General features: G+C 36.4%; 1 protein-coding gene and 1 long non-coding RNA gene across 2 annotated transcripts; one reads left to right on the top strand and one right to left on the bottom strand.

Annotated features, from left to right (window-relative positions):
• Positions 1 to 25,935: 25,935 nt before the first annotated feature.
• On the bottom strand, positions 25,936 to 29,030 carry Rgs2 (regulator of G protein signaling 2). The gene is made up of 5 exons (XM_042674503.1): positions 28,871 to 29,030; positions 27,842 to 27,943; positions 27,680 to 27,741; positions 27,032 to 27,198; positions 25,936 to 26,803 (listed from the first exon to the last, which is right to left on the bottom strand). The coding sequence occupies exons 1-5, from the start codon at positions 28,978 to 28,980 to the stop codon at positions 26,609 to 26,611; spliced, it is 636 nt and encodes a 211-aa protein (XP_042530437.1). The 5' UTR covers positions 28,981 to 29,030; the 3' UTR covers positions 25,936 to 26,608.
• Positions 27,953 to 34,293, top strand: LOC122103835. Its single transcript, XR_006146837.1, has 3 exons — positions 27,953 to 28,486; positions 30,114 to 30,119; positions 34,280 to 34,293. It is a non-coding gene; the product is annotated as an uncharacterized LOC122103835 (long non-coding RNA).
• The last annotated feature ends 37,796 nt before the right edge of the window (positions 34,294 to 72,089 follow it).

Raw genomic sequence — 72,089 nt, 5'->3', positions numbered from 1 at the left:
TCTTTGCTGCATGGAAGAGTGCCCAATCCCATTATCCGGTTGTGTGCCTTTTAAGGTGGCAAGATGTTTGGAATGTGATAATCCTTTTCAAGTTCTTCTAGAAGACAGAAACTAGCCCCTTTATTCTCTCCTCCAAGATATTACCTCCATGTAGTTGCTAGTAGCCAATAGCTTATGATTGTAATCATAGCTACTTCGGAGGCTGAGATTGAGGAAGCCAGCCCCAACAAACAAATCTGAAAGACGTTTATCCCAATTAGCCATCAAAAAGCCAGAAGTAGAGGTGTGACTCAATTGATAGAGTGCCAGCCTTGAGAGAAAAAGCTGAGACTGAACCTAGGCCATGAGTTGAAGCCCCAATACTGGCACAAAACAATTAAAAACCAAGCAAGCAAGCAAACAAACAAAACTATGACGTATTAATTGGCTCCATAGTTATTAGAGTAGCAGAGTTTCCTCTTAGACTTAGCAATAGATCACATGTTAATTATAGGTTTCAGTTTTCTTCATCTTTCTTTTAATACCTTCATAGGCACTTCTATGGTTCAGATAAATGTCCTCCAAATGTTCATGTGTTAATGCTTTGTTCATCTCTTGGTGTTATTGGGAGGTGATACAACCTTTAGGAGGAAGAATATAATGAAGGGTTTCCAAGTCATTGTGGATGTTACTTTGTAGGGGATATTGGGATCCTGGTCCTTTCTAGTTTTTCCATTTATTTATTTCCTGGCCATCTTGAGGATAGCAATTTTGTCCTTTCTGCTTTCCCAACCATGATTTGCTACCTCAAAGCAGGAACCGAAAACTACAAGGCCAATGGACCATGTATTAAAACTATTAATACTTTGAGCCCGAATAATCCTTTTCTCTTTATAAGCTTATTACCTCAGGTACTTGTTACAGCCATGAGAACTAGAGTTACAACGTACTTTCCAGGACATTGTGGGAAGCTTCCTCAGAGAATTCTGTACAATGATCACAGAATGCTGGAGTCTTAGTCACAGAACATGCGTAAGTGCATCTATAAAGCCATTTGAAATATTTGTTTTTGTTTGGAAATGAAAAGCAGTCATAATTACTGGTCTGACTAACTGCCTACTTAAATGACTCGCTCCACCTTGACTTAATTATGGATCTTCCTGTTGGAAGTCAATACATAATTTTTAAAATAATACTTTCTTTTTTAACTGTAAAAAAATTGCTTGTTTTCTATATAATAGTCCTTGAGTGACCTGCTTCTAGCCAAATTACTTTTTCAAATTTTCCCTGATACTAGCCTTTATGGTTCAAAGTGTAGAAATTTCTCTTTATAAGTATATATGAATTGGTATTGTCAGCTAATTTTTAGATGCACAAGAACTAATTTTATCCTCAAGCAGATTTCTCAAGGACCAGGATTGTACTTTGTGTACATTTTATATAAAACACATATTTGTTTTTTTATTTTTATTTTGGTACCAATATGTTATATTTGTTCTATTTCTTTTTATGTTATTACATTTTTATTGGGAAAATACAATACAGAGGGGTCATAATTACATGAGCAAAATAATGAGTACATTTCTTATCAAGCATTGTTGCCTCCTCCTTTGATTTTTCCCTTACCATCCCTGCCCTCCCATATCTACGACTACACTCCCCCCTCCCAAAGTTGTAAAGTTTGGTTTTCAACTTAGCATCTTATATATTTCATTGTTGCAATGGGTCTACCTGTATCCTTATTTAAACATTTGTTTTTTCCCTTCCCCTCCCCAAATTATACCAACATCAAATACAGTGAAAACAGGGGTTATACCGTGGGGGAGGGACATACAAAGCAACAAAGAAATCACCTTATAAATCTGTTAGAAACAATAGCAAGAAAGAAAAACCACTTGAGTCATTATCTTGGGGTTAATTTCACCAAACATCAACTTACCTGACCGTTTCTGCTTTTCTCAGACATACACTAGTTACTACAAATAAGGGAAACCATGGGAACCTATGTTTCTCTGGGCCTGACTTACTTCATTTAATATAATTTTTTCCAGGTCTTTCCATTACCTAACAAATGGGGCAATCATTCTTTCTGATGGAGGCATAGAATTCCATTATATATATGTGTGTGTGTGTGTGTGTGTGTGTGTGTGTGTGTGTGTGTATACCACATAAATATATATATATATATATATATATATATATATCACATTTTCTTGATCCATTCATCTACTGAGGGGCATCTGGGTTGGTTCCATATCTTAGCTATGGTAAATAATGCTACAATAAACATAGTTGTGCTGGTAGCTTTAGTGTGGTCTTGTTTGTGATCATTTGGGTAAATGCCCAAAAGTGGGATTTCTGGGTCACAGGGGAGCTCTATGTGGAGTCTTTTGAGAAACTTCCATACTGCTTTCCAAATTGGTTGAACAAGTTTACACTCCCACCAACAATGCAGTAGGGTTCGCTTCTGTCCAGATCCTCTCCAGCATCTGCTGTTATTAGATTTCTTGATTATAGCCATTCTAACTGGGGTGAGGTGGTATCTCAGTGTTGTTTTGATTTGCATTTCTTTTATGGCTAGAGAGAATGAACATTTCTTCATGTGTTTATTGGCCATCCTTCTTTCCTCTTCAGAGAAGTTCCTCTGTAAGTCTTTAGCCCACTTATTTATTGGGCAGTTGGACAAATGGGATTGCATGAAGATGCAAAGCTTCTGCATGGCAAATGACATAGCTAGCAAGATCAATAGAAAGCCCACGGGTTGGGAGATCTTCACTAGCCATACAACAGACAAGGGTCTCATATCTAAAATGCACCTGGAATTCAAAAAAATTAAATCCCCCAACAATAAATCCTCAAAGAAACAACTGCTCTATTTCTTTTGAACATCAATTTCTTCCCACATTTTTACCCTCCTGAGAACCACTCCAGTTAAATTTCTTTCCATTTGCTGTATAATTGTAATCCTTCTTTTAACAATTGCTTTTCACTGTAGTCTGTCTTTCAGTAATTGACCAGATCAGACTTCTTGGTGAAAAAGTCTCACCTTGTTACTCTCTTGCCCAAAAATGATTTTTAAAAAATCTTTAATTTTAAAGTGCCATAGGTTTAGTTGCTTCTTACCTTTATTTCATGTTTCTTTTCAGTTGAAAGTTTCTTGGCTTGAATTATCTATTCAAGGATTCTTTCTCTCTTGCCTTCTTCAATGAAGTCTACCCTCAGTGTCTGATATCCCCATTACAGATGCTACCTGGCCCCTTTCAGTCGTTTTTGCTGGATCTTAATGTACCCTTAAGTGTTTACCATCCTCCACTCATGCTACGTGTCTTCTCTCACCTCCATCCACGACAGGCTTTCTTTGCACGACTTAACTTAGTCTCCTGCCTGAATGTACCTGAGTATGCTAAGGACATAGAAACCTTCGATTTCAGGCTGGTTGCATACTTGCAAATAATCTGTAAATCAAACCTCCATATGAATAGAGAAAGACAGCTCCATGTGGGCTTTACTTTGGTATTTATCTGACACAAGACTTTGGAAAACTTGCTTTAATTCATGGGTCTCAGGTTGGAGTCATTAAAATACAGGCTAAACCGCTGAGATAGCTGGCATTGTGGGAGCCAGCCTGGGTCTGAAGTCCAGTCACGGTTCTGTGCCAGATGAACTGAGTATTGTTACAAGCCACTTTACTTTTCTGGTGTTCCCTCCTTATGAAAATAAGGAGATTCTTTTTCTGCTTAAATGTATTAACCTAGACTAGATATGATGGTGTACTCTTGTAATCTCAGGTACTTGGAATGTGGGAATAGAAGGACCAAGAGGTCCAAGGCTAGCTCTCAGGCAAAAATGCAAAATCCTTGCCAGCACTGGTAACTCACACCTGTAATTCTAGCTACTGAGGAGGCTGAGGTATGAGGGTCAAGGTTCAAAGACTGCTTGGGCAGAAAACACCACGAGGCTCCTATCACCAATTAACTACCAAACACAAGTCCAAAAGTGGAGCCGTGGATCAAATGGTAGAGCACTAGCCTTGAGGGAATCTCCTCAGGGATAACACCTAGGCCCTGAGTTCAAGGCCCAGGACATGCCCAGACAAACTAACCAAAAAGCAAAATCCTACTTGCAAAACAAACTGAAACAAAAAGGGCTGGACGACTGATCTAAGAGGTAGAGCAATTTCTTCAGAAGCACAAAGTCCTGAGTTCGAACCAAGAATTAGCAAACAATAATAATAATAATAATAACACAAATAAAATCACCTTAGTGCTTTCATTACACAGTTCTACACACATTAACTATACACATGGTATCTAAGGTGCATGTGACTGTGAAAGTACTTGTCAAAGGTTAGCCTTCATATAATCTTTCTGAATAGTTATAAGTGTAACAATCTAGTTGCCACTAAAGATGAGGGGCTAAGTTATCCAGCATTGTTACATTTTGGAGTTCTATTACAATCTACAAGGACAAAATTATTTGTTTGTGGATATCTTAAAATTTGGAAACAGGGCTACCAAAGTATTATCTAGGAATAGTATAATTAATAATATTTAAAGATAATACTAATTTAGTGTTGGTGGCATAATCACTGATTGTGTGTTTAAAATAGCTTATTGTAGAATATATTTATAATATACTTATTTATAGTATACTTATTTATTATTCTTATTTTTAGCAGCTTAGTTCATAGCATACGTCAATAAACTTTTGTGGCCAGCAGTGGTGGCTCACAACTGTCATCCCAGCTGTGCAGGAAGTGGAGATCAGAAGATCATGGGTCAAAGCCAAGCCAAGTCAAAAAGTAAGAGAGACTCTATCTAAAAACAAAACAAAAACAAGTTTGGTTGGGAGCCAGTAATCTTGTCTTTAGCTCTAGCTATTCTGGAGGCTGAGGCCCAAAGACTCACTACTGGAAGTCAACTCTGACAGAAAATTGTGAACTATCATATACAATAAACCAGAAAAAAGCTGGGCTGGTGGCATGGCTCAAGTAGGAGAGTGATAGCCAAGAAAGTGCAAGGTGTTAAGTTCCTACCTTAGTACCATCAAGAATGAATAAATAAATGAAGTTGGTAAGAGTCTATCTTAGCCAATCACCAATGACAGACAGAAGCACAAGTAGGAAGATCACAGCCCAGACTGGCTCAAGGATAAACTAAGACCCAATCTATCTTGACAACAAATGCAAAAATGACAGATGTGGTGCAAGCAGTAGAAAGCCTTCCTAACAAGCTTCAGGCTCTGAGTTCAGCCCTAGTTCCACCAAACTATCATCATCATCATCATCATCATCATCATGAAGTTTGGGTGTCAACTCAAGTTCGGCACTTTACATACCAAGATGCTGAAGCTTTAGGATACTTTAATTTTTTGTACTCGTCCTGGAGCTTGAACTTAGGACTTAGGCACTGTCCCTGAGCATTTTTGCTCGAAGCCAGCATTCTCCCACTTGAGTCACAACTCTACTTTTAGCTTTGTGGTGGTTAATTGGAGGTAAGAGTCTTATGGCCATTTTGGCTGGGCTGGCTTCAAACCAGGGTCCTCAGATCACAGCTTTCTGAGTAGCTAGGATTACAAGCACAAGGCACTTGTACCTGACTTCGAGATAACTCTTAATCACAAATCAAGTTCTCTTTCTTTTATGTGACATTATTTCTCCTGTCATCAGTCACACTATGCATGTGTTTCTCTCAAAGAATCTTGAAAACCCTTAAAGAGAATATAAAGTTGGTTAAAAAATGAAGAAAATCCAGCATGAACCTTTTTACCACCTTGTGGTTTATATGGAAAAGAGAAACAGGGAAGCCTGAATATAAGATTTGGTCACTGCACATCAGAATAGCTACCGGAGCACAGAGCTTGCTGCCAGTGATTGCTGCTTTCCGAGGAATGGTGGATGACATATGCCCATGTTCTGCTTGAATTCTGTAAACGTCACTAAACTTAAGATAAAAAGCAAGCTCTTTTATTTCTGTTGTTAAGATTCTAACATTCTTACCAAGAATAACAATTGAGTTGTGTATCAACATTTTGCCAGTTCTAAAGAATTGTGATTCATGACTATTATCATTTCATCTTGAATACCACTGGTTGAAGTAAATTTGCTTTCAATTAGTTGTTTTAGTTTTGTAAGTGGTCCAAACTCAATTTTGGTTACAATTCAGACAGAGACATTATCACTCTAAAGACATACCTGATGTGTGTTGGATTACAGCCCCTCCCATCCTGCAAATTATGTTTTTGTGTACAATTATAGCATTCTGAGTTATCTAAGACCTTTGATAGGCAATTCATAATGTCTAGACCATCAACCTGTTCATTTGACTTATGGACAATTTAATTTTTCAAGGAAAATAATTCTAAATAGGCATGACAGATTTCAGCAAAGCTAAATATTATATTCCTTTCTTCAAATTAGCTGTCCATAGAAGAAAGGAGATTAGAAAACATGCTCGTGTGAACACAGATTTCATATAAGTTCAGTCTTTCTTATCTGAATTACTCAAGGCCTAATTTATGAATTTTAGGGTATTTCTGAGTTTAAGCATATTTACACATGGATAGTGAAATATTTTAGGTATAGAATGCAAGCCTAAGCACAAGATATGTATTTCATTATATATATATACATATATATATATATAATATGTTTGTAATGGAAAGATAATTTTATGAATATTTTTATAAACAAAGCTTGTTTTATACTCACTTGTGCTACTGTGTGCAAACTTCCCAATATGGGATATTTGGATTCATGTTACTCAAAGTGTGCTATTGCCAGTCTCACTATAAATCTACAACAGCAAGTGGTAGCACTGTTCTGCAGACCTGTCATTAAAATACTTACCTGGCTTTGTTAACTGGAATCAGAGATTGAGCCAAAGCAATATGGTCTGAAGAAAGGCATTTTAGACCTAGGAGGAAAACTATCACTGTGATACATATAATCTTTGTAAATTTCAGTTAGAGTTCCAAACCAAAACATGCCTAATGACAAGTTCTTTACCTCAAGGTAGCAGTGCTTATAGCAATAAACTTATATGGCCTTTGATGAATGCTTTTTTCTTCCAGCAGGAAACACTTGGCAACACATAAATGTAACTGTGTGTCTTATACTCCCTGTCTAAAATATGGACTAAATATTAAATCAGTGTTCCTTTTCTTCCAGATAGTAATATGTTTGTTTTAGTTTGTTTGTTTAGTAGGCAGGAAGACGTGGTCTTACTACCCAGGCTGGCTTCAAACTTGTGATGCTCTTGCCTGGGTGTCCTTAGAACTGGGATCATAGATGTGGGTCATGATACCCAATTCAATTTGCCATTTTTTTTCTCTAAACCTAACACATAGAGAAGAATGTGCTGAGAATCTCTTGGTGCTAGAAGCCAAGTCAGGATGCATGAAATTTTCATACAAAGAAGACAGTTGAGAATGTTGCTAGGGAAAGGAGGTATGACTTGTGACTTCTATAACTAAGTTATTCCAGTAACAAAAAATGAGAAAAAAAAATCCCCACAATAATTCCTAAGCATTAGACATGACTAGAGAAGAAATAGACCATTTTATCCAGTCACCCAACAGTCAACAGAGATCCTGCTCTTGGCCCTTTGACTTTCCTTTTCATCATTTTTAATAGGATATCTTTCTCTGTATGTTATGACTTTACACCTAAGAAAGTAAGCAATAACAGTGAGGTTGGCTACTCATACATGCTACTTCTAAAGCCTATGACCTTAGCTCCAACCTTCACTGCTAGAAGGCCATCTCCATGTATATCTCATTGTATAATCTGAAAAGCTTCTTTAGAAATGTAATTTGGTACTTGCCATGGTTCTAATATTGTCTGTTATGTCCTCCAAAGAGCCCCGATTAGAGATTTGATGCCTTGCTTGTGCTTGAAAGATTATAAACACTTTTGGATGTGGAGCCTGGTCAGAAATCCTCAAGCCTTTGGGCCCTTGCCTTGAAAAGGACTGCAGGATCTAGATTATTCCCTTTCCTTGTTTTGACATGTGAGTCTTGACATGTGACAGTTTGTTCTGAAATGAACTTGTTATTGCTGTCTGCAAACAAAAATGATCTGGTAACTTAAAAAATGGCAAAACCTCCCATGCTCCTGGATTGGAAAGATTAACATCGTGAAAATGGCAATACTTCCCAAGGCTATCTACAAATTCAACGCAATACCTATCAAAATTCCACCCTCATTCTTCAAGGAAATAGAAGAGGCAATCCAAAAATTCATATGGAACAATAAAAGACCCCGAATAGCAAAAACACTCCTGAATGGAAAGAACACTGCTGGAGGAATATCAATACCAAACTTCAAACTCTACTATAAAGCCATAGTAATCAAAACAGCTTGGTATTGGCATAAGAACAGACCTCAGGACCAATGGAATAGAATTGAAAACCCAGAAATGAACCTACAGACCTATAGCCATCTAATCTTCGATAAGGGAGCTAAAACAATAGAATGGAAGAAAGACAACCTCTTCAGTAAATGGTGCTGGCAAAATTGGTTAACTACATGTAGAAAACTTAAGCTAGATTCGTATATATCACCCTGCACCAGAATCAACTCCAAATGGATCAAAGACCTTGAAGTCAAAGCAGACACTCTGAAAACATTACAGGATGGAATAGGAGAAACCCTAGGTCTCCTTGGCTCAGGCCGAAATTTTCTGAATAGAGACCCGGAAACACAACAAATCAAAGAAAGGTTGGACAAATGGGATTGCATAAGGTTGCAGAGCTTCTGCAGGGCAAATGACATAGCTAGCAAGATCAATAGAAAGCCCACGGATTGGGAGAAGATCTTTACTAGCCATACAACGGACAAGGGTCTCATATCTAAAATATACTTGGAACTCAAAAAATTAAACCCCCCAACAACAAATCCTCAAAGAAACAACTGCCCAATAAATAAGTGGGCGAAAGACTTAAAGAGAAACTTCTCTGAAGAAGAAAGAAGGATGGCCAATAGACACATGAAGAAATGTTCAACATCCCTAGCCATAAAAGAAATGCAAATCAAAACAACATTGAGATATCACCTCACTCCAGTTAGAATGGCAAAAATCAAGAACTCTAACAACAACAGATGCTGGAGGGGATGTGGACAGAAAGGAACCTTACTTCATTGTTGGTGGGAATGTAAACTTGTTCAACCACTTTGGAAAGCAGTATGGAGGTTCCTCAAAAGACTTCACATACAGCTACCCTATGACCCAGCAATCCCACTTTTGGGCATTTACCCTAATGTTTACAAACAAGACCACACTAAAGCTACCAGCACAACTATGTTTATTGCAGCATTATTTACCATAGCTAAGATATGGAACCAACCCAGATGCCCCTCAGTAGATGAATGGATCAAGAAAATGTGGTATATATACACAATGGAATTCTATGTCTCCATCAGAAAGAATGACATTGCCCCATTTGTTAGGAAATGGAAAAACTTGGAAAAAATTATATTAAGTGAAGTAAGCCAGGCCCAAAGAAACGTAGGTCCCATGGTTTCCCTTATTTGTAATATCTAGTATATGTATGAGTCAAGCGGAAAAGGTCAGATAATGTGATGTAAGGAAAATGAACCCTTAGATGTGTATTTTAATGTTTTTTTCTTTCATGCATGTGTTTCTAACACATTTATAAGATTATCTCTTTGTTGCTTTGTATGTCCCTCCCCCACAGTATAACCCCTGCTTTCACTATATTTGATGTCAGTATAACTTGTGGAGGAGATGGGGAAAAACCAGTTGTTTAAGGATACAGGTGGACCTGTTGCAACAATGAGAAGTACAAGTTTTCATGTCCAAAACGAGCTTTACAACGTTGGTGCAGGGGGGGGGGGGGGGAGGAGAAGGATTGGGATTAGGGGGGGAGGGGGGAGGCTGGGAAGGGATGTGAAGGGTAAACAAAGGAGGAGGGTGCAATGCTTGGTAAGAAATGTACGCATTATCCTGCCCATGTAACTGTAACTCCTCTGTACAGTATGTTCACAAATAAAATTAAATTAAATTAAAAAAAAAAAAGAAAAAAAATGATCTGGTCATCTTGGACTTCGAGCTTCTGAAATTGTGAACTAACTAAATATTTTTTAATAAATATAGTTGCCTCAGGCATTTCATTTTATTAACACAAGGCTAATATATTAATAAGACATTCATCCCATATCTTCCTAGATTGTGTTAATATATAAGACATTTTTGCTTTTATTATTTTGTATTTTCTTTGTCTCCCACACAGCTGTTCACTTGTTTATTGACTAACAGAAACATTTTTGCCCATGTACTGCTCTAGGCCCTATGCGGATCCCAGGTATATAAAATTAAAATTCCAATATTCAAACAGCCCTTGATGAGAGGCAAGAATATGACTAACTCCAGTGTAGTATAAGGGAGTTCTTTTATAATTTCTTGTATCGTTTATACGTACAAAAGATAAAACATGTAGCAATGCTATGCTTTTTTCCTCAGTGATTACATAAATTATTTTTCATGGAAACATACAACCAACTGGCTCAACTGACGGTACCAATTTGACCATTTTAACTAGAATAATTTTGAAATTGAAATTCCATGGACATAGGTGTAAAATGACTATAGAAGATAGATGTCTTCAGTTTTGAATGTAGTTCTTACCAGCTGATGTCACTCTAGGTCTCAAACTTCATTTAGTTTTTCCTGGAGCCCCAGTTCCCTTTAAATGTTCTTAAAAATAGGCATAGGTATAAGGCTCAGCCCTCCAGCAAGTCAAAATATTTACAAATCATAGGAATGCCTCTTTCCTACATAACCCAGATGTACCTACTATTTGAAAAGTTTGCTTAATTGCCTGATAAGATACCACTGAAGTTTATTGTTCCAAAAAAAAAAAGTAGGCAAGTCAAAATTACCATACTAAAAGCTGGTTGGTTATATCTTTAGACTTTTTAGAATCCCATAGATTTTAAACTTAAGGAAATAGCCACAGGCACACTTCATCAGAGTGAAAAGGTCACCTATTCCAACCATTCAGTATTATGATTTCTTTAAAAAAAATTATGATGAATAATGGAATTCATTTCAATTTTTTAAATTTATTTATTTTTTTTTGGTCCAGTCGTGGGGCCTGAACTCTGGGCCTGGGCACTGTCCCCCAGCTGTTCAGCTCAAGGCTAGCACTCCACCACTTGAGCCACAGCGCCACTTCTGGCTTTTTTCTTTTTTGCTTATGTGGTGCTGAGGAATCTAACCCAGGGCCTCATGCATGCAAGGCAAGCGCTCTATCACTGAGCCACCTTCCCAGCCCTTCATTTCAATTTAAAAAATAGAATTGAACAGTCTACTTAAGGTGGAAAAAGAAAGGTTCATTATTTTTAAAAAGTAAATAAAAATAGTATATTAGAACTCTATTTGGAGAAAAAAAAACTATCCAAAAGTACATAAATGCTTTCATAATACTTAAGACATAAGCATTCTCAATTATTAGTGGCTATATCCCTGTGTTGGCATGAAAGGTGACTATAGTTTTCTATTTTCACTTTTGGAAAAAATAAATTACACTTTTTAATGAGTTAAAAGTCTACACTTACGACTTTCAGTCAAATAGAATAATACAATCTGACTCCAGAATCAATGAAAATACATTGTACTCTATAAGCTTACATCTAGAGAAAAAATACAATTACATATTTTTAATCTTACCGAATAACTTAATTAATATGGTGGATTGATATCATTGCCTAGATAGTCTCATCAGGAAATATTGAACAATATCTTTATTTTTTATTGTGAAAATACTGTACAGAGGGGTTATAATTACATGGGCAACATAATGAGTACATTTCTTATCAAGCATTGTAGCCTCCTCCTTTGTTTCCTCTTCCCATCCCTTCCCAGCCTCCCCCCGCTGAACAATATCTTTATAATACAGATGTTGATATAAAATAAAGTTTGGATTGTTTCTTCTATGAAATAATCTGTAGACAGAATTATGCCAGGAGTCATTTCTTTACAGTAAGTTTTAAAATGCATTATCATTAATATCTATAGAAACAATTTCGTCATGTGGGAAAAATAATTGTAGGTACAATTTTAAAACAGTGGCATTTGTGTTTAATATGATCCATTTAAACCATTTATCTTATAAGACTAATGCCCATATGCCCTTAAATTATGATGATTGATACTAATCCAAAATATTGGAACTTTGTTATAAAGGGGAAAGTGTGACTGTGTTCCCCACTCTGTCCGTCCACACAGCAGCAATTCTTTTTTCAATTTTAATCACTATTTGGAAGATACAAAATGAAAATCAACACTTCTCTTTTTCCTTTATGGTGTGATCTCAGATCATGTCATAATTATCCTTTTGAGGAAAACTGGAAAGGACACACCACTTTAATGGTGAATGCAACGAACTTCAAACTCAGTCAAAGAGCATTTATTTCATTATTTTTTTTTGGGGGGGGGGGTCTGGTCGTGGGCCTGAACTCTGGGGCTGGGCACCGTCCCTCAGCTCTTCACCTCAAGGCTAGTGCTCTACCACTTGAGCCACAGCGCCACTTCCGGCTTTTTTTTTTTTTGCTGCTTATGTGGTGCTGAGGAATCGAACCCAGGGCCTTATGCATGCAAGGCAAGCTTTCTACCACTGAGTCACCTTCCCTGCCCATTTATTTCATTTTTTTTACCCCCATGTTGGTACCTTGGGATGTGGAGCACTCACTATCCTTAGCTATTTCCCTCCAGGATTGTCCTCTACTACTTGAACCACAGCTCTATTTCTGGCCTTCTTGGTAGTTAACTGGAGATAAGAGTCTCAGGGACTTTTCTGTCCAAGCCTTGCTTGAACCATGAACTTTAGATCTCAGCATCTTAAGTAACTAGGATTACAAGCTTGAGCCACCAGTGTTCGGCTCACTAAAGGAATTTTTTTTTAACCGAATTCTGGAGGACTTTTTGAAGAAAAAAAAAAGTAAATACACCAAGTCTTCCAAAAGACAAAAGATTTATAAAGTGGTCTATTTCATAATAACTTAACCACAGTAATTGTAACAAATAAAACGGTTGACTACCCACATGAGTTTTTCCTTCCTTATTTGCCACTATTAATCCAATTTTTAAGTACCTTTGGAAACAATACAACTAAAATGTAAGTACTCTAGAGCCTTCTGTACTGTACTAGTTAAATAAAATAAAAGTGGAAGTATAAGGTGCAATTCTAATCCTAAATTTAGATAAAGCAGACACAAAATTAATTTCATAACCTATTTGATGTTGCACAAAATAAATGGAAAGATGGTAGTTGTATGCTAGCACAGGTTCATCTGGAAAACTGCCCCACTTAATGTAATGCCGTGTTATCTTTGATCTATTCACACATTTGACAAATGTAATAAATTACAGGAAAATGTTTCAAGGTGACAGGAAGTAAAGAGTTATGTTTCTCACCAAGTCCTTGTTCAGTATATCAGAAACCAGGCAGATGACATAGACCATACCGAAGCCATCACCTCCCCGACTCTGTCCATCCACAGAGCAGTACTGGTACAAAACGAAAATCAATACATGTCATAATTATCCTTTTGAGGAAAACTAGAAAAGGCACACCATTTTAATGGTGAATGCAGAGTTGTTAAACAACAAACTTCAAAGTCTACAATTTCTTAACTGAAATTATTGGGTGTAGAATATAAGATTATTATAAGATACACTATATGTTTTAATGTATTTGGCTTTAGAATTTTATTTTTGTCATTGATAGTCTAATAAATTGATCCATTCCAAGTGCTTTTTAATATATAGTTTATATGGTATATACTATATACTTTATCATATACGTCAATGCCATTCAGGATACATATTATTAATAATTCTAGCTCTTATTCCTAATAGGCTAAGCTCATTGGTGATAAAATAAAAGTATACTCAAACCTATTTCACTGATAAGTAAAATGAGCTCAGGGAGTTTGATGCCATTCATGAAACCCACATAGTGAATGGCTGAGACTAGACTTGAAACCAGATCTGACCTGGCTGGTTGTAAATTCAATTCTCTTTATACTGTGTATTTTGCAGTATACTAAGTTCAAATGTCTGAAGTATTCATTATTTATAAAAATTGAGTATATATTTGCAGTGTGCTTGAGAATTACTTTATATATGTATTATTCATTCAGAATGAATAATAAGTTTATAATAACAACACTTTTACTTCTATTTTAGTATCATATTTGGTTAGTTTTTTCACAGAAAAAGTCTTCTATCCTAATGAATTTTGGCTATTTGGGGGATATCATTTTTATTCCAGAATAGAAAGTGGAAAACTAATTAAAACTATTTAAATAATTAATATAATACACATTCTTCCAATTCTTAATTCTCATTTATCTTCTGAGTGAATAAATACAAAGTTTGTCAAATGAGATTAAGTAGATTTAATGCAACAAATGCAAGATGTATTTACAGAAAAGACCAGAGTACTTTTACAAACCTACAAACCCACAATACATAAATATGGAAAACAAAGCCCTTGAAGAAAAATTGTATCATGTTACATGTAGATTTGGAAATACATGAAAATAGAGTATTTTTGCAAGTTTCAGATTCTGTTTGTATAATTGCAATTATGGTTCAGAAGTAAATAAATTCAGAAGTAAATAAATAAGTTGCAAGAGAGCAAGTAAGCTTACTGAAAACAAGCTGAATTTTGTGTTCTGGATAAGAAAAACAAAACTTACTTATAAACAAGTAGAGTTGTATTTGTTCCACTCACCTCTACTTATCTTTGGAGAACTTTCCTGTTTGGCAAGTATTGGTCACTCCCCACATGCCTCTTGACCTTTAAATTTATTTTAAAATAGCCTTAAGATAAGTGTCAAGAAGTCAAGAAAAACTTTCTCCATAATCACTTATTTTGTTATGTTAACAATCAAGTGTGGGAAAAGCATTTCCATTCACAGTTTTTTTGTTTTTGTTTTTACTATCTTCAGTTGTACAAAGCAATTTTGGCTTACCAAATCAGCTTATTAATACAATATATCTTGATCAATGTCACCCCTAAATTAAGACATAAAAGCTAAAGATATTAATGGGGTACTAACGACTGTTTTGAGTTTATCTGTTCATTATGTAATAGCTAAGTCAGCTTAGGCCTATGGAATTTCTCAAGTAATGATCATATTTTTATGTTTTCTGATTAACTAGAAGTGAAAAATTAATCATATGTATTATGATTTCAAATTTTAAGGACAAAGTAATGATAAGAGAAATGAAATGTTAATTACCCTGGTTTGATCAGCATTCATTATATACATTTGTTGAAACATTACACTGTATCTCATAAACATTTGGTTACTAAAAGTTAATTTGAAAATTAAAAATTTTATTAGCATAGATTTTTTTATTTTAATTGAACAAGTGAAAGGTTTCATTGTGATAGTCCCACATATGCATGTACATTGATCATATTTTCCCTTCTATTAATTTTTACAACTTTCCCCATTTTAATACTCTTGATAAATGTTTAAAACATTTTGATAAATTGATAAATTTGACTGTTGATAAATTTCAAATCATTTTTATGTTGGATTTTTTTTTAATTCAAAGGAATATGACCAGGTGATCTAGTAATGTTTTAAGTGTATCACTTATCAAAACTTAAATGGGAAAATTATAGCTCATTTTACAAAATAAGGATGAGTGATTTCATAAAATATGACCATCTTTAAATAATATATTATTGCTTGTTTCCCTAAGGCCCTGGTTGCCTAATTTATTTTTCTGGGCTTTCAGAGAACATTAGGAAATAAACTTGAGAAATACCATCATAAGAGAATTCAGTCTGGAGATTAATCCCTGGCCTACCTGTGGAAAAAGAAGTCATTAGAACTACATACAAACAACTAAAGTTACCCCAAGGCAAAACTGTAGTCATCAGAAACATACTCGGTGGAGTCTTTTAAAAGACCACATTTGAGGTAGGTCCGATTACTATGTGAGTTTTGTCTATGTGTAAGTTTGGACTGAGCACAGTAGCTGTACAGTATAATGGACATGAGCCATGTCCTCTCCACATTCCTCTCTCCCACTTGACTCCCTCTTTGAAGAAATAAGCCCTTTCTATGGAGCCACAGCATTCTAATTAGATTCAAAACCAATGTACCTTGTCCTCCTACAATTGAATGAACTATGAGCATGTGAGTTGTACTGCACATATTCAACCCTTCTCTAGGTTAATCATGCATTTACAACTTCTGTAACTCTGTCTTCAAATACTACTCTGTGTCCTGTGAGGGACTCTAATTCTCCTTTTGGTTCTTATGGCAGTGTTGTCATTCCTTATTCCTTTCCTTTCTCCATAATGCCAAAATCACTTAATAAGTTGTTATATTTATCTCTTAGATAAATTAAGAATAAATATAATAAACATTTTTAATTTTTCATGGGTTCTCTTGCACTCCTTTCTGAGATCTGATCTTTTTCATTATTTATTTTGTCATTCAGTGCCTGGGTACTGTCCCTAAGCTCTTTTGTTCAAGACTATGCTTCTACCACTTTGAGCCACAGCTCCACTTCCAATTTTCTGGGGGTTAATAGGAGATATGAATCTCATGGACTTTCTTTCCTGGGCTTTGAGCCACCATCTTCAGATAAGATATCAACAGATGTGAACCACCAGAACCCGGAAACCTGATCATTTTCTATCTCTCTGAAGAACTTAACATTTCATCCAGTAGTCCTGTTGAGGGGGAAAAATTACCTCTGTGGTTTTTGTTTGTTTGTTTTGTTTTGTTCTGTTTTTTTGCTTGTCTGAGGAAGTATTTTATTTTCATGTTTGAAGATTTAATTTTGTTGAAATACAAGCTGCTAAATGGACAGGGTGTTAATTTTCTTAACAGTACTATTTTATTGCACGTTCCTTTTATGATTTCTGAACAGAATCATACTTTAATTCTGATCAGAGACTCTAGAGGCTTCCCTGTGGCTACTTTCAAGATTTTTTCCCCTTCATTGACTAGTTTTTAGCAGTATGAAGATGACATTCAAATTATTGGTGTTTCCAACTTGTGTGATGCTCTCTGAATTTCCTCCATCCAGGAACTGTTTTCTATCATTAACTTTGGAATATTTTTCCCTTTCCTCCCTCAAGTTTTAGTGGACATATCCACAGCAGGACAATAGAGAAAACTAAAGCAAACATATTTAGAAAAAACTTGAGAAAAATGTCCAGCACCTCAACCATTGCTTACATCATTCCCGTCAGCTATTTCGTTGATTCTTAAGGACTGGGCTTTAGAGAAAACTGACATTTATCATGGATAGAGTGTGTCTGTGGGTAAAACTCTGAGTTCAAATCCTATCTTCCAGGCTCATGACAGACTTAAACCAGGTCTGTAAAGTCACTCGGGTTCGACAGTGGAAGGAAGGAGAAGTTTATTTGTTGAGCAGGCATTAAAGACAAATTCTGGGTCAGCTGTTCTTACCTACATTTCTTTGTTAGGTCTCAATCCTCCTGACACAGCTGACACACTTGTAAGCAGTTGTTGGTCCCATTTTTCTATATTGAAAGACTTCATCTGTGGCTTTCTCCCAGTGGCCTTTTCACTGTAACAATTACTTCTTTAATTCTGTGCTTCCTATCCTGGGGTTCTGGCTTCTGGGACCCCATTCATGGGACACTTTTTATTTTGTAAAGTTCCCTTTTCCTGTTTTAGTTTTAACTCAAGCCTGGTCTACTGCCAGGTGAGTTCCTCCAATTTTACCTTCAGAGACAACTCTGGAGGCTTATTTGAATAGTGGGTGGTGCTAGCTCAGATGGGCACAATCTTCACTCGGATTGTTTAAAGGTAGCAATCATTTGGCTAATCTTCTATTCCAGATGACTATTAATTTAGGTTTTTTTCTGTTTTATAGCAAAGTCTGGCCTTTGCAGCTTGAAAGCAAGTTCATTCTTTAGAGTTTTGATATCCTACCTGCTTCCAGGAGACATTGGGCACCCTGCTTCTCACCGACATCCTTCCTGAGCACCTTTGCAGCCAAGCTCCTTGCTGCACTGGATCTCCCTTTCTTTCTCATCCAACCATAATTGCAGCTCCTGCAGATGCTTGCTTCACTTAGAGCCAGCCATTCTTCTGTGTTCATTTGCTTCCTGGGGAAAAGCAGAGGGCAGCAGAGGCTTTTAAGGTGGGTTGGGGCAATTAGATATCCATAAGCAAAAGTGAACTTTCTACATCAAGTGGATTAAAATGGATCATTTAATTAATTGTTAGACACTAAATTTTCAGAAAAGAACTGAGAACATCGGACCTAATAGGAGGAACAATTCCTAAGCTTGCCTTCAAAAGCATGAGTCATTAAAGGGAGAATTGATATGTTAGAAGTTCACCAAATTAAAAGCACTTGTTTGTGAAAATGAAGAATTAGATACAGATTTGGAGAAAGTATTTGCAAAGCACATGTTGGATGTAAGGCATTTGTAGAGATTATGGGAAGACTACCCAGTGCTCAGCAGAAAAAAGAGTCTCATTAGAAAATGGGTATTTTTATAGTTTAAAATTTTTATACAGAATATATTACCAGAATTTTTTATCACAATTGCCAATTTTTTTATGAGGGAAGAAAAGTTTAATCACATGTACATGCAATACTGGCAAGAAGGCACATGGCACAGTTACTCTGAAAGTAGTTTACTCACAAAGAACTAAACATGGAACTAAAGACAAGAATACACTCAGGATAAAATTTATATGCATGCTGGAATTTTCAAGCACTTATTGAGTCATGAACTAACTGTCCAGTGGATTCAGAAAAAATACACAAATCCAAGTAGACTTTCAGTATTGTGAGATTGTCTATTACTCACAGTTTTAAGTTTTCCTTACTAACTGGAAGTGATGAGGAAGAAACCCAGGGCTCTGTACATGCTAAGTAAATACTCTACTACCGAGCAACGTCCCTAGTCATACTTCCCTCTTCTCAAACTAAAAACGTGTAACTGGCCGTTATCAAGCCATACTAAGGCTCATATGAGTGGGATGTGTTCCTTAGCTCCTTCAATAGTGCAGTTTCTAAATGCTCTCATTGTGCACTACCTGGGATCACATTCTTCAGCCAAATGCAGAGTCATTTGGAATGGAGCTGAAGAAAGGCCTATGACATTGAAAGTGGCAAATATGTTTTTTTAAATATCTGGTCTCTTCTTTATCTAAAGTCTACAGCAGGAAATTGTTTCATTTTACTCTCTTTTGGTCCATTCCTTTGTCAGTGTTTTGATTTTGCCATGACGTCTATGCATGTGTAAGACAAACTCCGGCTAAATAAACACCAGCCTCACTCCTAAGAGAAGTTTCCATATAGGTCACTACACTCTTCAAACTATATAAATACCAGATTAAGTTGGGATTTAAGAAAACCCAACAATAAGACCTTTAATTTTATCTAAATTTATAATACTAAAATATACAATCATAATTTTATCATCAGGAGCAAGAAATAAGTTTGAATGAGCATTAAACAAACCAGAATCTTTGTTATTTTTAGCCTTCGATGTAGGAGTATACCTGGACTTGTGAGACAACAGAAAATTCATGTACTTCCCTGGGAAGTTAAAAATTACGTAGATTCCTAAAATAACTGTCATTTAAAAATGAATTAAGCAAAAATGGAATCATCTATTATTGCACACATTTTTAACAAAGATCATTTAATCAAGCAATCCATAAGTCACACAATCAATACACAAGGTGTACTGAGTATCCTCCATTAATGAAACTTTGGTAGTTACTCTGAAAATTAATTAGAATACATTTCAGAGTAGTCACTATCAATCATTTAGTTTTGAGGTTAAGACAGACAGACACTTGGGAATATTTCACAGAGGTGAAACTTGACCTAAGTGTTAAAAATAACATTTAAGAAAAACAGACCGTTTCTTCACAAGGGAGATTTTTGACCTTGTAATAGGAAAAATTACCTTAGGGACACTAAAAGAGCACAAAATATACTATTTCTGGCCAGGAGGGAGAAAACAAGTGTGAGTAGGCAAAAAGCAGACCAAATTCTTTTTTTTTTTCTTATTTGAATTTTTTTTTTTTTTTTTTTGGTGAAAATACCTTAGTACAGAGAGGTTACAATTACATGGGCAAGATAATGAGTACATTTCTTATCAAGCATTGTTGCCTCCTCCTTTGTTTCCCCTTTCCATCCCTTCCCATTTGCTACCCCCCTCCGTCCTCCTCTCTCCCTCCCCCCCCCACCAGAGTTGTAAAATTCGTTTTCGACATAATGACTTGTTCATCTCATTGTTGCAATGAGTCCACCTGAATCTCTATCTAAACAATTTGTTTTTGCCCTTCCCCTCTACAAATTATACCAACATCAAATACAATGAGAGCAGGGGTTATACCGTGGGGGAGGGACATACAAAACAACAAAGAAATCATCCTATAAATACGTTAGAAACAATCGCATGAAAGAATAAAATATTTGAATACTTATCTTGGGCCAGACCAAATCCTAGTCCAGTTTTAGCTATAGACACTAGATTTGTCTTGACTTGAATGGTAATAGGGAATTCATATATATATGCCTGAGCTCAGAATTCCCTAAGAAAACAAATATTCAACCAACATTCTCAGGAATAGAATGAAAGCAAGAACATAATGTGAGGCATACCTAGAATCGAGTGAGAGGATGGCAATGGTAAGTATTGTCTTTGTTGAATGTTGTGGTTTGGCTATGACGTATACGGGAAAAGGCTTCTGTATTGAAGGCTTCATCCCCACTTGGTAGATCCAAACATTAAGAAGTGATTGGAGTTCATTTCTTTTAGCATCATCTTATATGGTCACATGTACACAGCTTTTGACCTTTTCTGCTTCTCTGGTAAGATTATCCAAGGCATATACTAGTTATTGCAAATAAGGAAAATCATGGGACCTATGAACCCCAAGATAGGGACACAAGAGGTTTTATTTTTGTTGTTGTTCTTTTTAATGTACTTATATTATACTATGTGATTTTTCTGTTTCTTTTGTATGTTCTTCCCCCATGGTATAACCCCTGTTGTCACTGTATTTGATGTCAGTGGCCTGCATCTTGTATGTACATTTTTCTAATTTGGCGAGGGGAAGGGAAATAACAAAATGGGTTGACCCATTGTAACTATGAGATGTACAAGACAAAAATTAACTTTACAGCCTGGGGGGGGGGGGTGTTGCTTGGGAGGGAAGAGTTGAGGAGGTGGGGGGGAAGGGGTGGTAGGGGAAAAACAAAAGAGATAATAATGCTCGATAGGAAATGTACCCACTACCTTACTCATGTAACTGTAACCCCTCTGTATAGTATCTTTACAATAAAAATATATATTTAAAAAAAGGAAAAAAAAAGAAGTGATTAGATCATAAAATCATTGACACTTTAAGTAAATTAATCCATTAGTGGCTTCATAATTTGATGACTTTATTGGAATGTGGTAGAAATGAGGAGGTAGAATCTGATTGCAGGAAGTAGTAACAGAATGGAAGAAGGATTCCTTTGAATAGTGTATCTTATACTCAGTCCTTTATGTCTCTTGCTGCATGAAATGAATGGTTTTCCTCTGCCATGTTCTTCAAGCATGTGTCAGATCAACCAGGCCTGAAACTGAGACTTTTGTAACCATCAGACAAAATAAATCTTTCTTCCAGTAGGTTTTCTTAGTTATTTTGTCACAGTAATAAAATGACTAATCTAATTTCTCAATAGAAGAGAAAGGTAAAGGTGTCTGGGATATCAAGAAGTAAGACCTGATAGAACCTTAAGGTGAAGTTTTGATTGTTCATCTTATAAAAGCTATTTAGTGTTTGTGTGTGTGTGTATGCACACCTCTGTGTGTGTGTGTGTGCGCGTGCACATGCGCGCGCATTATTGGGGTTTAAATTCAAGGCCTTGGTTCTTTTCCTGAGCTTTTTTGCTCAAGGCTACACCTCTACCACTTGAGCCACAACTCTACCTGTCCATGGCTACTACTGGCCTATATTAAATATTATAGCCTTAGACTCTTCACCTGCTGACCCCTCCTTTTATCTTGTAGGCCACAGGTGAGGTCTTTTCTAGGCTGTTATTCTCTTTTTTGTTGTTGTTGGTGGTCATGGGGCTTGAACTTTGGGCCTGGGCCCTGTCCCTGAGCTCTTCAGCTCAAGGCTAGCACTCTACCACTTGAGCCACAGTGCCACTTCCAGTTTTCTGGTGGTTTATTGGAGATAAAAGTCTCACCTCTGGTCTTTTCTAACTAATTTATAGGAGATAAAAGTCTCATGGACTTTCCTGCCCAGGCTGGCTTTGAACCGCAATCCTCAGATCTCAGCCGACTGAGCAGCTAGGATTATAGGCGTGAGCCACCTGTGTCCAGCAAGGTTGTTATTCTCCAATCAAGAAACTCCCAGCTGTACCTTAGCTGAAAATAGTTAAATAAAACTCATCTCATTGCCATCGATAAATTGATTTCCAGTTGTTGTCAAAGGCGTCTATGCCTTGAAATTTCTGTATACATCAACTCATTATTAAATAGTAGCTATGGTCTCCATAAATTCAGAATAATTTGTTCAATTAATTAATTTAATAATTACTTAACTTTGGGCTAACCTAGGAAACTAAACTTAGAACACAGTGCCTGCCTGACATAGGTTGGTGTGTTATAATCTCTGCACTGTTCAAGGTCATATAATATTCTCATCTGTGACAGAGACAGTTATACCCACTCCTCACTCCCCAACCCAAAATGCTCAAATATACCCTTCTATTGCCTCATGCACACACAAATCTTACTACTAAAAACCTCTTTCCTCTTAAATGTTAATTACATTAATTAAATTAATTGAAACTTATTTATTTCTATCCCTGACGAATAGGATTCAACTTTCTATTGGTTTTAGGGGACTGTATAAAATTACTGTATTTTGAAACAAACTTGGGTTTAAAATATGGACACAATAATACATTATCAAAATGAGTGGACTGTGGATCCTAACCGTGTGAACACTTGGGAATCTGGAACACAAAGTAATACTTATTTGTGGAGGTATGTGGTTTCTAATCTTAAATCTATTTCAGTTTGTTCTACAATAGAGAACATTGGAAAATACCACTTGAATAAAGCCTGTGGTTTAATCAGTCTGCAGAGTCAAAACACTTTTTTTTTCTTTTTTTAACCTGGCTTACTCTTCTAAGAAAAGTCAAAAGTCACAAAGATCATGTCAAGTAAAAATATTCATTAATTGCCAAACGAGAAGGCCTGCAGGTGTTTGTAGATATTTGATCCAGTAAGGCTTTTAAAATCTTAAAAAATTAGAAGCTGGGCACAGTAGATGTGCCTGTGATTCTAGCTATTTAAGAGGTTAAGGTATCAGACTCACTTGAGCTCAGGAGTTTGAGATTAGTTTGGGAAACATCATAACACACTATCTCATACACACGCACACACACACACACATACACACACACACACACACACACACACACACACACACACACACACACACACACACACACACACCATTAAAACTGTCCTTTTTTTCTCTATACATTGATAGAAAATTCTTATTTCACCAAAAATTGATTACAAGATTTTCAATATTTTTTCATCCATTTAGTTATGTGGCCCCACTGCATGCCAGATTCTCTCCTGTTCTATATATGTAGATTCTCCAGTGAACAGCTAAACACCAGGTCCTCCTCGCTTATGGTATCTGCAATGTAGTTGAAGAAGACAGAATCACCAAATAATTATGCAATTGATGAGAATTTCGAACTTGAAAGTGCTCTAAATTAGAGAGGCTGCTGTTGTGACATCTAAAAAGGATCTGACCTAGGTAAAGAGGCCAGAGTAGTTCCCCCCCCGGGATGTGCCGATTGCATTGCTACTTGAGTGATGACTAAGAGCTAAAATTGCACTCTGCAGAGGAAATACTAAGTGCAAAGGCCATTTTGGGTGTAGATGTTTAAGAGAACGAAAGTAGGCCAGTGGGCAAGGATGGGTTAAGCCCTACAGGTGCTTGGCCATATTCAGCATATTGCCTTTATCCAAATGCTTGGGAGATTTTTCCAGAGTTTCTAAGAAACAAGAGCCATGGTCAAGAGTATGCCCTGAAGAATCCTTAGTTAAAAATCAGAACTACATTTTTTGTGGGGAGGAGATAGTTGAGACAAATGTAGTTATTTAGACAGCAGATGACAGAGAGTAAGCTGAAAAGAATGTCAGGTAAAGTAAGTAGGACTTGTTGGCAAAGTGACTAGATGGCATGACTCCTTGCTTTGTACATTGGAAAGAATCTTTACAAATTAAGGAGAATGTAGAGTTGATATACTTATATTTTTTATAATACATGTCAATGCTTCCACAACCCTTCAGCATTCATTGATTCCTTTATGGATCATGTCTTATGTTAGCAATATAACATATATTCAGGTGGATGGTGAGATAGCATTGGGCAATTCAGTCTGTCACAGTGTGTGGCTCTTGTTACTAGAGTGTTATTAAGATAGAAATCAGCACATTCACATGTAAATAATATACTGGAGGTCAAGTCTTGACCAACCATATGCAAAGGCACTTTTGAGTGCTTCACAATTTCTAAAGTCCCTTATTGCCTTACAGAACCCAAAGAAATAGGTAGGAGAGTCTAAAATGAGGAACCAAGCCAAAAGCAGGTGGCTCATGCCTGTCATCCTAGCTACCCAGGAGATGAGGTCTGAGGATTGTGGTCCAAACCTAGACCAGGCAGGTAAATCCATGAGACTCTAATCTCCAATTAACCACCAGAAAACCAGAAGTGACACTGTGGCTTAAGTGACAGAGCCCTTGACTTGAACTGAAGAGCTCAGGGACAGTGCAGAGGCCCAGAGTTCAAGCCCCAAGGGGGAAAAAAAATGAGAAGCCAGGGTGGATTATGGAGAACAAAAGATCACAGTTAGAGAAAGTAATTACTTTGGTTCAGGTCTTCCAACTCCAAGATGAAGTTTTACTGTTGTTAAAATTATAACCAAATAACTGGAAAACTAGTCTGATAAGGAATGGTATATTCTTCTTTAATTAGTTTGGTGCATAACAAATTCAAGCTCTTCTCAACTAGGATAAACTACACTCCCGGATTAAATTTAAGAACTAAAAATACACTTTATTTTATTTCTCATTTCCCATACTGTTAATCAAATGCAACAGGAGGTGTAGGGAAATTCTGAGATTTAGACTGACTGGTGCTGGCAGGAAGCTTTCAGGTATGTTAACTTGAAACCTCATGCCATTATCTGTGGGGGAGGTTGGAACCAAGAGTTTAAAAAGCAGGTATACATTCACCTTATTTAGTTTCTTTCTTCATTTGAATGCAGTTAAGTGAATAATTCTGGTGATTTTCCCCGTCATGGTATTTTACTGATCATATTTATTCCTTTAGCTAAAGGACTGATGTTTCCATTAAGTAACAAGCTTGAATTTTACAAATTTTTATCAGAACGTGTGACCTTAAAGTGGTTCTACAAATGTGATTTGAGTTTGTTAGGACAACATAATGTTTATAAAGAAGAGTGTGGTTTCATTGTAACTATCACTTTTATTTCACAAGGACTGTCATTTCCCACTGCATAGGCACAAAAACTTTTCAGTCAGGGCTGGGAAGGTGGCTCAGTGGTGGAGTACTTGCCTTGCATGCAGAAGGCCCTGGGTTCAATTTCTCAGCACCACATAAGCAGAAAAACCCAGACGTGGCACTGTGGCTCAAGTGGTAGAGTGCTAGCCTTGAGCTGAAGAGCTCAGGGATAGCACCCAGGTCCAGAGTTCATGTCCATAACTGACCAAACAATAAAAAAAAGAGAGAAAAAAGAAAAAAACAAAACTTTTCAATCGGGATGTCTTTACTAGAATGATCTTTGCTTTTCTATTTGCCTTATTTACAGTTATTAAAATCAAATAGAGTCACATCTGACTTCCAAGAGCTCAAAGACATTATTTATCAAAATAAATTTATTAGAAGTATTCAAAGACCACGTCGAAGTTTAGCTGCCTTCAAGACAGTATTTGGCACTCATAACGGACACTGTAGTTTTCTACACAACATTCACTCCATTTCACACTATCAACAATTCAAACAAACCTTTTTCAGTTTCAGCGATACACAGAAAACAGTACTGATGATTTGCAGACCTCAGAACTCCAATACCCTTGCACATAGTAAACATGATATTTAGTACTAAAAATCTAAAATACAACCAAAACTACTATGTGGTAACACACACTGTTTAGGGAAAAGATGTACAGCCAGCTAGGTAAGGCCACATAATCCCAGATCTATTGATCCTAAACACCATTTAGACTAGTGTTATTACACTGTATCTTTCATCTCACACTCCTGCTCTTTTAGTGAGGTACACCCTTTTTGGACCATTGTTCCCATCCTCGGTTTTTCACACAGTAAGCGAAGCCATTCCGACACAGCTTCTCCTAGGCTCCCGGCTTCCTGATTCATTACCCAACTCTGAATCAATAGTTCTGAGTGATGCTTTCTGAACACCCAGCCTGAATTCAAGGTCAGTCTTTTTAGCAGATCACAGCCTTTCCTCTTAGGAAAAATGAAAAGAAAATGTCCTCCATTCTGGGGCTTTCTTTCATCTCATGTAGCATGGGGCTCTGTAGGGATCTGTGGTTTTTTACACAAGTCTTGGTAGAATTCAGACTCCAAGAAACGGGGATAGGAGTTGTTCTCCATCAAGCTGTAAACCCTTTTCTGGGCAGTTGTAAAGCAGCCACTTGTAGCTTCTTGTATGTTTTGGGCAATCAGAGTCTTGGTTTGAAAGTCTATGTTTATCTAAAATCAAACAAAAGAGGGGGAGGTTATTTGGTATTCAGTGTTAGAGACTGACATTTAAATATCTGAAAAATTAAAAATGTAGCCAGTTTTGGAAAAATTTAAATTGAATTAGATGTTAGTTTATCCAAGGTAGAGGGCATTACCATGCCCTGTTCCACCTGATCTTGATGCATGTACTGTTCTGGTTTCCAAATTATGCAGCAAGCAGGTACCCTTTTCTCTTACCTCTTTGGGAGCTTCCTTTTCTATGAAATCAGTATATATTTTCTTTGCTTTAGAAGATAATTTTTGGGGTGATTTCGTTTTTTTGAAGTCCTCACAAGCCAACCAGAACTCGATATTTTCTTCACAGAACTCTGATTTCAAGAATGCCCTGAATGCAGCAAGACCATCTGTAAGGAGAGAAGAAAGCACACATAAGAGGAAGAAATGAGTGATTAAATAACGCCTTATATTTTTCTAGTAGTGGAATTATCTGCTTTCTATATTTCACTCAAAACTTGTAAGACTCTTTTAAGTGTAGCTCTTTAAGTAGTCATATGCCAGTAGGCAAATGATTAAGTTAGTACTCTGCTACAAAAATATATTTAACCTTGCTGTCTATGAGAAACATCTGTAGGCGAGCCATATATTATCAGGGAACCCAGCTCTTGAAAACTGGATACAACAGAAAAACTGACAACTATAAGTGACTAAGACTTTAATTTTTAGGCTACTTTTTTCCCCCCACCTGACATTCCCACCATACATTTCCATTTAGTTTTCTGTCAAAGACTAATTCTCCTCTCAAAAGCTGCTTATTTGTGGTGTGGATGCAATGTTCCTAGGCCCTTGTGATACTTGCAATGGATCTAATTCCAGAGATGAACTTACATTTACTGGCAAGCAGCTCATCAAAAGTTTCTGACCACAGTAACGCTTCCTCAGGAGAAGGTCTGCAAGAGAAGTCGGATATGTTAGTTTATGTACATCTGTTCCTCTTTTCAGTTCAGCAGTTAGTTCTTTATATTTGCAAGTATTGGATGCCAAACTTACTTGATGAAAGTCTGCTGTTTGCTTTTCTTGCTGGCTTTGGGTTTCCCAGGAGTGGATGAATTTTGCAAGAAGTAGCTCAAACGGGTCTTCCAATCTTTCAAACTAAAAATGTTTAAAAAATGCATATTTATATTCACTAAGTAATATGTGAATATGCTACTGCAGTTGAAAGTATTTTTGCTAAACAGTGTCACAAACTCATTACAGATAAAATAAGACAAAGCAAGAAGAATCTTTATTCTCCCGACATTTAATCACAGCATCTTTTGTACTGATCACAATGTCATACACTCATCCTGTCCTGTACCTAAGGACAAGGCTACCCTATCGAGTTTAATACATTTAGTTGCCACAGTTCAAAAAGCATAGATGCTACTGCTGGTGTCTCCCAGGTTAATCACAATGGAGACACGTCGCAGGTGAGAACCACCCCTGCGGATCTGCTTTGAGCTGGCTCAAGCCTCTTCCCTCTCCACCCTCAGACCAGGAGATTCCGGCCTGGGCTGGATGCTGTGTCCCAGGCTGCGTGAGAGATGGGGTTCCCTCTAGCTCCTCTCCTGGGCCCACCTACAGCCCTCCTTCTGGGCAGATACTGCAGAACAGTAATTCCCTACAAGTCGTGACCAGATGAGAGCTGTTCTGCTAGTAAAAAAAAAAAAAAAAAAAAAAAGGATCTAAAACGAATATGCGTAGAGCCAGCCAAAACGTCTCCACCTGGCAGCCCCGTGAACAGACCTGAACTCATGGCAACCCATGGGTCTGAACCCAGGGTCCGAACTCTTCTTGAATGCAGAACCAGGACCCCAGCTCCTCACACCTACTGCAGCGTCCGCCCTCCAAGCACACGAGTGCATAACACCCAGATGCATTGGACAAATCATTTTCTCCCTTTCCCTCCTCCCCTGCAGAGGCGCGGGCTAAGGAGACCATTGCTGTCAGAATGCAGACCCCTGGGTGCAGCGTCTGCAGCAAGCCCGGCGTTCACAGCTCCCCAGGCAATGGACTGGGGGGCCAGAAGCCCATACTTACAGGGTGCGCTTCATCTTCTCACGCTTCTCCTCGCTCTTGGGGCCGCCGCCTGCACTCTTGTCCATGGGTACGCAGTCGTGCTGGACGGCCAAGAACATGGCACTCTGCATTCTAGTTTCCCCCGCGGGCGCTGCAGCTGTTTGCGGCCAGGCGGGCGCCTCGCCGCCTTTTAACTGAAGCAGCGGCGTGGGGGCGGAGCCGCGCGGCGTAGACCCCACCTCCCGAAGGCGAGGATTGGTCCGCTTCCGCCCGGCTGAGGGCGGGGCGGCTCCGGCCCGCGGCAGTCCCGGCTGCTACCAAAGGTTCTGGAGGCGAGGGCGCTGCTGACGTAGGCGCCCTGGCTTTGTGCGCACGCAGGCCAAACTGCGGTGGTTGGCAGCGATCCCTGTGGGAGCAGACAGAAGCCTGCAGTGTGAGCGGTGGCCGGTGACCTTTGTCTGGGCGTGGCGGCCGGGCGAAGGCGAGGCTCGGGCTGCACCGCGGCTGAGCCTGGCTGCAGGCCTGGGCGGGGGAGGGGAAGCCCCGGGGGGGGGGGGGGGGAGCCCCTGCTTCCCATCACCCCCCACCCCGTCCCCACCGCAGGGGAAGGTCAGGTGCCAGACTTCAATGGCCTTAATTCTTCCTCTCTGCCTCCCACTCCAGCTCCTCATTTGCGCTTCCCAGCCCTGCTTACTCATCGCCATGCTACCTGGTGTGTAAACTGAGGCAGCCCCAGACTCACTTGATGGGAGGAAGGAAATAGGTTGGCTTTCCAGCGCAGGTGGTGTGACCTGCTCTGCAGCCTGCCTGGGAATATCCTGGGAAGGACGTGACTCAGAAGGTGCTTGGATGATGGGCTTTGCATTTTTGATCATTAGACTCGTGGCTTACCGAGGTCTGTGAAGCTGCAGGACAAGTTTCTTAGGAGCCTTTAAAGCATTAAGGACCAACACAAAGCACTTCCCCCTCCCCCCCCCCCCCCATGGGGAGAAATAAGAGAGAGAAATTTAAAGAATAAAGGAGTTTTCAATTCTAATGCACAGAAGTGTAAGAGTGAAAGGAGTCAGGATTTCCTTATGAGTCACTCTAGGGAAGCTTAGAATTTACCAGAACACTGGATTGATAATGTGTGGGTCTAATGTGTGGGAATGATAGAAAGGTATAAGCAGTTTACTTCATCTGTAATTTCTTCCAGCTGCAGGTTTTCCTCTCTTCCGATTAATTGGTCTCAACTACAAAATGACTGCATTTCAGATAATAGTAGAATGATGTAATAGAATAAAAGTAGTTTCCCTGTCAAGACTCTAAGCAGGCAGGAAAATTGACAATAGTGTATTAATTAGGCTACAGATGCACTACCTACTTTGCATTAGGTCTATTAAAAGAGAATTGGAGACATATTCTGGAAAATTGGAACCCGCCAACACATTTCTTTGTTGAGCTGCCAGTAGTTGGAGCTCTAAGTTTGACTTGCGAGCCAACTGTGCAGTTAATACTGAAGAGAACAGTTACACATTTTGTGATAGAAAGGGGAAGTATTTAGATTTCAGTAATACTTTAAAACATGTTTACAAGACTGTCAGGTTGACTTTTTTGTACTACTATGTTCTATATTTCCAAAAGAAGTGCATAACATTCATACATATACTTTCAGTTTCTGATATTACCATATTTATTTACTAAGTATGTGTAACACAGAGACATATTTTCTGCATTAAACACATTTGTAATGTGTAGAAGACTTGATTTTCTTCCATAGTACAAACCTGTTTTTCACTTACAGCCTTGGGTATACTTATAGAGATTGAAGCTTACTTGTAGGTCAGGAATTCTGACAGACAGGAGGTGGGGAACAGAGAAAAGGAGGAGTGTAGAGGGAAGGAAAAAGAGAGGGCAAGAGACTAGCCAGCCCAGCAAGAATGAGCTGGATTGTGTCAGTCTAACAACTAATTAGAGACAGTGCATAACCAGTAAATACTAAGTAACTGTTGGGACAGTAACCTCACACCTTGTTGAGCCCGGTTTTCTCATCTTATTAAGAGGATCATGTGTTTCTTGTCAGCTCCATAAGTCTTTATGCATATCTTACATGGAAAACCTTTTATAATTTCTAATGTACTATAGGAAAGTTTCCCAAATTGAATATATATGAACAAAACAGTGATCAAACCATATATTTTCAAGGTTCACACAGACATAATTATAATATATATATACACACACACACACACACACACATATATATGTATTACTAGATATCAGTATAATGTTGCAGATTTGTAGTGTCAACTTTACAATATTGAATAGATTCTGTCTGGAAAATCAGTGATTATGGGAGATGAAGAAATCAATGAACAGTGAAATTTCTCAGAGGTCTCCGAACCAGAGGAAGGCGGTCATTTCTATATATTAACAAAATGAATCCACATATGCACTAGGAAGAAATTAGTTTAAATGAGACTATCCTAGATTGTTTTGTTTAGAGTATTTGCTTTTCAGAATCCCTTTCAGACTAAGGCTAACAATTTTTCATGAAAATTGTGATTGACTAGTAGGAATAGCTATCGATTTGATAATTTTTATAAGAATTAGTCTTTTTAAGTGTTAAAACAATACCTGGTGTTCAGACAGAAACCTTTCCTTAAAAGGTTGCAAAGTTAATATTTTAAACAAAACAAAACAGGCTGACACATTTAAAGTAAAAGCTTCCATTTTCTTTGATGACTTCCTTTTTTTTGTTGCGATTGGCTTTTAGGTAAATAGGGTTGCTTCATGTTAAGATGACACATATTTTCCATCCTGTGGTGGAGGAAGAAACAATGCAGTAGGTTGTCAGAGTTGCAGGGCAAAACCACAGCTAACCAGTGGCTTTTAAACTAAGCATATGTTTTCCATGTTAAGCCTTCCATGCCCTCTACTGGACAGACTATCTGAACACATTAGTGATAAAAGCTCTCAGGGTGGGTCTTGAACATTATATATATATAATTTTTGCAAACAAAAATACAAACTTCTAACAATGCTAAGAAGATATTAAGAAGTAAAATTGTCTTGCCAAACCTCTCTTTGTTACTAAATTATGACCAAGTAAAAAACTCATGTATACTGACTCTTATTCTTAGGAACCAAGATACATGTTCAACAAACACCACATATGCACACAAACAGATACAAACACACACACACACACAGAAATAGCATTCTGTGTATAACTATGTTTTGTTGTTTTTTGTTTTTCAGTTAGTAAGATATTTTAGTTCTTAAACTTTTAAAGATCCTGTTGCTTAACTTGTGAAATCTTAAATAGTTAAAAAATACAAAAAATAGAAAAGGAAATGTCATATAGCAGTGTTCCATGAGTAACTGGATAAATGAAAATCTTTAGTGAGAATCAGACATGAGGGAATATTACATTAGTCTTTTCTGTTTTTTGGTTTTGTTTTTATGTCTAATTGAATGCCAATTGGTGAAATACTATTTTATCAGAACGAACAAGACTTTAGAATATTCCACACTTTAACCTTTTAATATGATCTGAGATTTTAAAGTTATAGTTAATTTTTTTAAATGTAATTTTCAAACCAGAAGCTAATGGGAAAAAAAAATAGTGTTTTGCCAGTGATGACTAGATTTTTTTTAAATAAGTTTTTTTTAATTGTGAAAATACTGTACAAAGGGGTTACAGTTACATGAGCAAGGTAATGAGTACATTTTCTATCAAGCATTGTTGCCTCCTCCTTTGTTTTTCCCCTACCATCCAGTGCTTCCCACCTCCTCAAGGACACCCCTCCACCCCCCACTCCCCCGCCTAAATTGTAAAGTTCATTTTTCAACATAGCGTCTTGTACATCTCTTTGTTACAATGGGTAAATCTGTAAGGGATGACTAGATTTTAAAGTAATACTTGCCGTGCCTTGAGGAGGAATTAATAATTTTACCAATGCTCCTGTTGGTAGTTGTAGTTAGAGTGCCACTATAGTCCAACAAAAAGAAACAAAATACTAAAAAACAAACAACAACAGCAAAAACAGGCAGGCATTTGACATCCCAGCCACATAGGTATCCTAAGAAGAAGGATCTTAATCCAGGCAAGCCTAGATAAAAAGGGAGATCTTGTTTGAAAAATAATAAAAGCAGAAAGTGCTACAAGTGTTACTCAGGAGTAAGAGTACCTGCCTAGAAATCCAAGCCTCTATGTTCAAAGTCCAGTATTTCCAAAGCAATACAAAATAAGACTTTTAAAGAGATGCCAGTAAACCTTGACACAGTTCTTGTTTACTGAGTTAATGACACTAGTACACTCCAAAACTTCTGAAGACAAAATAGCTTGTCACTTCTTTTCACAAGAGCCATTTAAAAGAGAAGATTGGCTAGATAGACTGTGCACTTTTTTTTCTTTTCCCCTTATTCCTGCTCTATTTGAGGTAACACCTTAGAAAAATTATTTTGCCTTTTTCTGTTCTTATTTTTAGGGTAAAATAATGACAGTACTGTACATTGTTAGAGTTGATGAACCTATATTTCACCTATCATCTTATTGTTCACTTTTGTTGTATTTAGAGATAATACATAAATGTTCATTGGCAGGTTGCCAGTACTATAGAAACACACATCCCTAAATATTCCCACTAGCCTTGAAAAATAGCCCACTGTCTACAAGTACCACAGTTTATTTATTCGTCCACCTATGGGAGGATATTTTGGTTGCTCCCAACTTATGTCAGTCAGGAATAGGTCTGCTATAAACATCTGTGTGCACTTGCAAGTTTCTCTATGGACATGTTTTCAACCTCTTTGGTTATATATTAAGGGCATCACAGCTCAATCATAAGCTAATGCTGCATTTAGTATTGTACAAATCACTAACCTGTTTTCCAAAGTGGATGTTCCACTAGCAATGACTGAGAACTCCTGTGCTAACAGATTCTCATTGACATTTGGGCTTGTCAGTCTTCTGAATTTTAGTCAGAATACTGTGTAGTTGTATCTGTGGTTGTAGTTTGTATACTCCTGATGGCATATGGGGAAGAAACAACCTTTTGATGCTTATTCACCATCTGTATATTTTCTTTAGTGAGATATCAAAGTCCTTGGCCCATTTTGTTTTATTGTGAAAATACCATATAGAGGGGTTACAATTACATGGGCAAGGTAATGAGTGCATTTCTTATCAAGCATTGTTGCCTCCTCCTTTGTTTCCCCTTCCCATCCCTTCCCATACTGCTCTCCCACCCCATCCTCCCCCCCCAGCAAAGTTGTAAAGTTCGTTTTTCGACATAACGACTTATACATCTCATTGTTGTAATAGGTCCACCTGTATCCCTAGCTAAACGAATTGTTTTTTCCCTTCCCCTCATCAAATTATACCAATATCAAATACAGTGAAAGCAGGGGTTATATCATGGGGGAAGGACATTCAAAGCAACAAAGAAATCATCTTAAAAATATGTTAGAAACAATCGTGTGAAAGAAAAAAAAACAGTTGAATACTTATCTTGGGGTTCATTTTCCTAACATCCACTTATCTGACCTTTTCTGCTTGACTCAGACATATACTAGTTATTGCAAATAAAGGAAACCATGGGACCTATGTTTCTTTGAGCCTGGCTTACTTTACTTAATATAATTTTTTCCACGCCTTTCCATTTCCTAACAAATGGGGCAATGTCGTTCTTTCTGATGGAGGCATAGAATTCCATTGTTTATATATACCACACCTCATTCTTCAAGAAAATAGAAGAGGCAATCCAAAAATTCATATGGAACAATAAAAGACCACGAATAGCAAAATCGATCCTTAACAGAAAGAACAGTGCTGGAGAAATAGCAATACCAAATTTCAAATTCTACTACAAAGCCATAGTAATCAAAGCAACTTGGTACTGGCACAAGAACAGACCTCAGGACCCATGGAATAGAATTGAAAACCCAGAAATGAACCTAAAGACCTATAGCCATCTAATCATTGATAAGAGAGCTAAAAAAATAGAATGGAAGAAAGACAGCCTCTTCAGTAAATGATGCTGGCAAAATTGGTTAACTGCTTGTAGAAAACTAAAGCTAGATCCTTATATATCACCCTGTACCAGAATCAACTCCAAATGGATCAAAGACCTCGGAGTCAAAGCAGACACTCTGAAAACATTATAGGATGGAATAGGAGAAACCCTAGGTCTCCTTGGCACAGCCTGAAATTTTCTTAATAGAAACCTAGAAACACAACAAATCAAAGAAAGGTTTGACAAATGGGATTGCATAAAATTGCATAGCTTCTGCATGGCAAAGGATATAGCTAGCAAGATCAATAGAAAGCCCATGGACTGGGAGAAGATCTTCACTAGCCATACAACAGACAAAGGTCTCATATTTAAAATATACTGGGATCTCAAAACATTAAATCCCCCAACAACAAATCTTCAAAGAAACAACTGCCCAATATATAAGTGGGCCAAAGACTAAAAGAGAAACTTCTCTGAAGAGGAAAGAAGGATGGCCAATAGACAATGAAGAAATGCTCAACCTCTCTAGCCATAAAAGAAATGCAAATCAAAACAGCATTGAAATACCACCTCACCCCGTTTGAATGGCTAGAATCAAGATCTCTTATAAAGACAGATGCTGGAGGGGATGAGGACAGAAGGGAACCTTACTGCATTGTTGGTGGGAGTGTAAACTGGTTCAACCACTTTGGAAAGCAGTATGGAAGTTCCTCAAAAGACTCCACATAGAGTTCCCCTATGACCCAGCAATCCCACTTTTGGGCATTTACCCAAATGATCACAAACAAGACCACACTAAAGCTACCAGCACAACTATATTCATTGCAGCATTATTTACCATAGGTAAGATATGGAACCAACCCAGATGCCCCTCAGTAGATGAATGGATCCAGAAAATGTCGTATATATACACAATGGAATTCCATTTTTTTCAGTTAGGGTCATCTATTTTCTTACTGTTGATTTTTAAGAGTTGTTTACATAACCGTCTTTTATTTGATATATTTGCATATTTTCTGAAGTCTGTGGCTTCATTCTCTCTCTCTCTCTCTCTTTTTCTGGTGTGTGTGTGTGTGTGTGTGTGTGTGTGTTGGTCCTAGGGCTTGAACTCAGGGACTATGTTGTCCCTGTGTTTTTATACTCAAGGCTCTTCCACTTGAGCCACAGTTCTACTTCTGACTTTTAGACATTAATTAGAGGTAAGAGTCTCATCGACTTTCCTGCTTAGGCTGGCTCTGAACTGTGAGATCTCATCCTTCTGAGTAGCAGGAGCTACAAACATACAACTTATAATTCACTGAATATGACCTTTCAGAAAATTTTAATTGCAGTAAAGTCCATCTGTTGTTGATTGTACCTCTGGTATTATATGTAAAAGACAATGTCAAATTTAAGTGCACATATTTTTTCTCTGCTAAGGATGTTAATTTCTTCTGAAAGTATTATGGCTTTACATTTACATTTAATTTTGTGATCCATTTTAAGTTTTAACTTTCATTTTTAAATTTAATTTTAGTGGTATAATTTTACAAAGGAGTTTCATTATAATATTTACAACATGTGTATAATGAACGTTGATCCAATTTACCCTATCAGTATTATTTTTTGTGTTTTCTTTTTGAATGAAATTAGTTTTGAATTGCTTAAGTTGTCTCTCAGAAATGCATTACAAATGTCCATCTCTTTTGTTTGTTTGTTTGAGGTCTCCATTGTACAGTGAATTTGCTGTGCTGTGAGTATTAAGAGGGAATTAAAGTTTCCTCTGAAGTTTTTATACATTCTTTTCTAACTTATATTTTGTTTGCTTTTGTTTCCTTTGTCACTTGAAGTGAAGATATCTCATTTGGAGACTTGCATTTTTAGGCCTTCAACTATTTTGTATCCTTTAATTGATGTTTTGTGATTCATGTTTTATTTTCTTTTTAAAGAGTGTTTAAAATAGATTACAAATGAGTAAGCATGACCACCTGGCACACCCCTGTCAAGACTAGTTGTATATAACCCAGGAACATCTCTGATTTTCCCCAAAACCTTTTGAACTCTCTTTTTATGAGTACTCATTTTTTTATATGCTTGTTAAGTGAAATTTCAGGGATTCACTGTATTTTGTCTTTTTCATTCACAGTAGTCAGAACTCGATCTGAGCAAGTGGTTTCTCTTGGGCTTTTTCTGGTTTTATAATTTAGAACTTGTCCCATATGCACCCGAGTTCCTTTTTATAAACTATTAGAGATTTTCTTTTATTAAACTATTTCTCCTGATAAAGTGTGAAATAAAATGTGTTTGCTCAGTCTATGTACTTTTAGCATCCTGTCAGAGCAGTGTTATGCCTTTCTGAAATGGGAAATTGCCCCTTCTCTGAAGATGGGAAATTTACTCTCAAGCGTTGTTTTAGTGACTTTGGAGTTGTTCTTATTCTTACAATGTGTTTTAAAGTTATTTTCCTTTATCCTACTTGAAAGTTGATGTGTTCCTATGTGCCTACTAAAGATGACTATTTTTTAAAATGTCAGGGTGAACTTGTTTTGTAAGTGTTTAGATATTTTGTCAAATCCTTCTCCAACACTATGTGTTTTAAACTCCCTCACAGAGTTGAAGATTTCTTGCACTTTATGAATGGGTTTCCATGTTTCTTTTTTAAAATCTCATTTTATCATAAAGTTACTGTAAAGATGGGTTATAGTTATATGAGTAAGGCAATGAGTACAAGAAATGTACTCATTTCTTGACAAGCATTGTTAACCCCTCCTTGTTGTTCTCCAACTATCCCTTCCCTCCCCCACCTCCCTCACTCCTCCTCCACCTTCCTCATTCCTCCCCTGCCCCCTAAAGTTGTAAAGTACATTTCCAATATATGTCTTGTTGGTGTCATTGTTGCAATGGGTCATCCTGTGTCCTTGTGTAAGAGTTTCCATTTTTCTATTACTGATAGTTGTTCAGTTTGGCTTTCCATTCAAGTTGACTTAAATCCTTCTAATTCTTTCTTTGAATGATGGTAAACATTTTAGAAACTTGAAATATTTCCTTTAGATATTCAGAGACTTTCATCTGATTTTTTGTCTTTGTTACATAAGGTAGACTTTTAATTATTAAAAAAATATTGCCCATGACTATAATAATACTATGTCCTACCACAATCCATGAGACTGCATTTGGTTTGAAGTTCTTTGGCAGGGATGCCATTGGTTAACATATTTTACCTAGAACCATCCTACACAGTGCATCAGAGTCATGAATAGACTCTGCATGTTCATCTGGAATATTGAAAGTTACTTCAGGTTGTCATGACTCACATATCATCTGAGAATGTCAAAGAGTATTTGCTTAGATCTCAACTAGTACCTCATGAACATGGTAGACCATAGTGGAAGGAGTAGATTGCTGGTTATTTTACTTTAACTTAAATAAAATATAATAAATAAACTATTCACGTTATACTCATGGTTTTTATTGTGATTAGAAAAGCACATCGTATCTCCTTTTCCCAAGGCTTTTCCATGTTTAGTGGCCACTGAATATATAAAGAATTCTGAGTAGAGGCAGAGAAAGATTTTCAAGGGTCTTGCATAAGGTTTCAAGGTTAGCTATCAATTTCACCTTTAAAAAAAGAAATAAGTGGAAGTTACATTTTTCATGTACCTAAAGTATACAGTTCAATCATGAGCCAGGAAAAACTAATTTTCTCTCATTTTTCTTGCATGTGGTAAAATGTTTGATGGTGCAAAAACTCTCCCAGGGGTTATTGTTGAAAACCATCATCTCTGGAGGTAATAGATACTGCTTGTAGAATCTCTCTCAGAGGAGAATCTTTAGGTCCTGGAAGAGCCAGGTTTTGTCTAGATTAATGAACAATTTAATCTTGTTGATTTGGCAAGGCTGCGCTTATTCATGCAACCTAGGATAGGCTGTAGATATATGTCTTGGTTGGGATTCCTCATGTGTTTAAGCTGTTACAAGTCTATGCCTTGCTTTGCCCTACGCGTCTCATCCTTGCTTGACCTCTGGCAAAGCCTGGTATTTTCTTCCCATGGTAGAGACAGGGGTTCTTCCACTTCCTTTTGTAAATGTTCATAATGACTCTACTGTTAGTATCTTGGTTGCTTAGTTCTTCAGGGAGATTTTAGACTGAGGAATTGAATATTAGCTGATATTTTGCCTCTTTTAAGTTCAGTTGTTTTTGGTTTATTTTATCAAGAACAGTGAAAGAAACTTGAGCGGACACAGGTGAGACTGAGCTTAATTCGGAAATGGTTCAAATAAGCATTCCCAAATGACTGACTTCTTTTGACCAGGTAAGGTGAGAGTTCAGAGCACATACCATTCAGAAGGAAGAAGAGTGACTTAGGTATCACAGACCCTCATGCAGAAAGGTCAACTGCTGAGCAACTGCAGGTTTCCAGAGAAACTCCACAGGCCTTCCTCTAAAACGTGGCAGGTATGTGAGCACAATCCATCTGCTTAAGCTGATGAGTCTCAAGCTGGTGTAGATACTTCATTTGACAGCTTAGGACCCTCCTCTCCAGTAGGGTTTGGGTGGTTTAAATATATATGAATGGTTGTACAATGTAGATGTATACATCAACACCAACATCAAAGAAAGAAGGAATAATGTTACCAAGTTACTCATTCCTACATTACTGAAACAAGTAAGCCTTTCATTATTTTCCTAAAATCCCAGCAGCAACTGAGAGTACCAGAATGTTTGTCAAACTGATACCATGTTCTTTATTTTTAAGTTTTCACTTCTTGGGTGTGAAGATGCTGACTTCCTCTCCAAGATCCTTGGTTGTCCTGACGGGTGACTGTGCTAAAACATAAATCATCCAAAACATAAATCATCATGCAATTTATGTGTTTTCAGAAACTGCTTACAAGCTTTCAGTACCTCATTTCTTTTAATTTTTAAATGCTCAAGTTTCTTTTTTTTTGTCAAATGAAAGATGACCTCCTCCTTAGAAGACTGATTGTCTTTATTTTTGATACTAGAGATTGAACTTATGGCATATGTGTGCCAAGTATATAAGGGTATGCTCCCAGTGTGCAGACTGTTTTTTAAAACTTTATTGTTATTATTTGGGTGTTATATAAAGGTATTACCAGTTCATAGATCAGGTAATACAGACTTTTGGATTTGAAAGAGAAAAGCATTTCTAAACAATGGTTCATAAAATGAAGGTTATGTGTTTGTGAGTTCATCTGTTATAGCAGGGAGGAGGGTAAGTGATATTTGAAATCCTAGCAGAGCTGAATTTAGATGGTCAACAGGAGATCTTTCTGCATAAATCTCTCAGGTATATGTTCAAACATGTTTGTAGTCATATCTAATTTGTTTTAAGCATGGATGAAGTTCTCTCTTCAAACTTTTCTATTACATGCAGTGATTTGTCCCATTGATGTTGACTTTCCTTAGATATGTTTGCTATTTGCTCTTTATATTCATTCTATATAAGCCATTCATTTCAGTTCAATTGTAATCTATAGGCTGAGTTATCTTTCTCTTCATCTTTCTGCTTATCTCAGTCCCTTTTAACTAATGGTCCTAGCTTTTCAATTAGATGTCTCAAAAGTGGTTTTGATTAACTTACACAGTATTTTCTTCCTATATTCATTTTTCTTTTCTTCTTTTCTTTTTTTTTGTTGTCCCTCGGCTCTTCAGCTCAAGGCTAGCACTCTACCACTTGAGGCACAGCGCCACTTCCAGCTTTTCCTGCTTATGTGGTGCTGAGGAATCAAACCCAGGGCCTCATGCATGCAAGTCAATCATTCTACCACTGAGCCACCTTCCCAGATCCTCTACCTATGTTCTTAAGCTATTTCTTTGCCTTGTTCTCTGTCACTATGAATCATACCATCAACCACTCTGTTATTTGAGAAAATATTGAGGCTAAATGGTAGTAATGTTTGAATTCCATCTCTTTTCCTACTATAACTAATCTATCCTGACTGTTAATTTTACTTCTTCACTATGAACTGCTTTTTCCTTTCATGCCAAATTCTACTTTCCTAATTATTTTTTCTCCTTTTCTTCACTAAAGCAAGAATGAATCTTATAATTAGTTTTCTCTGTGAATTACTTGGATTTTAGTCATTATGATTTGGCAAAACACTTCCTTTTTTTTGGGGGGGGGGGGAATCCGGTCGTGTGGCCTGAGCTCTGGGCCTGGGCACTGTCCCTCAACTCTTCAGCTCAAGGCTAGCGCTCTACGACTTGAGCCACAGCACCGCTTCTGGCTTTTTTCTTTTTGCTCATGTGGTGCTGAGGAATCGAACCCAGGGCCTCATGCATGCAAGGCAAGTGCTCTACCACTGAGCCACCTTCCCAGCCCCAGGCAACACACTTTCTAACAACAGTTACTTCCCTGTTAAAAACAACTAATGGCTTTATAATATCCTGAAGATGAGTTTCCAGTTCTTTGTTTGAATGACATACTTTTTGTCTGCCCCCTAAAAGCTTTGCAGATACATTTTTATTACTTTTGCTTCTCTGGCCTTCCTATTATCCTATGTAATCACTTTAGTTTCTACTATATGTTTTCTTCTGGTCCTTTGTTCAAACATTTTTCCTTTTATTTTAGGGCCCTTTTGTTGTTCCTACTCTTCATCTGACTATCATATTTTTTCTTTTTAGTTATTGTTTATGCTAATGATCATAAAACATCAAATCAGTTTAGATAGTATCTTGAGAATTAAAGCAATTAATAAATTCAGCTTTTAAAATAAAGTCTTAAGCTTATGTACTTACTTCTCATTAAATTCCAATCCTATAGTTCATTGAAAGAGCCAACAATATTGGAAAGTAAAAGGCTGAGGAAGGAAGGAAGGAAGTTAGGCATACTCCAGTGACCTACCTTCTTTCCACTTGGCTCCAATTATTAAAGGTTTTAACACCACTATTAGTTTCACAGGTTGGCAACCAAGCCTACAAAGACCATGTATTTTGGGGAATATTTAAGATCTAAGTCAACTGGGCACCAATGGTGATGTACAAGACAGTATGTTGAAAATGAAATTTGCAACTTTGGGGGGGGAAGGAGTTGGGGAGAAAAGGGATGGTAGGGGAAATATAAAGGAGAGTGTAACGATGCTCAATGGGAAATGGACTCATTACCTTGTTTATGTAACTCTAATTCCTCTGTACAGTATCTTTACAATAATATATATACATATATATTAAAAATGCTTGGAATAATGAAGAAATCTCCCCAAATCATAGCTGGGACTTTATTTTATTTTATTTTATTTTTTGTCAGTCAAGGGGCCTAAACTCTGGGCCTGGGCACTGTCCCTCAGCTCTTCAGCTCAAGGCTAGAGCTCTACCACTTGAGCTACAGTGCCACTTCCAGCTTTTTCTGCTTATGTGGTGCTGAGGAATTGAACCCAGGGCCTCATGTATGCAAAGCAATTACTCTACCACTGAGCCTCCTTCCCAGCCCTAGGGTTTTAATTTTAAGTGTTTAATCTTTTCCTCTATAGAATTTAGTCACCAAACACTTAATGTTCCTACAGTGTGTTTCATTTGAGTTGTCATCAAAAGATCTTTCATGGATACTTTGACTGTATAATCAAGGTTTCTAAAAGATTGTACCTGAAAGATAATATAGTGGGATCCATCTTTTAATACACTGTATCACAAATGCTAAATATATAATTATCTAATAACCTAGTGAATAAATTAATTAAATATCTATAGATAACATTAATAATTTGGTAATGAAATGGCGGGTGGGTGGCTCATGCCTCTAATCCTAGCTACTCAGGAGGCTGATATCTGAGAATTGCAGTTCAAAGCCAGCATGGGGAAAGTCTGTGAGACTCTTATCTCCATTTAACCACCAGAAAACCAGAAGTGGTGCTATGGCTCATGTGGTAGAGCACTCACCTTGAGGTGAAGAACTCAGGGACAGCACCCAGGCCCAGAGTTCAAGCCCCACGACTGACAAAAAAGAAAAAAAAATCAAAAAACAAAAACATTAGTAATTTGATAATGAAACCAAGATATTATTTTTGAAACAAATCTGCTTAGACATACAGAATTGCTTGTATATATAAATTTCTGCAATTATCCACAATAAACCTGTAGAGGAATTTTGTTCACACTGACACATCACTATTTAATACATACACAATATGTTCTTTCTAAACAGAATCAAAGTATTCTAAGCTGCAGAACAGCTCATTAAATTTATAAAGGTACAAATTTATAAATTAAAATTATTGTCATCTATGCATAATGTATAGTCATGCATTTAAATGAATTCATTTAGTTTACAAATTCCAATTTATATTAGAAATGCTGTTGCATAATCATTTGCTTTTATAAGCATATGAAATCTCAGTAAATACTGCATTAATGTTTAATCAATGTAAGTAGAAGTATTTTTCTCAAAAGATGGCCAAAGTTGATATCTGCAGGAAACATTTTAATCCTTTAGTATCTCATCTGAGGTGCGCTGATGAAAAGAAATTTACTAAACCCTGGACACAACAAAGAAGATGTTTAATAAACATCATCTGCTGATAATAAACTAACACTTATTTTTCAAAGAATTAACTTTTTTGGAATGGGGTGTGACTCAGAGGTAGAGAGCACTTGCCAAGCAAATATTAAGCCCTGAGTTCAATCACAGTATTAGGAAAAAAAGAAAACTTCAAATTTTCTCCTTTTGACCTCTGATATGAGCATAGATTTATATTTTTAGTTTGCCATACTACCAAGTGTTTTTTATTATATGCATGTTAGTAAGTGAGACAGTTTGAACACCCACAACTCCAATTCACATGACACACAAATAATGCTTTTCATTTTAAGTAAAAACATGAAGAATGTAAGGATTTGTAGTCATCTGTGGATCTTGTTAAAAAAATAAAAATTCCTGAAAGGGCAATCCAATATAACAGCGATACTTGCTGGACATCATGTTGGTAGAGAACTTTACAGCTTGGGAGGGGGGACAATTGGGGGCCGGAAATGGGAGAAAATGAGGGAGGAGTAAAATGTTCAACAAGAAATATACTCATTTCCTTACTTATGTTACTGTAACTCCTCTGTACATTACTTTTACAATAAAATTTTAAAAATGAAATGGCAAACCAACTGAATAAAAAAGAAAACAGAGAAAAAAATGACAATTCCTATGAGTCATTCCAGTTTGTTGTATATTATTTTTGATATTTCCTCTATGGAAGGAAGGCAGGAAGGTAGGAAGAAAGGGGGACAGAGAGAGAGAGAGAGAGAGAGAGAGAGAGAGAGCATGAGCATGAGCAAAAAGAAAAGAAAGAAAAAGTTTAGTAGTATATACCTCACTATTTAATAGACAAAAGAAGGAGGATCTAGAGTTATAGCTTGGGCCACATAGCCCTGTCAAAAAAAGAAAGAAAAAGAAAAAAAAAAGAAAGACGAGAAAATGAATAAAAAGAGAAAAGAATGCCCATTAAGTGGGCATTATGTAATGTATTTTAAGGAGATTTTTTGATACAGAGACTGGTGACAATAAATACAGAATTGCTACAAGTGTCCAGTGAGAATTATTGACACTCCAGGGACAAAACTGTTTAGAGACTTGGAAAAATCTGAAAAGAAAATAGCTCTTTGATACAGTGAATGTAGTGTTTCTTTTGTCACTATCTCCTCAAAAAGAAATGGGGTTGCCTTGGTAAATTTGGCTACTTGAAGGACGCTCTACCCTCAGGTTACATCAGCCAATAGTGTATGTTGTCATGACACACACATAATTTGAGGGGAAAGCCAGGAAATTCTGAGCAAGCCTGCAGTATTCAGCATCAACATGGCTGAGAAGCAGGGTGATTCCAGTCATCTTTCATGTGCTTGATGCAGCACCTCTTTCTTTGCGCTATATTGAGAATTTTCTGTTCCATCATCAGTTGCTTCTTTCTTCTTTACTTCTGCTCAATGACTTACACTTACTTATGACATAAAAAAACAAATGAATAACACTTCTGAGGCTTACTGTGTATCAAGCACCATCTCATTTTACCTTCACAACAACCGTTGAGCAAGATCTAGTGTTATCTATCTCATCTTATTATTCATCATTTTGTTCTTCATATAAATCACAGGCCCTCAGAAGTCATCCCAAGAGGAGACTATTCAGAAAGGAATGAAAGCCAGTAGAGACCCCACTCAAAGCTTTCTTCCCCACTGTTGGTTTTAATGTGTTATGTTTGCATCTCTGTAACAAAACCTGGCACAACACCTTTAAGGGAGGGAATGTGACTATTTCAGGACATGGTTGCTTGTCTTTGTGAGCTGGAAGATGAGAACAATGAAGTCCAGAGAAGATTATTCACTTGCTGTAAGGTTTGTAGTGACAGAACATCTGGGATTAGAACGTGGATATGTAACTTCATTATTCCTATTAAAACATTTGTTTATTACTCTGTCTTAGTAGACAAGACTGTCTTCTAGCTTGTGATTCTACTAACTCAGCAGCCCCTTTCTGAGATTTCAGTCATGTACTACTACACTTGGCTCCCAAATTCTTACATAGTAAGTTAAACTAACCTTATGACCTTGTGAATTCTCTTTTGATGTTTCAAATTCAAGCTTTCAGAAATGATTCTTTTATGCTACCTTGTCTCTATCTAGTTTAGAATTTCTCCATTGGAGAGAGCTCTGGTTCCAGAACATTCTAGGTTACCTAGAGTCTCTACATGTTGGTCCTATAGTTCACATAAATCTCTTCCTCGGTTCACTGCTACTAGCTTAATAGCAAGATTAGAGAATGAATGCCTACTTATCTCAATTATTGTTATACCATATTGCCTTTGGCCCACATTTTATATCTTCTTTTAAAATGGAGCAAATTAATACCAGGCTTTGGGCAAGGCTATCTAACTCCCACATTTTTCAAATAGACTGTCTAAAGAAAAGATTCAGCCATGTTTCATTGTCTTTTAAAAGTGATGGTTATTGGATGTGGAGCAAAGGGGGTGTACAGAAAGGGAAGGAAGAAGGGTGAACTAATGCAATCACACTATTCAGTATATAATATGTGTAAAAGAAACTATGTAATCCATGGTCAGAGACAGGGAGGGGGAAACTGAGGGAAAGTAAAGGAAGGGGTGACATTGTCCAATAAAAGAGATGCACCAAATACCTGATATTTGAAATGGTAACCTCCTTTGTACAGCACCTTTAATAATTTTAATAAAATTATATTTAAGAAGTAATGATTATAAGCACAAGATGTTAGTATTCTATTTACACTACCACCCACTCCCTCTTACTCCTAAGGATTATGTTAATTTTGCCATTTGAAAACTGGCTTTGCTATTCTGCCATTCTGAAATACATTTTGGAAATTTTTGGTATGTATATTATTATATAATTAAGGGTGTGAATTACTGTAACCTAGATTTTTATCTCTACTGGTTTCCAACTTTTTCATGGAATAACAATTAGGTCTTAAAACTGGCAGTGATTTTCAACTCCTAAGGTTAGGGATACCTGAATGACTATTGGAACTTTTTATGAACTGAAGTTTAAGGTATATAAATAAAAATGTTGGTGGCAAATTATTACTTGCAGTTTTTATTTGTTTCTTTTGTGACTTTTTTTTCATAAATCCAAATAGCCTTCTTAGCTTTAATTTTAAAATACTGCTAATAACATCTAATATTTATGTAGGATATTACAATTTGAGAATATTCTTTATATGTATCAATTCATAGTCAACAAGCTATTGAGGAAAGGGAAGTAACATTGCTCTCTTCTAACTGAGAGGATGCTGAAGTGGGTCTGCTGTTTTAGGAGTTATTGACATCAGAGTCTGGAACAATTCTCCTTTTGCCATAGTCAGTGGTTTTTCACTCTTATGGTAAAGAGGGAGGGTAAGGGAAGGATGAAGAAGAAGACAGATAAATGTATATACAAGACAGAGGGTACCAGAATCAAAAACAGTGATTGCCAGAAATAAACCAATGGAAAAAGAAAAAATGAAATAAAATAAGAAGAAAGAGCTATTTACATATAATACATTGGTGACAAAAAGGTTAACAACAACAACAAAAATGACCTGTTGTTTCCATGTCTTGGAGATCTTTTCAATTAGCATCATTTTGTGTGGGTATAAGTATCTAGCTGTTGCACTACTATGAGTCTCTGCAAGGACTATCCTAGGCATACACTAATTATTACAAATGAGAGAAACCATAGAGCCTATGTTTCTTTGGGTCTGGCTTACTTCACTGAATATGATTTTTTCTAAGTCTTTCCATTTCCTTAGGAAAGGGGCAATGCCATTGTTTCTGATAGAAGCATAAAATTCCATTGTGTATATATATATATATCACATTTTTTTATCCATTCATCTATTGAGGGGTATCTGGGTTGGTTCTATATATTAACTATTGTAAATAATGCTGCAACAAACAGTTGTGCCAGTAGCTTGTGATCATTTGGATAAATGCTCAGGAGTGGAATTTTTGGATCATAAGGGATTTCTATGTTTAGTCTATTAAGGAATCTCTATACTGCCTTCCAGATTGGTTGACCCGCTTACCTTCCCACCATCAGTGTAGTAATGTTCCCTTTTGCCACATCCCCACCAGCATCTGTTATTTGTATGGCCATTCTAACTGGGGTGAGGTGGAATCTCAATGTGGCTTTGATTTGCATTTCTTTTCTTTTCTTTTTTTGTCTGTTGTCTGGCTTGAACTCTGGGCCTGGGTGCTCTCCCTCAGCTCTCCAGCTCACGGCAAACTCTCTACAACTTGAGCCACACTGCTACTTCCGGTTTTTTGGTGGTTTACTGGAGATAAGATAGTCCCTGGCAGGAGTATCCTGCCAGGGCTGGTTTTGAACCGCTATCCCCAGATATCAGCCTCCTGAGTAGCTAGCTAGGATTACAGGCATGAGCCACCAGTACCCGGCTCATTTGCATTTCTTTTATAGCCAGAGATGTTGAGAGCAATTTTTCATGCTTCTACTGGCCACTTTTATTTCCTCTCCAGAGAAGTATCTTTGTAATTCTTTAGCCCACTTATTAATGGGGTGGTTGTTTCTTTGGGAAATTGTTATTGGGGAAGGGGTTAATATTTTGAGCTGTAGGTATATTTTGATATGAGATCCTTTTCTGTTGGATAACTAGTGAAGATCTCCCAATTTGTGGGCTATTTATCTTGCTAGCTGTGCCCTTTGCCATGCAGAAGCTCTTCAGTTTAATCTGATCCCATTTATCCAGCCTTTGATTTATTGTGTTTCTGGATCTTTATTTAGGAAAGTTTGACCTGTGTGGAGGAGCCCTAATATATCCCCTATCCCTTCCTGTAATATTTTCAGGGTCTCTGCTTTTACCTCGAAGTCTTTGATCCATGTGGAGTTGATTCTGGTGCAGGGTGATATATAAAGATCTAACTTCAAATGTCTACATCTGAATAGCCAGTTTGCCAGCAAAGTTTTTTGAAGAGGCTGTGTTTCTTCCATCTGATCATTTTGGCTCCCTTATCGAAGGTTAGGTGGCCATAGGTCTTTGGGATCATGTCTGGGTCTTCAATTCTATTCCATTGGTTCTCTTGCCTGTTCATGTGTCTGTACCAAACTGTTTTATTATTTTTACTCTTTGTAAAAAATAGTGTACAGAGGGGTTAAGTTACACCAGTAAGGTAATGAGTACATTTCCTATCACCAAGCTGTTTTTATAACTACAGCTTTAAAATAGAGTTTGAAGTTTGGTATTGATATTTCTCTAGCACTATTCTTCCTGCTAAGGAAGAAGAGAAGGGAAGGGGAATAACAAAATGCTGAACAAAATGCAGGATGACCCATTGCAACAAAGAATACTCAAAAGACACTACGTTAGAAATGACCTTTACAATATGGCAGAGAAGAGTAGGGGAGGAAAGAGATAATGGGAGAACAAGGAAGGAGTGGGTAGCAAAGTTTGACAAGAAATGTACTCATTACCTTATTCATGTACAATATCTTTACAATAAAACAAAATGAAAAAAGAAGAAAGATACTTAACCATTTACTAAATACTATCAACTGTGGGCTTGATAATTACACTAAAAAGATTGTACTTTTTATTTATTTCTTATTATAGATGCAGAAAAGTGATTTTAATTCATTTCCTGTGGCCTAAAAAATAATATATCTATGAAAAAAATGGTAGCATATTAAACATTGTAGACAGACTAGGAAAATTAGTTGGCCAAATGGAATATTATCCATCTGTAATAGTGTAATTATTAAATAATTTATGAACATAGTAAAATATTACTAAACAATTACTAACATACTTAATGAAGAGAAATTATCCACACAAACTATACATTTGACTCAAGGCACCATTTAAAATATTATTTGATTTTTCTCCTCTTCTTAGTATAGAATCTATTTTCTTTAATTTCTTTTATTTGAAACTGATTTATTAACCATGATAAATCACAAAAGTCAGTACAGCTTTTTAGAACATTTGTATTAATATATTGTGCTTTAATCAATTTTGTTTTTGCATGTTTTTGAAAAAAAATACTTGATCCTAAGTGCTTAATTTTTTAAAAAAGAAGTGAAAAAATCAACAATAGTTAAGACAAATTTCATCTGAGGCAATTTATGGCTACCATGCTAATAATTTCTCTGGTTTATCAACATTATTGGTATAATTTTGTAGTTTACTTGTAATCATGGGTTAGGCTTGTGGCGCAAGATCTGTTTCTTTTTTTTCCTCTCATTTTTTCTCTCTCATTTTCTTTTTGTTCTTTTTTTCTCCAGTGAAGAGAATATAATGGCCAAAATACTGTAAGTGTCTGTAAGTTCTGACGAATGCCCTTTGGTTTTTACATCTGTATATTTAGGAATGTGTGAAAGTTTGGACATAATAACAACTGTAACATAGTTTTGTTGGTTGGGAAAGTCCTGAAGCTCAGGCTGATTTTTATCCTAACATGGTTCACATTTAGTCAGATTTATTGACTGAAAATTTTAGCTCATGAACCTCTTTCAGTCAGCTCCTGAAATAAACTAAAGCTTATTTTAGGCACATGTCCTTGCAAGTGCTTATCAGAATGGCATTTTTGTGCTCTTGACACAGTAAACGTTCATGATTTTCCTAACTGGTTATTTGAGGACCAGTTAAGATTCTTGAGATGAAAGAAGAAAGTATTTTGGAAGGCAGTTGTATTTTATATAAAGAATAATAAAAAATTCTATAGTAATATTTGTCTGGGATTAAACAGAAAACTATCTGTAACAGTCTGGACTGATTGAGAGAGTTGCTTTGGGAATTAAGTTCTCATTTTGTAGACAAACTAAAAAATAGACAAACTGGGAAAATCAGTTGACCCACTAATCAGAATAGCATGTTTTTTTTTTGTTTTTTAATTTTTTTTTTGGGGTCTGGTCGTGGGGCCTGAACTCTGGGCCTGGGCGCTTTCCCTCAGCTCTTCAGCTCAAGGCTAGCGCTCTACCACTTGAGCCACAGCACCACTTCCGGCTTTTTTCTTTTTGCTTATGTGGTGCTGAGGAATCGAACCCAGGGTCTCATGCATGCAAGGCAAGCGCTTTACCGCTGAGCCAACTTCCCAGCCCCAGAATAGCATGTTTTATAATGAGCTGATCAGTAAAATTATTAAATAAGAAATTACCTAACTGGTTACATATTTTACTCAGGGGAGTGTTTAAAAATTTAAAAGTATATCAGCCAGGCACCAGTGGCTCATGCCTGTAGGCCTAGCTACTCAAGAGGCTGAAATCCTAGAATCAATATTCACAGCCAGCCCAGGCAAATTCATGAGAGATACTTATCTCCAAATGACTACTAAAAGGCTGGAAAAGGAAGTGTGACTTTAGTGGCATATAAAGCACCAGAGGCTCTGAGTTCCATTCTCAGTACTGAAGAAAAAAAGTCTATTTAACACAATTTAACAACCCACTGAGAAACACTAAGAATGTTTACTTTGGAAGTGGTCCAATGGCTCAAGAGCCACGTGGTAGAGCACTAGAGGCTGAGGGATAATGTCCAGGCCTTGAGTTCAAGCCTCAGGTCCAGGGGAAAAAAAAAGAATGTTTATTTTAATGCTTATATGACATGTTGTATCAACAGTTTATGCATGAACCATATCTTATTTATTAATTAAGGCATTTACACTATCAAAGAAAATATATACAACAGAGTTTAGGTGGGAGGTTCTACAGGGCTTGGAAAACACATAAACTTTACATTTGTATATGTTTCATATATTTAGATAATTACTTACTGGGAAAGCAGACAAACTAATTTAATTTCTTTGGATATGCATTCCCTCAGTTGACAAGTAATCTTTCCCCTTTCATACTTATAAAATTATATATATATATATATATATATATTTTATACTCTTCAAAGTCATATATTGTACTTGTTTCACAACGGTGTCAAATTTTAAAATCAATGGGTCAAGTATCCTTCTTTGGATATATTTTATTCTACTCCTTTGAATTAACTTTGTATTCTGTGGTATGCAGATTGATATTCTGATAAAGGCCATGCATGTGCATGTCTGGCATTCCATACAGCAGCCACAGGGCGTAGAACTTCTTGAATGGGCAGGCCAAGTCTATGCTTGATGAGACTAGTTGGAAGAGACATAGCTTTTGAAAGATATGATCTGAGAATTGGAAGGTCAAATGTAAGTTTCTAAAAGTGTCCCTAGTTAAAGAGAAGCTAAGGGTGAAATACTCAGATCATTTCTGTGAAAAGTGCCCTGTTTCTTTATTTTGTTTGTTTTGTTTTTGTTTTGTTTTTTGGTGGTGATGGTGGTGGTTTGGTTTATTGGATGCTGGTTCTCAGTCTTGAACTCAGGGCCTGGATGCTAGTACTTTACAACTTGAGCCACAGCGCTCCACTTCCAGCTTTTTGGTGGTTAACTGGAGGTAAGAATCTAGCGGACTTTGCTGTCCCAGCTGGCTTTGAAGCACAATACTCAGATCTCAGCCTCCCAATGTGTTTTTTAACACTGTTGCAATGAGTGATTATGATGAGTCCCCTCACAATAATAAGGTTAAATGTAAAGAGGAATGGCTTTGGATAGGGATGGTCTGGGATGGAAAGAAGAGCTTGGAGGAAAAAAGCAGGTACGAGAAGCTTATGGGTTTTAAGTAAAACTGATTACTGTAGTTGAACTTTTTTTTAATACTTATTTTTAGAATTTGATTTCTGCTTCTTCCTTCTTCCTTCTGAACTACAGGAAAGATGACAAAGCGTGCTGATAAGGCACAGCTATGAAAATAGCTATGCACTTTCACTGCATTTCCCAGGCTCTTTGGTTTTTATTTGAGTGGGAGTTGAATGGAAGTGAGGAGCTTACTTTGTTTCCTAATTATTAATTTGTTATCCCTCCCCCTTGACACCAATTCTAGTGATGTTGCATCTATGTAATGGTTCGATGACATAGACAACACTTGGGGCTTAAGGCAAAGTTTTGAAGAGGCAGCTGTGGTAACTAAGAACTCAAAGTAACTTTGTCTCTGCTGCATTCTAAAATTAGTGAAAATAGATCAGAGAAGAGATATCGGTTGACATAATTGTTTTTCTGTGCAGCCTGATTTTGTGCCTGAAGTTATTTGGCAATGCAAGAAGATGTTTTAGATTGGCTAGCTAACCTGTTTTTACTTGTTCTTCCCTCCCAAACCTCTCCTTTCTACTCTACCTCACCCAATCCCAAGTCTTACTTAGTCTTATTCAGTCTTATTTCAAGGTACTATGTCAAAATCACGAAATAAAATGTGATCACTCATTACAAAGTAAAGGTTTCGAGTGTGTTTCTGTGTGTTACTTGCCACAGGTGGTACAGAACTATAAGGAAAAATTATACATTTAATGACTTAAATTATTAAAAGAAAATATGAAGTAGTGAGATAAAAAGATTCAGAACAGAAGAAATAATTTGCAATGTATACAACTGACAAGTTGTATCTGTAAAGTATCTGTAATCTATCATGAAAATCTATACATTAAAAATGAGGATGATAAGCACAAAAGGTACAAGTTTAAAATATAGGAGATGAAAAACATCCATGTGACTAATATAAAATATGGAAACTATAATTAAAAGTACTGTAGTGCATACTTGAAATTTGCCGATAGGGTAGATCAAAAGTGTTGTAACAACCAAGTAGTAGCTCTATGAAGTTAGTTGATTGACTCGATTTGCATAATAATTTTTCATGATATACTCATGTCAGAACATCAAGCACCTTAAATGTATATACGTTTTGTTAATTATATTTCAATACAATCTTGGATAAAAGTAAGAAATCTAAAACAAAATGTAAAACTAAAAATGGACAGATCATTCATTAAAGCAAAAACACAAATTAATCATAATGTATTAAAGGATGTACAACTTTACTAGTAATCTTGGAAATGAAAGTGTAATATGATGCTATGTAACACCCATAAGGTTAGGGGCTTTAAAAGACTGACAATCCTAAGTGCTACTGAAAATGTGGAAAACTGGAAATTGGAATGAATGGATACTTTCCCAAACAATGCTAGGAGAGGTATTACCAAATTTTGGAATTTGGCCTGTATCATGATAGAAGAAATTTGTCCCAGCTTTTTAAGTAGGGATGTATAGTTTAAGATATATATTCAAAGCACTTGAAAGTCAAACTGAAGTTTCCATAGGAAGTTTTCCTCCCTTACTGAGCTCTTGAAGTATATGTACACAGGGATGGGATGAGAGGGAGGAAGCTCTGTCCTTTTCTTATAATTGTTGGGGGAGATGACTGCTAATAAGTATATTATCAGCACTTTCTCAATAAATACTCCCAAGATTTTTTGGGATTCTGTGTGTGTGTGTGTGTGTGTGTGTGTGTGCGTGCGTGTGTGCATGCACACATTGACAGCATTAGTTTGGGTAAGGATTTTTGACTAAATATCTTGAGATAGATTTGTTAGTATTATTTTTGTTGTAAATAGCAGAAGCAAACTGTTCTAATATAAGAGAGAAAAGTAAAATGTATCCTCATTACATTGTGGAACTTCTCTTGTTATAACAGAATGCCTGACAAACCACTTCAATGGAGGAGAGATATGCTTTGGCTCACAGTGTTAGAAGCTTCAGTCCATGTCACTTGGCCCTATTGATTCTAGGCCTCTAGTCAGGAAGGATGTTGTGTTTGGGAGAGTGTTTTAGAGCAAAGCTGCTAATCTTATGGTGGCCAGAAAGGAAGGGAAAAACAGAGGGAGAAAGAGAGACAAAGACAGAGAAGGTCAGGGGAGGGGAGGAGCGAACATGGTAGGGGAGGGGAGGGAGAGAGTACAAGAGGCCAGAGATAAGCAACACTCTTCAAGTACACTCTTCATGTTACCAATCAATTATTTCCTTCTGCCAGGTCCTGCCTCTTAAAGTTAGCCACAGTCTAACTTTAATGTTGCATTCAGGACCAAGTTTTCAATGCATGAAATTTTGAGGAACATTAAAATCAAAATCATAGTAATTACACATTTGTACTGGAGACGGTGACCAAGCAAATATGTGGTCAAGAACTGGAGCAGCTTACCCCCATTTTCCGTCATGGACCATTTTTGTGATTTGATGCCAATGGACGACTCAGACTTTGGGTCTCTCAATTCAAATCTCAGAAATGTTTCAGGCTTTTTTTTCCCCCTGTTAAATATGCTTTTATTGGATCTTTGTTTTGGACAAAACAATGACTGTTAATATTTCTAAATATATATATTCTTCATCTTTTCTCATAGTAAGAGAATATAAATGTTAGATAAGCACATATATATATAACACACAGAATTCATTGTATTTTCAAATTTCTATTGCCTTCCTGTGCTCACATTACTCAGTTCTGGCAAATGAGACGAAAGGAGAAATGGAGAAGTGGCCCACAGGTGCTTTCCTCAACTGGTAGCTCCTTCTGTACACTTCCTGGAATGTTGATACAACGTCTGGTGCTCTAGTAACACCTTGCACCATAAGGTCTCCACCCAAAAGAATGCAAAGGACTAAGGTGAAGGACACTGGGACTGGGGTTAATGAAAACTTTGTGTATTAGAGCTGCCACACGGCCCCAAAGTTCACATTTTTTATGTGTAAGAATAATATCTGTGTATAATATTTGACACCTTTTACTGTTAGTTTGGATTTTTTACTCACAAGTAAATGATATTTTAGTCCATACTCATGGCATTGTTATAGCTTAAAATATCCTGAAAGTTTCTTTTCCTTTATATATATATATATATATATTTCTTTTTCTTTCTTTGTTTTTCTGGAGATAATACCACATTCATTAGGTAAGTACTGAACCATTTGAACCAGCCTTCTAGCCCATTTGTGATTATTAATATTTTTTTAAATTTATTTATAGTCAGCATTACTGGAGTTTGAACTCAGGACCTTGTACTTGCTGAACAAGAACTCACTTGAGCATTGCTTCCAGTACTTGGAATTTTGATTTGAAGCAGGGCCTATGCTAATTTTACTGTGGCTGGCCTTGTCCTTGTAATCCTCCTTCCTCTGCCTCCTGAATAGCTGGGATTACAGGCATGCCCTCATCACTTTAGTTTACTTTATATTTTTAATTTCAAATGTATATTTTATAGTGTTTGGGGGTAATTTTTTAAAAAAGGCATTTAAATAGCATGTACTCTGCCTTTTTGAATTTTGGGAGGTTATCTGTACACTGTTTTCTCACTGATTGTTAGAACATGGAATAAAATGATTAGCTTTTAGTCTGTTATATAAACACACATGGTATTAATAATTGTCCTGCATACAATAATAACATATACAGCATTACATGCATATACTTGCAAACAAATTGATTAAAGCATGATATACTTAGGGAAGAAGTCCGATGGTATAACTCTTGAACAACTGATAAACAGTTTAACAAAATGAGTACCAGGAACCTGAAACATGTATGTGGGGGGAGTTTAGACCACATAAATGGAGAGAAGTAAGGTAATCAAATTCCCTGATTATATTCAATGCATATTATGTTATGAACTATGTAACTTCATGTAGTGATGATATGGGGAAAGATGAGGGAGAATGATTGAAGGGGTGACATTCATCAATTAGCGTGGTAGTCATAACCTGACTTCTGGAACTGAAACTCCTTTGTATAACTACTTAACAAAAGTACATAAATATTAATAAAAAGCAAACTGGGGAAAGCATTTTCAAGCATAATACATTTGTATATGTAAAGTCACGTATACACAAAAAAATTCAGGGACACTTTTCAATGCATTAATGAATTTGGTGAGAATGAGGAATACTGTGGACATAGAGTCCTATAGAAGATCAAATCTTCTGAAATTTGATCCTGTGTATACTAAAAAGTAATACGTTGTCTGGAAGCCCATTCTGAAACAATATATTTTAATCAGTATATAATATGGTGAGATTTGAGTTGGAAAACAACATATATTCTGCTATAACCTGTAAAGGACGTTGGTAGAGACTAAAGATGATGGCTGTAATAGGAGACAGCCAAGTTGATTCTAATCTCTGGCAGTAGAGAGAGGAGAGATATAATCAAAATAACATTGAGGCTTGAAAATCAAATTATATAACAAATATCAGATAAAGTTGATTATTTATTTTGGAAAAAATGAATTATAGAGAATAGCATAGATATGCTATGAATGGGTAAAATTGAGTATAAAGAAATGAAAATGTAGGGAAGGTATACAGAACAGTATATGTTGACAATGATAGTATTAGGACTTAATGAAGTACCAACAAGTAGCTTGACAAACACTCTCTGGTGTTTGTCAGGATTGTGAGATATTCTCTTACCTGGAATGTGAGTGTCAAGTGAGAAAGTTGGAACAACTTGTTCTGTTCTGATATTACAGAGGTGTGAAAGAGAATCGTGAGGAAACATTTGGTTCAATCTCAGAAACACTGAGATTATTCTGCTGAACGTTTTGTCTGTCCTGTTCCCTCAATAGGTTACTTTCAAAAAAAATAAAAAGGAATATCTCTTTTCTTTGTCTGGGGAGTTGTAGACTGGGGGTAGAGCAAGATCACACAGGCCCTTCCCACCCCTCACTTCTCTGTCCAACAAATACATATCAGGATCTGGAAATGAGGGGCAGGAAGGTGAAGTTGTTGGAAAATTTTACCTTGGTGATTTTAGTATGCTTTTTCTCACCTTCCTCTCCACAGTACATGTTGGGGGGAAAATGACTATTAACATTGGGAACAGTGTAAGAGCCACCCTAACCCCTCTGCTCTGAACAATGAATGCACACCGTTAAATCTTTAGGAATTTGTGTTTGAAGTGCTAGGCTGGAAAATGTTGTAGGTACATTGGAGCGTATACATCACCAACTTTCATTTGAGTAAGAGATACTTTAAACAGGGTATGCCCTTCTTTAGGAATACACCAAGTCCAAGGGCACATGCAAATGTTTTTTGTTGTCCTGGGCAACCTGTGTGTGTACTTTTGCCACAGCCACTTCAGTGCTGTGAGGCAGTGCAGGACTGGATATTTTGGATGCCAAACATCTTGGCTTGTTCAGTTAACTGAGATGTATTAGTGAGTCCCATACATTTGCGTTTGAGGACTTAGCCAGTAGTTTTAGATGCAAGCTGAAATTATGTTAGTATTTTCCCTTGTTCTATTCATTTTAGTTAATAAAATTCTCCCTTATAAGAATCCTTCTTGGCCCTGAGTATTTTTTCTTAAGTTAGAGTTCCATTTACCTTACGCATACATACTGAATGAAAGAAAGCCAGTTACTGGTATCTGTCTAGATTACTTAGCAAATGACTTTCAAACCTCTTGAATAGGGTTAAAAGAAGTAAAGAAATTATAGCGAAATAATTCTCTTGTTTCTACTATATTCATCAATTTAAATACTACTCTATGGTATTATAACTGTTTTAAAACCAAAATATTTTAGACTGTTTTCTTAAAGACAATGAGGAAGGAAGGGAGGATAAGGTTGCAGTGTCTCATCTTAGCTTAGGCGAGCTTATACTTCAGGGACAATACAACCCAGAACTCTCAATGTTCTGCAAATACAAAAAGACCTTCTGCTTCCCTGGAAAGTTGCCAGACAACTTACTACAAGCAATGATTGATGTCGACAGTGTCATCTCAACATTGGTTTCCTGCCTCCACTGAATCGTGACATAGAAATCTGTACAGGGCTCTTTAGCCTGGAAGTGACACACTTGGATATTATTCACAAATTTCTGATTAGTGTTATTGGGACATATAAACACAAATAATAAAAAAGAGCTACCTGGATAATACTGGTAGTAACTACTGTGACTTTCAGTTCTGTATTTCATATGTAGTAGGATTTTTATAGGGATTTTTTTTTTTTTGCATTAATGGGGTTTGAACTGACAACCTCCCTCTTGCTAGGTAGACTCTCTATTCCTTGAGCTAAGAACTTAGTCTTCTTTATAACCTTCTAATTTCTTGTTACAATTCATCTAGGTGATCAACATGCAAAAATGACATATATATATTTGAGATGTGATCTTGTTGGTGACGTGTGCCCCAAAGGTGACAAAATGTTCATTGGCACTTTCAGACACTATTAGCCAGAAAAAGGAAGTCATTTTTCAAAAATTTGATTGCAAGCAGGTTAATATTTCAAACTTATAAAAAGAGGTTAATAAGTGCTTACAATTTTTTTCCCATGTAGTAGCTATTTGCCTTATTTTAAATGAGAATATGTTACATTTGTATAAAAAACATAAAAATATAGTGGAACGTGGGAAAAAAGGATAAGACTGTTTCTATCACCCTAGTCATTACAGCAAACAATTCCGAGATGTTTACTAAACCTTTGTTTACACAAACTGTCTCTATTTATATACATATATATGTGTGTATATTATATTAATAGTCTATCTATTTTTCTATAACCAGATGCTTTCTGGGAAGCTGCCTTCCAAGATTTAGCCATCTAATTCACCTTTACTTATGATGTTATAATTTTCTACTGTATCATTTTGGGAATCCAAGGTAAGGTGGAGAACATAGTCATCACACAAACACTTTGTTTAAGTGCTGTGCTATATGTCCTGCACCATGTTCCTTCATATCATATGGACCCAAATTAATCACACTGCTCCATTGAGAGGAAACACGGCTTGGAAATTAGTCTTTCTCCAACACCATATTACACTGTGGAGAGTCAGGCTTTTTGGAAATCGGTGGTAGTTTCTGTTGCATCATGGTTTATGGGTATCTGCTAGACCCTGACCTTAAACTCACATACCTCTTTCAACAAAAGTAGTGTCATGCCATTTAGAAAGCATACCACACGTTCTGTGCATGAGCTAAGTAAATAGTTGTTAGAAATAAAATGTGCCTTATCAAGTTTAATGCTCCATTAAAATTTTACCTAAGGAAATGAATATGAAAGATTGATGTTACTAGGTAAACCAAACCAAACCAAACCAAAAAAAAAAAAAAAACAACCAACAACAATAACAACAACTCTAAGGTAGCCCTTTCTTTATAAAAAGTATGATAAACATGAAGAGATCGAACAGTTAATGCAGTTCTCAGGACATTTATTTCCTCTGGAATTTTATGCTTAGTTTTAGCCCATTTGTAAACTTCAAGTTACTTTGCTTGGTTACTGGTGACTTCACTATATCACATATACCAATCCATAAAGGAGAAAATAATTTAAGTCTCTTTGTCTGTCTGTCTGTCTGTCTGTCTGTCTGTTTCTCTGTCTCTGTCTCTTTTCTCACTGTCTCTGTGTGTATGTGTCTCTCTCTTTCTATGGCTCTGTCTGTAATACAAATCAGGAACTTCTTACATCACTTTCAGATTATGACTATAATCTGCCTTCCTCTTCTGTAGCTAGTGTTTGGTAAATTTTTAATAAAAGTTTGATATTTTTTGAGGACTCAGTTTGAAGTTAATTTTAGGTCTCCTGAGATTTTGGAAAGATAGGATAAAGAGTTATTGTATACCTTTCATCCTTCATCAACTAATGTGAACATCTGAACAGAAGCAGGATGTGTTTGTTAAAGCTGCACAATTATGGATATGGGTGTACTGCTATTAGCTAAACTACAGACGGTATTTGGATTTCACTAATTTTTCCACTAACATCTTTTTCCTTTCAATATTGAACCTGGACATCATATTGAATTTAATTGTTCTGCCTCTTTAGTCTCTTCCAATCTGGAACTTGGTCTTTTCCTTCCACTCATAATCTAGTATCATTTTATTTTTGTGCATGTTCTAGGCTTGGATTCAGGACCTGTGTGCTATTCCTAAGCTTTTTCTTCCAGGTCTAGCTGTTTACTACTTGAGGCACAGTTTCATTTCACACTTTCTTAGGTGATAGTTAATTGAAATAAGAGTCTCTTGGGCTTTCTTGCCAAGCTGACAGAGATCTTTGCCTTCTGAGAACTAGGATTACAAGCATGAGCCATTGGCTCCTCTCTCTCTTTTTAAAGTAGGCTTTTATTATTATTAAGGTGCTGTACAGAGGGGCCACCATTTCATAAGTCAGGTAAAGAATACATTTCTTTTTGAGCAATGCTATACCTTCCTATGCTTTCTCCCAGTGTCTTTCCAAGAGCTCTTGTCAAGCATTTTATGGAATGTCAATCATTTGGGATGTATCTGAAATTTTTATAACCACATCACAGATGTTTGTAAAATGAACACAGAATGTTGCTTTCTTCTCACTGCATAATTTCAAGGGACATAGGATGTTCATGTGACATCTTTAGTGATCTTAACCTGAATTAATCTTGATTAAGGGTATGGTTTTCTTGTATTAAATGAAACTGAAATACTTACCTAAATTAGTCTGTTTGATAGTTTATGTTCAGATCTAGTGGGACCATATCTAGAGACATAAATCTCAATGAGCTTGAACATGCAACTACCTCTTCCTCAAAGATATAGAAGCAGTTTTGTCACTTCATATGTGCTACCTCAAATATCCTATAAAGGAGAAAAAAGAAGGTTACAGACTTTGTATGAACTTTGGTACATTGAGTAGTGTGGAACCTCATGCAGGAAAGCAGATGTGAAAATGGGAGCATAAAGCCCAGCTAGAATAATTTGCATTGGCACAATACATTGATGCTGCTGAATATCAACACAGAGACCAGGGCTCACAGGCCTCATAGTGTCCCATTGCAGTGTCCCACTGCAAACAACTCCTGCATGTTAACTAACAGGGTACTTTAATCACCCCAAAGTAAGAAGGTTTCTGACATTTCGTATAGTGAGTCATTGATTTGGTGGTTCTGTGTGGTATTATAGAGATCACAATGAAGAGTAGGAAGTGATCATGTCCCCAATTAAGGAAAGGTCTCCCAGTTTGGGTGAGCATTCTAGGAAACTCACATATGCTTACATAAACTAATAATTTCATGATCAATGCATACATTTCAAAACGTGTAATGCCTTAGAAGTCATCTTATCTATCCTTTTGTTCATCAAACAAAATCACTACTCATTTTCTGCAGCAGAAAATTTATAATTTGATTTTTAATTGTAAAAAGAATTATAATTTAATTATAAAATATAATTTAAAATAAATTTTATAATTGGATTTTTATATTGCCTAACATATTTATAAGATGATTTCTTTGTGGCTCTTTATGTCCCTCCCCCACAGTATAACCCCTGTTTTCACTATATTTGATGTTGGTATACTTTGTGGAGGGGAAGGGAAAAAACAAATTGTTTAAATAAGGATACAGGTGGCCCTGCAACAATGAGATGTACAAGATGTTATGTCAGAAAACGAACTTTACAACTTTGGGGGAGGAGGAGGAGGCTGAGGGGGGGGGTTGGCATGGGATGGGAAGGGATGGGAAGGGGAAACAAAGGAGGAGGCAACAATGCTTGATAAGAAATGTACTCATTACCTTGCTCATGTAATTGTAACCCCTCTGTATGGTATTTTCACAATAAAAATGGATTTTTATAATCCCAGAAATTAACTTATGGTCATAAGTTCAGGCATGTATTATCTGTACATAAAAATTTCTTTTTCCATTTGACTTTTTTCCTGTAGGAAAATTTTATCCTTTTGATTTAAATGTAAGGTTATAGGAAGAAGTGTTTTGGAAGTTTCTTATGACATCTTTGGAGATTCAAACTGCTGTTATGTTGCATGGTTTCACCAGGCTTTCTTTCTGTTTTTGTTTTTAACTTTTTGTGAGACAAGGTCTTTTATGTAACTCAGATGGCCTGGAATTCATGACTATCCTGCCACAGCCTCACAAGTGCTGGGGTTAAACGTTGGGACATTACTCACAGCTTGACTGGGTTTGCAATGATGAATGTTTCAGTGTAGACATGATATTGTTGTTGCAGCTGATTAAAGTTTCTCTGCCTAGAGAATGTGTTCACACTGCTATGTGAAATGGCGAGTTTGTAGAAACAGATTGGCTGGTAACCTAAGTCACTAAAGTGTACCTATCTTGTCTGATAGGTAGGCAGCTGCTCAGAATGGGTGGGGAGAGGTTAAGTCTCTGTTCTCAGGGCCAGTCTGCGCTCTGACTCCCCAGTTCTCTAGCTCTGGTATCAGTATATAAGAAACAGATGCATAACAATATATTATGGGGTGGGGGAGGGGGAGAAGGGGAGGTTTAGGGGTAAAAACTGGGAGAAAACAGGGGAAGGAGTGAGGTGGTTCAAAAAGAAATATGCTTATTACATGACTTATGTCCCTGTAACTTCTCTGCACATCACCTTTACAATTTTTTTGAATTTTTTATTAATAAGTTTTTATTGTGAAAATGCCACATAGAGGGGTTACAATTACATGAGCAAGGTAATGAGTACATTTCTTATCAAGCATTGATGCCTCCTCCTTTGTTTTCCCCTTACCATCCCTGCCCTCTAATCCGCCCCCCCGCCTCCCCCTCCCCACAGACAAAGTTGTAAAGTTTGTTTTGTTGAAAAACATTTTTTAAGACCATATTACAGAGAACTTCTCCATGACTACTTCAGAAACTGATACAAGAAATAGAGAAACATGATTTTAGCATAGGTAAATGGGTAGACTACATTGTCTCTAATAGATTCTCAAGTATGTAAAGACCCAGAATGAGGACAGCCTTGTCTCTAATAGATCCTCATGTAAAGACCCAAGGGAGGGACAGCTAGTGACTTCACTATGGCCTGCAGCTTCCCACAGGTTCATGCCAGGAGCATTTCATAGGACTGGTTTAGAGGTGGTTCTTTGCCTGGTGCTGAGTGTCAGTGTGAGCAGCATCCAGAAACAAGACTAAGGAGGGGGGGCGGGATGTGAATGAATGGCAGAGTGCTTCCAGTAAAGGCCTTGATGAGCATGGAACTGAAGGCACTAAAGGCACTCTGATACTAGAATAGAGTACAACATAATACCACGGAGGGATAAAGTGGTTTCATTGACTGAAATGATTAATTGTAGATTTTTATGAGTCCTAATTGCCTTTGTATTAAATTTTGGTGGATACCCTAATATATTTCAGGTAGCTTACTTTTTGAATCTAAGTTTGTGGCAAAAAATATGATCTCATTTTAGGTATCTTCAGTTACTGAGAAAGACCAACTCTGGCAATAGGCTTTATTAAATCAGCTAATGACAGGAACACTAAAGACAAGAATATTTATAAGATAAATGGAAAGAATTAAATAAAAGAAAGAGGTTCTTCAGATTTTCTTATAGCAGTTACTTGTTAGTCCTTTCTCAAAAAGGGATAGCAGCTGGCCTACTATAACTTTAACGGAAACATATCTTCCCATGGTAAGGACAGAATTCCTGGATTATTGGAGGAATGAAGAAAATTAAGAATTATTAGCCAATTTAACAAAAAACTCAATTATTGCAATGTATTATATAAAAATTTCTGAATCACAAAATAATGACTATTCCCCAAATCTTTTTGTCCAACATTCCAGTACCATTCAGTATTTTCCTTTTTTTTTTTTACTTATTTATTTTTATTGTGAGAATACCATACAGAGGAGTTACAATTACACGGGCAAGATAACGAGTACATTTCTTATCAAGCATTGTTGCCTCCTCATTGCTTCCCCTTCCCATCCCTTCTGAAAGCATAAAAAGTCACAAGAGCAAACATTGAGATTTTTTAAAGCAAAATGCAACAGAAACTTTAGGGAAGCACTAAATAAATGGTCTGGGAATTGCCTCCTTTAGAGCAACTGACCCATTAAATACTTGAAAAAAATGTTTATTCTCAGTAAACATAGTGGTTTTTTCAATCCTTTTTAGTTCCCTACAAATGATAGATTCTGACATCATGAAGAATATGCGAAACAAAAACATTAGGGAAAAGAATCAAAACAATTTAGACAATCCTTGCATTCGGGAACTACAGAGGGAAGGAGGGAGGAAATGTGGTCACCAGCATATTCTACAATTTCATAAATCTGACAATTGTCAAACACATGGAAAGAAACAAGTCAGTGTTAGCAAGATCAGAGGACGTGTTTGACACTCCTGGTAAAAGAGTCAAGGAATCTCCATCCAAAACTGGGTGCTGGTGGCTCATGCCTACCTATGAACATAGCTACTAAAAAAGCTGAGATCTGAAGATTGAGGTTCAAAGGTAGCCACAGCAGGAATATCCATGAGCCTCTTGTCCCCAGTAAACTAACATAAAGCCACAAGTGGACATATGACTCAAGTGGAAGAGTATGAACTTTAAGAGGAAAAAGCTAAAGGACAATGCCCAGGCCCTGAGTTCAAGTCCCAGTATCAGCATGCAGGTGTGCACGCACATACACACACACACACACACACACATACAATCACACATTTCTTCATCTAATTGTATACAATGTGATACAGAATGTTTTGCATCCAGTAATTTTATTTAAAGATAGGGAGGAAAAGAAGCCCTGACTACATCTGGTATGTTGTTCTTATGTTGATATGTTTATAACATTGTGACCTATAATCAGCTCTGAAATTGTAATATAGGCAATACAGTTTAGAGTGATAATGAAATTCCTTGGAAAGTTATAATTTTTGTAATATTCAAATGTAGCCTGAATCTTTCCTGCGACAGTAATTGTCTAAATTACTCATTTTCGGGCTCATATCCAAGTTAGACTGAAACAAGTTGTTCAGTAGTTAGCATCGTCTATAATACTAGAAGGTAATAGGTGTGTTGAGTCTTGATAGGCAATTTATTACCTGAGAAAATTTACTTATATTTCTTAAGCCTCAAGTTTTCAATTCTCTGCTGATGATAAAATAGGTTGAATGTTAAAGTGTAAGAGAATAAAACACATTGAGAATGGTTCAGTGTGAATAGGATTCTGGAAAAGTGTGGAAATGGACAAACAAATGAATTAAACAATAATACCAAGTTTTTTAATTAAGCAATTGGAAGTAGTTGTTGTAAACAGATATAAAAACATTTGGAGAAAGAAAAGAAAAGGTTAGGGTTTGCTCAGTGTTAGTCACATTAGATATAATATACTTTTACATATTTATATGAACGTGCTGAATAGATAATAGGAAAAAATGTCTAGAAAGACATGTGTGGAAGAGATATTTAGGAATTTATATATATATATTTGTAAATACGATGTACCACTCAAAAAAAGCTTTAGTTCTTTTTGATCATTTTCAATTGCTTGGAAATAGCTATGTGATCATTTTATATCTGCTTCTTTTTCTCTTGCGATAATAAGCATGTTTCTTGAAGCCATTACTACTCTTCAGGTAGGAAGATGTGCATTGTCATCTGCAGCATGCTTGAGATTTCAAGCTGCTCTGCTGAATATTGTGCAGGGTTTTGCTTTATGTATATATGACAACAGAAAGTTCCTTTCCAACCACCATTTATGTCTTATATGATTTGTGAGGTTTTTCTCATTGAAGTCTTCTTCCTTTGTCCACCTGAAATAAGGAATAAAATGAGGCTAGACAGTTCCCTTGATGACAAGGCTCTCCTTTTTATTTTGAAATTGTGATGCATTATGAAAGAAATGTATTTGCTAAAAATTACACTTACTAACATTTGTTTTTTTTATTGTGAAAATACTGTACAGAGGGGTTACAATTACATGGGCAAGATAATGAGTACATTTCTTATCAAGCATTGTAGCCTCCTCCTTTGTTTCCCCTTCCCATCCCTTCCCATCCTCCCCCCAACCCCCAATCCTCCCCACCTCCCCACCAATATTGTAAAGTTCGTTTTCAACATAACGACTTGTACATCTCATTGTTGCAATGGGTCCACCTATATCCCTATTTAAATGATTTGTTTTTCCCCTTCCCCTCCACAAATTATACCAACATGAAATACAGTGAAAGCAGGGGTTATACTGTGGGGGAGGGACATACAAAGCAACAAAGAAATAATCTTATAAGTGTGTTACGCTTACTAACATTTGTAGTAACACTCTAGTGAATAGTTTCAATTACTGTTTCCTTTTCACAACTTAGACAAAATTGCATATAATAGAAATTTTAAGGAATATTATGCAATGTTTTCTTCTCATTGAGCAAATATTTTAAACTAAATCGTTCTGTAAGATAAACCCCTCCTGAGCATTTTCCTTTGTATAAGATAAGCCTTCATACTTCAACAAGGGCGTTCTCGTTTTCATTATTTCCAAGACCCTGTTATTTAGCTCATGAAACTCTTCCCCCCGAAAAGGCTCTACTGCCAGAAGATTTTGAAGAAGACATTTGTCTGTATCCGTCAAAACCTGTTTCATCACGTATATTATATAAATTAAATACAATTTATGATAGCCAACATTACATGGTTGTTAATCCTCAACAAACAGAATATTTCTAACCAAGGAAGGCTTTGAGGAAAGTGCTCCACTGGAATGCTTTTAAATCAATCAATATAGCTTTTGCCTACTGAAGAATGAGCACCTTGTTCTGCATTGGAGAATAGATCCTGCAACCTTTAAGCTGAGGATTCATTTTGAGTCATGAAGAAGCAATTAGAAATTGAAGCAAAGCTAGGTCAGGAACATGAAATAAGAATAGTTCATTTAAATGTCTGTCAGATCATCAAAAATAGGAAAGAATATCTAAAAGAATAACAAATGAGTCACAACTTAGGCTCAGGCTGAGTGATTATTAGTATCATTAGTCTACTGAAGCACACTAGTGCATTTAGCTCATTATGGAAAAAAAAACCAAAAACTTTATTTACTTTGTATAGGTGAAGACCAACAATCAGTGAATATCATATTTACTATAGTAAAGCAAAAAAATCTTTAAACACAATTTGAGGATATATTTTATTACACTTTAAATATACATAGATTTGTTTATGATACTTGTATATGCTATTTTCTGGTACATGCTAAGCAGCTCTCTTTGTTCATGCGGCAGTCAATCTTTTTAAAATACAGTTTTAAAGGCAATTTTATATAAATCTTGGGATGAATAAATTGCTTATTTCATTTATTCCATCATATTTACCTAATATTTATGACATGGCAGGAATTTTGTTATGTGCTATGATACAGGGATAAGCCAGCTAAATTCATTCTTGTGGTCAAAGAATGTAAATTGATGTGTCTGTGTTTTTACCTGCACTGTGAGAAATGCTGAAGGCTTCAGGGCATACTTAAAAGAGGAAATAGGTATTGAAAAATGGGGTGCAAGAAGATGTGCCTGAAATTCCTGTCTCATTTTTCCTCCAAACTTTAGTCATTTTGGTCTTCCTGTTTTACCTATGGATCTACATTAAAGTATTTCAGCTGTAGTAAAGACCGCTGTGCTAAACCAGCTCAAATTTCACACCTAATTAATGTAAACTGCTCCCCAAATTTTCCTTTCCCTGGTTTCTTGATTTTTACAGTAGTTTTCTCAACATTAGACATCATGTATTAGACTAAAGCTTATAATATATAATAAAGCCCACTTATTTTATTCAAGATATATTTATATGTATTGGTATTTATAATGATTTCAACTAACACACGATTAGAGTTACTGGGAGATGTTTACTGGGTTATAAATATTTAGTGAAGTCTTTCATATTTCTATAATTCTTACCGAATTAAAGAGCAAGCTCCCTGGGTATGCAGGATAGTTATGGACTACTTCCTGCCTCTCCAGTAAGTGACAGCTAACCTTTATGGTATACCACCTTTCCCACATACAAGACATGTCAGGGACTTACTGAGATTTGTCCATCAAGGTGAAGAACTGAAAAAAATTTCTAGGGATGAACAACCACCATTAGTATGAGTCATAACTCCACCTGTTTCCCACAGCTGATTGCAACAGGTCATTCATTGTTTCATGACAGCTAGGCTGAGTGATACCTGCTGCCCCACATTACATTCCCTCACACCCACTGAGCTTTCTTTATTACTCTTCTGTGCTGAGTAAATGTGTGTGGAACTGAGCTGAATAGAAACAATGTCCAGTCCTGTACATATCTTTAAGCTGTTAATAAAAGTGTGTGGAATGCAGTGATTGGTGATTAACCTTTATGGAAGCTCCATCAAGAGGAAATAATAAGATTCCTTTATCCTGGGTCAGAATTGACCTCTTTGGTAGAAGGATGAGATACGTGAGTGGTTTAATTTGAGAGAATTCTGTGGAAGAGCATTGGTCCTCAAATACCCTTTGATTTTCACTCAGCAGTTAAATATCTATCTTAATGTTACAACACTTTGTCTGAAATCATACCTATTAATTATAGATCTGTCAGTTCTAATACCATTCCACTAGTAACATATTTACTTAAATCTTATGAGTTTTATTTAGTCCATCTGATGGGGCTTTGTTATCTAAGAAGAAATTGAGAACTAGAACTGAATGAACAAAAGGTAGAAACATGGGCTAAGAGCAAGAGGTTCTCTGTGTTCATATTTTAGGACCTGATTTCGTCAGGAGGCTGACAGATTGATGAAGACATTAATCCCACTGGGATTAAAAACTTTTATATATGAAACATTTATTCTTACAACAATATCAGTTATATATGCAGGAAAATGCAGGACAGACAAGATCTTTGAGGATTTTTCATTTTTAGCACTAAAATTTTATGATAACAAGAACAGCTACCCAATTGCTTCTCAGCCTTTTGGCTAAGATCAAATGAAGAACTGTTACCAAGACCCCAAATTGTTTATTTGCGTACACCTCCCCATGTTTTAATTACTTATACCTCCCACAGACATAGAGGCTATGTTTTAACATGTTCCAGTCAATCAAATATTAAGATAAATATTTTACAACTCAAAATGAAGTGTATTGAGACCTGTGTTATATTTAAAATTATTCCTTTAAAAACCAGAATTTAAAAATAAAAACTTCCACTACTTTAAAAAATAATATCTCATGAAACATAAAATATATAGGAACTTTGGTATGTTCTAATTTTGGTATGTTCGTTCTGACTAAAGAAGCATAATATATCATTTGGCATACTATCTAATTAGGGAGATCTAATGAGTTGTTGGTTTGTAATCAGACTGATGTAATATTGAAGATCTTTTGTCAAGGCTGGACACACAGTTGACTCATTAAGCAATTCCTGTTTACTGTTGCACTCTTCTCCTCTACTTATAGACTTCAGCAGGCCAAACATGTTTAGTTGCTAGGTAAAAACAGATTAGTTACTACAATTTACATTGAAAGTCAGTGTCTAGATCTATCTGAGTATGGAATGTTATTGAGCAGAGCAGTCTGGTGTCTGCTTTAAATCTAAATCTGTTTCTTAAGTGGTCAATGATATACATTTTATTATCTTCAATTCCTTAGATAAGTTCTATAAATTTGTGGTGATGTTTTAAGTTGAAATGTAAAAATCAGCAACCCCTGTTTGTCCCTGTTGAGAATGAAAAGCAGATTGTTTAGTTTTTTATTCACATTGAGTCTTTTGCTCACATTGTCTTCTTTCTCTTTGACAATATTACAACATGGTAAACTGCAAGCCACATCTTCTACTCTCATTAACTTGGTTTGGCAAACATGATGTGTGTATCCTTCCTCTATTACTCCATCCCAATAGACTAATACCACCCAATTCATCTTTGCTCATTCATATCTTAACCATCTTCTAGTTGCCTTTGACGTACTTATTCATGCTTCCAGTTTCCTTTGACTGCTTTGTTCTATAGTATCTCCACTCCATTTCCAAGTTCTTATCTAGTTTGTATTACTCATTGCACATCAAATACCAGTAGACATTGTTCAAGCATTGTGGTAAGATCATTTCCTTATTGAATCATCAAATGTCATGAGAAATGTTCTATTATTTTCCTCATTTTGTATATGAGGAAACTTTTCATGGAAAAATTCCAGGCAATTCAAGTTCATATTAAATAATATTACCTCAAATTAACACATAAACTTTCATCTTGTTTAGTCTTCTGTCCCTTTGGTTTGAATTTTGGAGTGCTCTGGTTTATATTCTCTAATCTCTCATGTTGACATTCTTCTTTCCTACATAAGGTTTCTTTCTAGAAGGATTCTTTAGATTTGGTTTACTTGTAATATATGCTTATTCATTAAGTAATAGAACACAAATATATCAATTAATTTTTCTTAACTATAAGTTTCTATCTTCTTTCTTAACATTTTGGAAACATGCTTTTCTCTCTGGCAAGCAAATATTTACTAAGATACCATGGTAATTCAAGATATTCAGTGTATCACTGCCCCAGAAACTTTTCTATCTTTTGTAACCTCAAGCACTGAGAGTAAAAGACTGAAGGGACATACAAGTAGTATAAGATAATATAGGCTCTGTAGTAACATAATCATATGGTAAAATTCAAATGTACATAGAAAATACTTGGTAAAGTCTTCATCAATTGCCATTATCAGAGGTCAAAGTGGAAAAGAAAGAACAAATTAATTAATAAGACCCCAAACTAGAATGCCTGCACAATGGATGTATTGACAATACAAATCAATGTATAATTTTATGATTATTAGTACATTTTGCTATAAAATACAACCAATCAAAAATCCTTTCAATATCACTTTATCACAAAATCCATGATCACTTTAAACTCTTTTACTGTTCATTATTGTTGTAATAGAAAAGTGTTAAATAATCTAATTCATCATTTAGTATCAATGTTGAGCTAGTCTCTGACAGTTAAGATAGATATACCTATGTAACACTGATCTATTTTACAATGCCTGTCAGTATATTGTCATACATGATTAGTCATACCTTCTTTCTCCAGGGGTTTATGTGTTCAGGGGTAATTGCCAACAAAAAATTTTTTTTAAAAGAAACAGGAGAAAATGAGGGAGGGGGTAGCAATGTATAAAAAGAAATGTACACATTACCTTACTTTTGTAGCTGTAATCCCCTTGTTCATCACTTTTACAACAGATAAATAAAAAGTCACATATTATTGCCTTGTTAGATAAAATATTCTTCCCTGGAGGGCCTCATGTCACAAATGAGTAGGGTGGTTGTGATATGGATGAATGAGGATTGTACTTTCAAAATACATTTTTAGATGCTTAATGGTGGTTCATGCCTATAATCCTAGCTATTCAAGAGTCTGAGATCTGAGGATCACAGTTCAAAGCCAGCTGGGCAGTAAAGTCCATGAAACTCCTTTCTCCAATTAACTACAAGAAAATCAGAAGTGGCACTGTGGTTCAAAGTGGTAGAGTGCTAACCTTGAGAGAAAAAGCTCAAGGATACCATACAGGCCCTGAGCACCATGACCACAAAATTAAAAAAAAAAATAAAACAAAAATAAAAATACAGGCCACACACCAGTGGCTCGCGACTATAATCACAGCTACTCAGGAGGCCAAGATCTGAGGATCCAGGTTCAAAGCCATCATGGGCAAGAAAATCTGTGACACTCTTATCTCCAATAAGCTACTAGAAAACAGGAAGTGGCACTGTGGTTCAAGTGGTAGAGCACTAGACTTGAGCTAAAGAGCTCAGGGACAATGCCTAGGCCCGGAGTTCAAGCCCCATGACTGACAAAACGAACAGATATGTAGATGGATACATAGATAGATAGGTAGATGGATAGATAGATAGATAGATAGATAGATAGATAGATAGATAGATAGATAGATAGATAGATTATAAAAATACATTTTCAAACCAGAATTCATTCACTGTTCAACATGCTTTCAAAATATATGGGTGTCTCTTTGTGTGAAAAATCAGTGCATGGAGGCTACCATAGGAAGATTATTACACTCAAGTAAACATGATTAAATTCAGCCTCAAATTAAAATATTAAAAATTCTTTAAGACTCATATAACAACTGAAGTGGAAATATTTTCTATATCTAAGGCTGGTAACACTTGATAGCAATATACTCTCT

The sequence above is a fragment of the Dipodomys spectabilis genome, unplaced genomic scaffold, assembly GCF_019054845.1.
Source record: "Dipodomys spectabilis isolate Male_0828 unplaced genomic scaffold, ASM1905484v1 ptg000019l, whole genome shotgun sequence".
Classification (NCBI taxonomy): Eukaryota; Metazoa; Chordata; class Mammalia; order Rodentia; family Heteromyidae; genus Dipodomys; species Dipodomys spectabilis.
This window is presented reverse-complemented; position numbering and strand designations above follow the sequence as displayed.

Coding starts and splice junctions, on each gene's coding strand:
- Rgs2 (XM_042674503.1), bottom strand. CDS start 28,980: ATGCAGAGTGCCATGTTCTTGGCCGTCCAGCACGACTGCGTACCCATG. Junction 27,944..28,870: donor GAGAAGATGAAGCGCACCCT/GTAAGTATGGGC, acceptor AAACATTTTTAG/TTTGAAAGATTGGAAGACCC. Junction 27,742..27,841: donor AAACAGCAGACTTTCATCAA/GTAAGTTTGGCA, acceptor CTTCTCTTGCAG/ACCTTCTCCTGAGGAAGCGT.